This window comes from Oryctolagus cuniculus, chromosome 18 (genome assembly GCF_964237555.1).
Source record: "Oryctolagus cuniculus chromosome 18, mOryCun1.1, whole genome shotgun sequence".
Classification (NCBI taxonomy): Eukaryota; Metazoa; Chordata; class Mammalia; order Lagomorpha; family Leporidae; genus Oryctolagus; species Oryctolagus cuniculus.
In genome coordinates, this window is record NC_091449.1 from 51,780,571 (window position 1) to 51,839,589 (window position 59,019).

Consider the following 59,019-nt stretch of genomic DNA (forward strand, 5'->3'; position numbering starts at 1 on the left):
CCTAATGGTCTTATAAGAATAGAGACCAGAGGGTACCTGCATACACTGAGGACTCCTTCCCTCACCACGTGACACCTCTCTGGCCTCTGGATGCTGCCAGAAAGAGGGCCATTGCCAGACACAGCTCCAGAACCAGAAACCAAAATAAACCTCTTTTCTTTCAGATTTATCCAATCTGTAGTATGGGATTATTGGCAACAGAAAACAGATTAAGACACATAGTGTGGGCACTCCATATGCATTTGTTTGATGAGTTTGTTTGTCATCTGTTATTGCAAAATTAGTTACCCAAAGCTCAGCAGCTTAAACCCCAAACATTTCTTCCCTCATGTGGTTTCTGAGGACCACGAATCTGGAGGCGGCTTCGGTAGGTGGTTCAGGCTCAGGGTCCCCCACCAGGCTGCAGCTGCTGCTTGCCCTGTGACCATCTCAAGGCCTCAAGGCTCTGCGAGGATGCGGATCCACTCCAAGTTCACTCACAGGGCTGTGGGCACACCTGGCTTCCTTGCTGGCTGTGGGCTGGAAGCTGAGTCCCCAGCCACGTGCTTCTCTCCACAGGGCTGGCTCATGCCATGGCAGCTGACTTTCCCCTAAAGTGATGAGAGAGAGAGAGAGAGAGAGAGAGAGAGAGAGAGAGAGAGAGAGAGAAACCTGGAAGTCACAACCTTCTCATTCCCTAATCACAACAACGTGATAGCTATGCGTGGTAGACAGAATAACGCTCTCCCCACGAGATGTCAGTGTCCCAAACCCCAGAACCCATGCGTAGGTTACCTTACATGGCCAAAGAGATTTGCTGGTGTGAGTAAGGATCTTGAGACAGGGAAGGGTGTCCTAGGTCACACACATGGAACCAGAGTGACCGCAAGGATCCTCAGAAGGAAGAGCAGGAGAGCTGGAGCGTCAGTGATGAGAAGGATGCTGTGGTGGTGGGGATGGAGGGTGGAGTGATGCCCGCTGAGGAGGGAGGAAGGGGCCACACACTGAGGATCGCGGCAGCCTCTACAAACTGGAAAGAAAAGGAAACAGATTCTTCTCTGAAGCTTTCAGAAAGAACTCAGCCCTGCTGACGCCTTGATCTTAAGGTCCATTTAGATTTCTGACCCTTGGAACTACAGAATAGGAAGTGTGTGTTATTTTAAAGCACTAAGTTGGTGGTAATTTGTTTTAGCAGCAATAGAAAATGAATACACCATCACTTCTTTTATTTTATTTTTATTTTTTATTTATTTTTTTTTTATTTTTTGACAGGCAGAGTGGACAGTGAGAGAGAGAGAGACAGAGAGAAAGGTCTTCCTTTGCCGTTGGTTCACCCTCCAATGGCCGGCGCGCTGCGGCCGGCGCACCGCGCTGATCCGATGGCAGGAGCCAGGAGCCAGGTGCTTTTCCTGGTCTCCCATGGGGTGCAGGGCCCAAGCACCTGGGCCATCCTCCACTGCACTCCCTGGCCACAGCAGAGAGCTGGCCTGGAAGAGGGGCAACCGGGACAGAATCCGGCGCCCCAACCGGGACTAGAACCCGCTGTGCTGGCGCCGCAAGGCGGAGGATTAGCCTAGTGAGCCGCGGCGCCGGCCATCACTTCTTTTTTGTTTTTTAAAGACTAATTTTTATTTATTTGAAAGACAGAGTTACAGAGAGAGGTCTTCCATCTGCTGGTTCACTCCTCAAATGGCTGCAATGGCTGGAGCTGCGCCGACCCGAAGCCAGGAGCCAGGAGCCAGGAGCTTCTTCTGGGTCTCCCACGTGGGTGCAGGGGCCCAAGGACTTGGGCCATCTTTTACTGCTTTCCCAGGCCATAGTAGAGAGCTGGATTGGAAGAGGAGCAGCCGGGACTATAACCAGTGCCCATATGGGATGCCGGTGCTTCAGGCCAGGGCTTTAACCCTTTGCGCCACAGCACCGGCCTCACACCATCACTTCTGTTACATTGTGTTAGTCAGAGGTGAGTCAGGAGCATTTGGTGCCGAGGTAAGTCACTGCTTGGGATACCCACCTCCCATTCAGAGTGCCTGTGATTAAATCCTGGCTCCACTCTCCATTCTAGGTTCCTTCTAATTCACACCCTGACAGGTAGCAGGTATACTCTGCTAGAATACTTGGGTCCCTGCCACCCACATGAAAGACAAGATTGAGTGGCTCCTGGCCCATCCCTGGCTATCTCTTCACCTTTTATTATATATTTTTAAAGATTTATGTCTTTATTTTGAAATAATTACAGAGAGAGAGAGGGAGACACAGAGAGAGATCTTCCATCCGTTGGTTCACTCCCCAGACGGCCACATGGCCAGCGCTTGGCCAGGCTGAAGCCAGTTACCAGAAGCTTCTTCCGGGTCTTCCATGTAGGTGACAGAGGCCCAGGTCCTAGAGCCATCATCTGCTGCTTTCCCAGGTGCACTAGCAGGGAGCCAGCTCAGAGGTGGAGTAGCTGATACATGAACTGGTGCCTGTATGGATGCTGGCATCACTGGCAGTAGGTTTACCTGCTACACCACAATGCCAGCACCTCCTTCTTTTAAATAAATAAATCAGTCTGAGATAACCTGTGAAAATACAATAGAATATTAGAAAAGAAAAGACATGAGTCATGAGGTCTAGCTGCATTCACAGGGTGTAAATAGCAAGACATAAAACTATTAGGGGCCGTTGTAAAACCTATTTGTCACATGGAATGAATGATTATTAACCCTACTTTACAAGTAGGTAAACTGAGTCTCGGAGGAGTGAAATAACTCGCCTGAAGTCATATAGCTAACAATGATGGAGTCGGTTCTAACTGAGGTGGAATACAATCCATGCTCCTTGAAAATAGCCATGAGGACCTGCCTGATCTGGGCCCTGCCTTCCTCCCAAATCTTAAACACCCCAAGGTTATTACACCTCAGAGCCTCTGCGCCTGCTGTTTCCTCTCTAAAACTGCAGTTCACCTGGCTGACTCCTTGACAACCTTCAGTTCTGTTTCAAATGCAAGTCTTCCATGACCACTGCTCATAGCATCATAATTTATATTGGTTCACTCCATTTTCGTTTATCCCATTTCTCACTTGTTTACTATCAAATGTCTGCTCCAACTTCTGCCACCCTTATGAGAATGGAAGATTTGCCTGCTTTATTCACTGCTTTTGCCCCAGAACTGGCACACAGTTGGTACTCATTTGCCAAATGAATGAATGAATGGTCAGGGAGGTAAAACAGTTTGAAACATCTGTTCAAGTCATTTCTCTGACCATCTTGAAATAACAGGTCTTACCTGACAGCGCTTATGGGGATTAAAGGACATACACAAAAGAAGTGACAAGACCAGAAGTCATAGGAAGTATTTTTAAAGAAATGAGGGTTTTGATTCTGCCATCACCACCAAATAGGACCCGGGGGCATTCACAGGGCTCTGAGAGCCCTTTGTCTCTGCCAAGGGAGAAACACTGGCGGGAGGGGTGGGCCATCCACCAGCACAGCTCTGTGGGTAATAACTGAGCGTTTTCTTCCTGGGCTGGTTCTTCTGGTCCCCTTGCCTCACCCATGGGCAAAACCCATCTTTATGTAGCCAGGCACTGCAGCTCTCTGAAGACCCTCGCAGACCAACCGTGAGTTTAATGAGGATATGTCATTTAGGGAGGGTTCTACTTAATGAGGGAAGCTGAGTTCCTACTTGGACAAGGAACCTCTTTTTTTTTTTTTCAATCTCTTTCTCTCTCTCTCTCTCGGTGGTGGTGGGGACAGAGACTTGGTTATAAAGGACTGAATTAGTCATCTCTGTTCACAGCTCACCCTTATAACTGGTTTAAGTTATAAGGCTTCTCTCTTGTTTCATTAATTCACTCATTTATTTATTTATATTTTCCTGATCCCTCCCTTTCATTTCTGTCTTCCCCCACTGTTTTAAGATTTATTTTATTATTTATATGAAAGTCAGAGTTACACAGAGAGAGAAGGAGAGGCAGAGAGAGAGGTCTTTCATCCGCTGGTTCACTCCCCAATTGGCCACAATGGCTGGAGCTGTACCGATACAAAACCAGGAGCCAGGAGCTTCTTCCGGGTCTCCTATGTGGGTGCAGAGGCCCAAGGACTTGGGCCATCTTTTGCTGCTTTCCCAGGCCATAGCAGAGAGCTGGATCAGAAGTGGAGCAGCCGGGACTTGAACCAGCGCCCACATGGGATGCTGGCGCTGCAGGCGGCAACCCCCCCACCCCGCTTCATTAACATCTTTGGTTTGTATATAGCTTTGTCAAGTATGTCATGTTTCATGTGAACGTGATTGTAATTTTCAATAGGTGTCTTTCCAGAGATCAGAGTCTATTTCTTAGTGAGATAGTCAGCCCCCAAGGTGGGCCCCAGTGGATCACCTGGTATTCACATCTTTGGGTATTCCCCTCTCTTATGGACTGGATGTTTGGGTTCCTGCAAAATCCGTGTACTGAGGTCCTAACCCCTATTACGATAGTGTTTGGAGGTAGGGCCTTTTGGAGGTAATTAGGTTACAAAAGGTCATGAGGCTAGAGCCCTCATGATGGGGTTAGTGCCCTTTTTTTTTTTTTTTTAAGATTTATTTATTTATTTGAAAGGCAGAGTTACAGAGAGAGGGAGAGACAGAGATCTTCTAACCACTGGTTCAGTCCCTAAATGACCACAAAAGTCAGGGCTGGACCAGGCTGAAGTCAGAAGTCAGGATAGGTGGGATCTGCTACTTTCCCAGGCACATTAGCAGGAAGCTGGATCAGAAGCAGAGCAACTAGGACTTGAATCAGCCCTCTGATACAAGATGCCAGTGTCACAAACCAAGGCTTAATCCACTGCACTACAGTGCTGACCCCTAAGCCATTAAGTTTTGAGATCATGTTACGAGCAATGGATGACCAAGACAATTATGTTTTTTATTCAGCTACATGATTTGTAGATCTAAATTTCTTTTTTTTTCTTTTTTCTTTTTTCTTTCTTTTTTTTTTTTTTTGGACAGGCTGAATGGACAGTGAGAGAGAGAGAGAGAAAGGTCTTCCTTTGCTGTTGGTTCACCCTCCAGTGGCCGCCGTGGCCAGCGCGCTGCGGCCGGCACAACACGCTGATCCGATGGCAGGAGCCAGGTGCTTCTCCTGGTCTCCCATGGGGTGCAGGGCCCAAGGACCTGGGCCATCCTCCGCTGCACTTCCTGGCCACAGCAGAGAGCTGGCCTGGAAGAGGGGCAACCGGGACAGAATCCGGCGCCCCGACCGGGACTAGAACCCGGTGTGCCGGCGCCGCTAGGCGGAGGATTAGCCTAGTGAGCCGCGGCGCTGGCCTGTAGATCTAAATTTCTATATGTTTTTCAAGTTCAAGAATCAGCAATATTAGCCGCGGCGGCCATTGCAGGGTGAACCAATGGCAAAGGAAGACCTTTCTCTCTGTCTCTCTCTCTCACTGTCCACTCTGCCTGTCCAAAAAAAAAAAAAAAAAAAAAGAATCAGCAATATTTCACCGTAAAGATCTGGTGAATACTTGTAGGTCATACGGTCTCTGTGGTAATACTCAGTTCTACTCTTGTAGCCAAAGCAGCCATAGGCAATATGAGGGGTCCTCAAAATGTTCATGGAAAATGCATATTATGAAAAGCTATGTGTGGATTTCAAAAAACTTTTTGCACCAAAATAAACATATTTTAATTCTATTCTCCCATGAACTTTTTAAAGTACCCTCATACATACATGAATGAATGGTACTATGTTCTAATAAAATTTTGTGGACACTGAAATTTGAATATCATATAATTTTCCTGTGTCACAAACATTCTTTAGATTTTTCCCCAACCATTTAAAATTGTAAAATCATTCTTAGATTGTGAGCTGCAGTTGTACAAAAATAGGCAATGGATCAAATTTGGCCCACAGACCTTAGTTAGTTGACCTCTGGTGTGGTTCATTGTTTTGAATAGCTGCATAATTATTCAGTCCTGTGCTTTCATCATATTTTACTTGTCTGTTCTCCCAGCGAAGGACATTCAGTTTATCTCCTACTCTAGGCTACCACAAACAACAGCTAAAGTGAGCATTCTTGCTGTGTGGGAAGGTTCCTGGGATATTTTCCAGGAATGGAAATTGCTGGGCTCATGCTCTTGGCCGTGCTCACCAGTGCGTCGTGAGAGCTCCCATTCCCCGACTCCCTACCACCAACACTTGGTGTCATCCAGCTTCTCAGGTTTTGCCAATCTGCAGATTGAATTCTCCTCTTGGTTTTGATTTGAATTTCTTTGGAACCTAATGAGTTCAAGCATTTTCTAGACACTAATATACACCTTTAAATTGTCTGTTGGTTGGGCTGATGCTGTGGTGCAGTGGGTTAAAGTTCTGGCCTGAAGCACTGGCATTCCATATGGGTGCTGGTTCTAGTCCCAGCTGCTCCTCTTCTGATCCAGCTCTCTGCTATGGCTTGGGAAGCAGTAGAAGATGGCCCAAGTCCTTGGGTTCCTAATGTGGGGAGCAACTGGGAGCAACTCGGACTAGACTAAGTTACTGGAATTAAGACTTATTCTATGCATCTGCTTTCCCACAATATGGCGCTGAGAAGGGAGTAACAGCTTCTACACAGCTGCCTCCAGTTCAACCAATAAACTGTAGGACCTGCTCCTGATTGGAGGAGAGCAGCGTACTCGGCGTGTGGGTAGCAGAGTTGGGATTGGTGGAAGAGGACTATAAAGGAGGAGAGAGACAACATGCACCGGGAACATCTAGAAGGAACACCTGTGTAGCCCCGGAGAGAGCCGGCCGGCGGTGTGCCGCTCCCCCGCGGAAGTGGGGAAAGTGGCTAGGGGGAACCGCCCTTCCACAGAGGTGGAAGGGACGGTAGCCAACCCGGGAAGAACCAGCAGCAAACCCGGGGAGGGCCGAGCAGACAAAAGAACAGCGCAGGGTCCTGTGTCGTTCCTCTGCGAAGAGGGGGAGCGACATAATGGTGCCGTGACTCGGATATGAAGCCTAGGCAGGGTTTAGTGTCGTTCCTCCATGAAGAGGGGGAGCGACACCTAAACCTACAGGGGAGACCCAGAAGAAGTTCCTGGCTCCTGGCTTCGGATTGGCACAGTTCCAGCTGTTGCAGCCATCTGGGGAGTGAACCAGCGGATGGAAGACCTCTCTCTCTCTCTCTCTCTCTCTCTACCTCTGCAATTCTGTCTTTCAAATAAACAAAATAAATCTTAAAAAAAATTGTTGGTGTTCTTCACCCATTCTTTTTTTTTTTTTTTAAGATTTATTTATTTATTTGAAAGTCAGAGTTACACAGAGAGAGGAGAGGCAGAGGGAGAGAGAGAGGTCTTCCATCCGAAGGTTCACTCCCCAGTTGGCCACAACAGCCAGAGCTGCGCTGATCTGAAGCCAGGACCCAGGAGCTTCTTCCGGATCTCTAACATGGGTGCAGGGGCTCAAGGACTTGGGCCATCTTCTATTGCTTTCCCAGGCCATAGCAGAGAACTGGATCAGAAGAGGAGCAGCCAGGACTAGAACCGGCGCCCATATGGGATGCCAGCGCTTTAGGCCAGGGCGTTAACCTGCTGCACCACAGCCCCAGCCCCTCACCCATTCTTCTAATGAATGTTTATGACTTTCTTACTGGGACGTCCCCCCTTTAGGCCCCAGTTCCTCCATATGTCCCACCACTGACCTCTCCTGGGATGCCATCCCAGTTTCTGTATCAGTAAAGTTTTAATTCCTTTTTTACTTATTTTTACTTTTTTCATTTTATGTCAAAGGCAGAGAGACAGAGACAGATTCAGAGAGATCTTCCATCTGCTGGTTCACTACCCAAATGCTTCCAATAGCCAGAGCTGGGCCATGCTGAAGTCAGGAGCCCAGAACTCCATCTGGGTTGCCCAAGTGGGTGGCAGGGATCCAAGTACTCAAGCCATCACCTTGATGTCCTCAGAGGGTGTACATTAGCTGGAGTGGAGCTGGGACTTGAACCCAGGCATTCTGAAATGAGCTACAAGCATCACAAGCTGCATCTCTCTCTCTCTCTCTCTTTTTTTTTAAAGATTTATTTATTTGAAAGGCAGTTACAGAGAGGCAGAGGCAGAGGCAGAGACAGAGGCAGAGAGAGAGAGGTCTTCCATCCACTGGTTTACTCACCAGATGGCTGCAATGGCTGGAGCTGTGCCAATCTGAAGCCCGGAGCCAGGAGCTTCTTCCAGGTCTCCCATGTGGGTTCAGGGGCCCAAGCACTTGGGCCATCTTCTAGTGCCAAGCTGCATCTTAACTGCTGAGCCAAACACCCATCCCTAAAGCTATGTTTTAAATAATGATAATAGTCCAGATTTGTCCTGGGGTTGGGTTTCTGTAGGTGTTATCTCATATTTAAAGTTCTGGTTTTAGTTGGTGATTTTATCAGAAGCTTCAGAGTTTGGGCAGGTTAAGCACCTGCCCAGGGCCACCCACAGAGATCATAGAATTGAAGCACAAGAAGATGCCAAAGCTGAGTCCCAGGAAGAAGAGCGTGGAGTGAAAATGAGAACAAGAAGACAGCACTTCTGGGTCAGGTTGAAAAAGCTGTTCCTAAATGATTGGGCCAGGTATTGGGAGGGCAGTGCCATATCTTTCTAGCCAGAGGAAGCAGAGCTTGTCCTAAACTTTTGTCAAGGGAAAGTTGACAACATCCTTAAACAGCTGCATGCTCTTGGCTCTACAGATTCCCTAGGGATTTGTCCTGGAGTGGTAATGTGTCAGAGACAAGGTGAAAAGTACTTCTTGGGCACAGGGTTGGGGATCATACCTAAAGATCATACTTCAGGAAATGTGATACCATATATGCCACCTTAAGAAACAGGTTCTGGGGGAGGGCATTTGGTTCATGGTTAAGATGCCTGCGTCCCACATCAGAGTGCCTGGGTTCAAGTCCCAGCTCTGGCTTCTGACTCCAGATGTCTACCAAGGCAGACCATGGGAGGCAACAGTGATGGCCCAAGTGATTGTGTCCCTGCCATCGATGTGGGAGACCTGGATTGAGTGTCTGACTCCCAGCTTTGGCCACGACTATTGCGGGCAATGGTGAGTGAATCAGCCAAGTGGGAGTTCTCTGCCTAACAAATAATTACATTAATTTTTTTAAATAAGGAAATTGTATAGAACAAAAATTTATTTTTTAAAAAATTCTTTTAAAAATGCATTTACTTATATTGTGTTTATTTGAAAGGTAGAGAGATGGACAGAGATCTCCCATGCACTGGTTCACTCCCCAAATACCTGCAACAACCAGTGCTGGGCCAGACCTAAGCCAGTAGACACGAACTCAATCTGGATCTTACGTGAATGGCAGGGACCCAAGTGCTTGAGCCACCTGCTGCCTTCTAGGGTGCGCATTAGTAGGAAACTAGATCTGAGAGTAGAGCTGAACTCAGACACTCCAATATAGGATGTCCCACGCAGCACTGGAACTGCTACACCGCACACCCACCCCAGAAAGATATTTGTAATTCTCTGAAGATGGAGGAGAGGGGCCAGAATTGTGGTGCAGCAGAGCTGCTTGTGAAGCTGGCAGCCCATATGGGTGCCAGTTTGAGTCCCGGCTGCTCCACTTCCAATCCAGCTCCCTGCTGGTGGCCTGGGAAAGCAGTGGAAGATGGCCCAAGTGTTGGTCCCCTTCCACCCACGTGGGAGACCTGGATGAAGCTCCTGGCTCCTGGCTTCAGCCTGGCCTTGCTATGGCCATTGCAGCCATTTGAGGAGTGAATCAACAGATGGAAGATCTCTCTCTCTCTCTGCCTCTCTCTCTGTAATTCTGACTCTACAATAAATAAGTAAATCTTGAGAAAAAAAAGATGGGAGAGAGATCCATGTTATGAAATAGTAGACATGGAACAATCTCATTTTTGTAAAGAAGAAGTAAATATTCAGTAATATATTGAGTGCTCACTGTGGGCCATGAACTGTTTCTAGTGCTTTATGGCATTTAACTCTCATGAGGAGGTATTGTCATTCCCATTTTACATGTAAAGAAACTGAGGTCAGAGGGATGAAATGAGCCATCCAAAGTAAATAAAGGGATCAAAATTTGAACACAGACCACTGGCTCTAGAACTCACTCTCTTAACCACCACTCCAGAATATCCCCCATGGCTACCTGTATTTACCCTGAGGAATGAGACTAAGGGTGATCCTTATTTCTTTATATTACCTGGTATTTCTACAGTTCACTTATTTGTTATCTTTAAATGTTTATTTATTTGAAATGCAGAGAGACAGAGGTATCTTCTACCCACTGATTGATTTCCCAAATCCCCACATCAGTCAGGGCAGGGCCAACCAAAGCTAGGAGCCTAGGGCTCCATCTGGGTCTCCCCTATGGGTGGCAGGGGCTCAAATACTTGAGCCATCACCTGCTGTCTCCCAGAGTGTATATATATGTGAGCAGGAAGCTGGATCAGAAGCAGAGCCAAGACTTGAACTCAGGTATTCTAATGTGAGATGTGGGTGTCTTCCATGCCATAATATCCACCCTTCACTTATTTTTTATTTTTTTATTTGATATTTTTAAAGATTTATTTTATTTATTTGAAAGAGTTATACAGAGAGAGAAGGAGAGGCAGAAAGAGAGAGAGAGAGAGGTCTTCCATCCACTCCCAATTGGCTGCAACAGCTGGAGCTTCAGCGATCCAAAGCCAGGAGCCAGGAGCTTCTTCCAGGTCTCCCATGTGGCTTTGGGGCCCAAGGACTCAATCCATCTTCCACTGCTTTCTCAGGCCATAGCAGAGAGCTGGATAGGAAGTGGAGCAGCCAGGACTCGATCCGGCGCCCATTTGGGATGCCTGCTCTATATGCAGCTGCCTAATCCGCTACGCCACAGCGCCAGCCCCCGGCTGTTCCATTTCTGATCCAGCTCTCTGCAATGGCCTGAGAAAGCAGTGAAAGATGGCCCAAGTCCTTGGGCCCCTGCTCCAACGTGGGAGACCCGGAAGAAGCTCCTTGCTCCTGGCTTCAGATCAGTGCAGCTCCTGCTGTTGAGGCCATCTGGGGAGTGAACCAGCAGATGAAAGACCTCTCTCTCTGCCTCTGCCTCTGCCTCTCTGTAACTCTGACTTTCAAGTAAACAACTAAAATCTTTAAAAATAAATAAAATATGCAGTTCAGCAGGTCTTAGTGTATTCACAGAGTTGTGTGACCATCACCACAGTCAACACTAGAACACCTTCATTGTCCCGCAAAGAAACCCTAAACTCTACAGCTATCAATCCCCAGTCTCTTCAGCCCTCAGCCCGAGGCATCTACTTGTCAACTTTCTATTTCTATAATCGTATAATATACATGAGATCATACAATCTGCCATCTTTTGAGTGGCTTCTTTTTTGTAGTATGTGTTCAAATGTTCATCCACTTTGTAGCATATATAAACATTTTGTTCTTTTTACAGTTGAATAATCTTCCATTGTTTGGATGTTTACATCTTGTTTATCCACTCATCAGTTGATGGACATCTGTGATTTGCTTCTACTTTTTGGCTGTTATGAATAGTAGTGCTGAGAATGTTCACGTGTGAATTTTTGTGCAGATGTGTACTTTCATTTCTTTTGGTTATATAATTAGGAGTGGATTTGCTGGGTCAAGTAGTAATTATATTTAACATTTTAAGGCAACACCTGGTTTTATACATTCCATGAGCTCAAAGTGGTTTTTACATTTTTAAATGCTTGGGGAAAAGAATCAAAAGAAGAGTAACATTGAGCAGCATGTGATAATTATATAGAATTCAAGTTTCAGGGTACACAGTTTCACTGGACAGCTGCATTCATTCTTCTTTTTAAAAATATCTATTTATGGGCTGGCGCTGTGGCGTAGCAGGTAAAGGCTACCGCTTGCAGTGCCAGCATCCCATATGGGCGCCCATTCGAGTTCCGGCTGCTCCTCTCTGATCCAGCTCTCTGCTGTGGCCTAGGAAAGCAGTAGAAGATGGCCCAAGTGCTTGGGCCCCTGCACCCACATGGGAGACCTGAAAGAAGCTCCTGGGTCCTGGTTTTGGATCAGCACAGCTCTAGTAGTTCACTCTAGGGAGTGAATCAGCGGATGGAAGACCTCTCTCTCCCTCTGCTTCCTTAACTCTTTCAAATAAATAAATAAATAAATATCTATTTAGTTATTTTCATCTACTTTAAAGGCAGAGCAATTGAGAGAAAGAGAGAAAAATCTTCCATCACTGACTCACTTCCCAAATGGCCGAAACAGCTGGTGCTGGGGCAGGCTGAAGCCAGGAGCCAGGAACTCCATCCAGATCTCTTACATGAGTTGTAGGGACCCAAGCACTTGAGCCATCATCTGCTGCCTCCCAGGGTATACACTAGCAGGAAGCTGGGTTAGAAGCAGAGGTGGGACTTGATCCCAGGCACTGTGATATGGGATGTGGGTATTCCAAGTGACCACTTAACCCACTATGCCACATGGCCCACCCCTATTTCTTTTTTTTTTTTTCAAAGATTTATTTATTTATAAGGCAGAGTTAGGGAGAGACAGAGATGGGGGTGGGGGGGAGAGATCTTCCATCCACTGGTTCACTCCCAGATGGTTGCAATGGCTGGAGCTGGGCCAGTCCAAAGCCAGGAGCTTCATCCAGGTTTCTTAAGTGGGTGCAAGTGCCTATGCACTTAGACCATCAGCTGCTTTCCCAGGTGCATTAGCAGGGAGCTAGATTGGAAGTGGAGCAGCCAGGACTCCAGCTGGCAACCATATGGGATGCTGGAGTTTCAGGCGGCTAAACCTGCTACTCCACAGTACTGCCCTCCCCAGTCCTTTTTATTTTGTTGGCTGCTTTTGCACTACAGTGGCAGATTTGAATAATTATGACTGAGACCATACTGCCTCAAAGTCTAAAGTATTTGCTATCTGGAGTTTTGTAGAAAAGATTTACTGACACGTGAATATATGTGTTGGGGTCATAATTTTTAAAAGATTTTATGTATTTATTTGAGAGGTAGAGTTACAGATAGAGAGAGAGAAAGATATGTAGAGAGAGGTCTTCCGTCCTCTGGTTCCCTCTCCAAATGGCTGCAATGGCCAGAGATGAGCTGATCTGAAACCAGGAGCCAGGAGCTTCTTCTGGATCTCCCATGCGGGTGCAGGTCCCAAACACTTGAGCCATCCTCTACTGCTTTCCCGGGCCATAGCAGAGAGCTGGATCGGAAGAGAAGCAGCCGAGACTAGAGCCGGCGCCCATATGGGATATCAGTGCTGCACCACCGTGCTGGCCCCAGTGTCATAATTTTGAATTTTTGCTTGTTAGCTCGTAGTGGTAGTTTGGGCACGCACTGCCTCCGGCTTGGATGGTTATAAGACTCTGGTCACGGGCCTTTGTCTACCAGGTCATCGCCTGCTAGCACAAGGCAATGAGGAGTGGTCCCGTTTTCTGGACTGAGAGTCTGGACTTCTGAGGCTCTGCAACAGGGAGGGAAGTAAAGGCTTATCTTTCCTCTACCCCTGGGCAGCTTCCTCCCCGCCGTTAAGAAGACCCAGCTGTTAATAATTCATGACTGGCATCTTGTCAGAGCACTTTGATCATCATTAATTAGTCAGAGCCTAGTGGCTGTCGCCCAAAAGGAAAAAAAAAACCCGAAGTGGCTTTAATGTCTCTGCCCCTAAAACTGGAGGCTTCCATCTGCTCACCAAAATTTTGGCCTGCAGATTCTTCCTCTCTGCCCAAAGGGCTAGAACCGAAAGCTTTGGCCCCAAAGTTATGCTTCCTGAAGGAAGAAGCCAGTCTCCATGTTTGCAACCCCAGCCTGACAGGTCATCGTCCTCATCTGCAAGGTCCAAGCAGGGATGCCTGTCTCGGGGGTGGTTGTGAGGGCTCTGGTCTGGTCATGAGTTTATAATGTGTTCTGAAAGGAAGCCTCGTGTGCTGCTTGTGGGGATCTAACATGGTGCAGCCACCTTGGAAAGCAGCCTGGTAGTTCCCCAGGTAGATCAGTGTAGAGTTTCCATATGATCCAGCAATCCCACTCGCAGGTCTTCCTCGACATATACCCCAGAGGAATAAGAAGCTGTGTCCAAACACTTGTCCGCAAGTGTTCATAGCAGTATTACTCCTAACCAGCAAAAAGTAGAAACAACCCACATGTCCATCAGCTGATGAATACACACATACAATATGGATGTCTATACAAAGGAATATTACTGGGCCTTCAAAAGTGATGCAGTACTGACATGAGCTACAAAAAGACCTAGAAAACATTACTAAGTAAAAGAAGCCAGACACAAAAAACCACATGATATGAGTCTGTTGATATGAAATGTCCAGAACAGACAAATCCATGGAGATGGAAAATAGATTAGTGCTCAGGCCAGAGGGAATGGAGAGTGACTGTAAATGGGCACAGGGTTTCTTTCTGGGGTGATGGGAATGTTCTAAAATTGGTTGTGGTGATGGTTACACAGCTCTGTGAGAATATTAAAAATCACTGATTTAGGGGCTGGCATTGTTGTGTAGCAGGTTAAGTCGCCACTGGAGACCCCAGCATTCCATAGGGGCTCCGGTTTGTGTCCAGGCTGCTCCACTTCCAGTCCAGCTCCCTGCTAATGTGTCTGGGGAAGCAGAGGAAAATGGCCCAAGCAGTTGGGTCCCTGCACCCACATGAAAGGCTCAGATGCAGCTCCTAGCTCCTGGCTTTGGCCTGGCCCAGCCTTGGCCATTGCAGCCATTTGGGGAGTAAACCAGCAGATGGAAGATCTCTTTCTCTCTGTCTCTCCCTCCCTCTCTCTCTCTCTCTCTCTCTCTAACTCTGCCTTTCAAATAAATAAATCATAAAAATAAAAACAAACATTGGCCGGTGCTGCGGCTCAATAGGCTAATCCTCCGCCTGTGGCGCCGGCACACCGGGTTCTAGTCCCGGTCGGGGCGCCGGATTCTGTCCTGGTTGCCCCTCTTCCAGGCCAGCTCTCTGCTGTGGCCAGGGAGTGCAGTGGAGGATGGCCCAAGTGCTTGGGCCCTGCACCCCATGGAGACCAGGAGAAGCACCTGGCTCCTGCCTTCAGATCAGCGTGGTACTCCAGCCACAGCGCGCCGGCCGCGGCGGCCATTGGAGGGTGAACCAACAACAAAGGAAGACCTTTCTCTCTGTCTCTCTCTCTCTCACTGCCCACTCTGCCTGTCAAAAGAAAAAAAAAACACACAAACATTAATTTGCATGCTAAAATGAATAATTTTATGTATGTAAATTATATCTCAATAAGGCTGTTGTGGAGGAAGGCATTTGGCACAGTGGTTAAGAGGTTGCTTGGGATGTCAGGGAGCCTGGGTTTGGCTGGCTGCACTCCCAGTTGCAGCTTCCTGCTGATGCATACCCAGAAGAAGCAGTTAAAGCTCAGATATTTGGATCCCTGCAACCTATGTGAGGGCCCTGAACTGAACTCCAAGCTCGTGCCTTCCACCTGACCCAGCCCTGGCTTCTGGGAGGTGAACCAGTAGCTAAGAACTCGCTCTCTTGCTCTCTCTCCCTCCCTCCCTTGTCTCTGTACTTGTCAAAAGAAATAAAAATTACAAGACCTTAGAAAATTTTTAATAATCAGTTTATTTATTTATTTGAAGGGCAGAGTTATAGAGAGGCAGAGGCAGAGAGAGACTCCTTCCATCTACTTGTTCACTCCCCCAAATGGCCACAACGGCCAGAGCGGAGCCAATCTGAAGCCAAGAGCTAGGAGCTTCTTCCAGGTCTCCCAAGTGGGTGTAGGGGCCCGAGGACTTGGGCCATCTTTCTTTCTTTCTTTCTTTCTTTCTTTCTTTCTTTCTTTCTTTCTTTCTTTCTTTCTTTCTTTCTTTCTTTCTTTTTTTTTTTATTTTATTTTTGACAGGCAGAGTGGACAGTGAGAGAGAGAGAAAGGTCTTCCTTTTTGCCGTTGGTTCACCCTCCAATGGCCGCCGCGGCCTGCGCGCTGCGGCTGGCGCACCGCACTGATCTGATGGCAGGAGCCAGGTGCTTCTCCTGGTCTCCCATGGGGTGCAGGGCCCAAGTACTTGGGCCACGCTCCACTGCACTCCCTGGCCACAGCAGAGAGCTGGCCTGGAAGGGGGGCAAACCGGGACAGAATCCGGTGCCCCGACCGGGACTAGAACCCAGTGTGCCAGCGCCGCAAGGCGGAGGATTAGCCTAGTGAGCCATGGCGCCGGCCAACTTGGGCCATCTTTCATTGCTTTCCCAGCCCTAGCAGAGAGCTGGATTGGAAGTGGAGCAGCCGGGACTCGAACTGGCACCCATATGGGATGCCAGCACTGCAGGCGGCGGCTTTACCTGCTAAACCATAGCCCGGTCCCCAATAAGCAGTTTCTTAAAAGTGCTCTGGAAAAAAAATAATAAAAGTGTTCTGAAAACTGTAAAGTGATGAGCACAGTGATATTCATATGCCTAATGTATGACCATATTCATAATGGATGGAGCTGAGTATTCTAACGAGTTAGTTGAGGATAGTTACTAAGACTTTTGAAATCAGAGACAACCGGCTCTCTTGCTATATGTGACCTTGGACTAGCCATTTAACTCTCTGAGCCTCAGGTTGATCATAATCCCTGTCTATTAAGGATTGTTGTGACAATTAAATGAAACTTATATTCATGCTGAGCCTGGTACTTGACACATGGCAGGTAGGTGCTTAGTAAATGGTGATGAGTATTTCCACATGGGGTTACATGGTCCCTCGCAGTCACCCCAGGGCTGTTCTACCTTCTACAGAATCTCATTTCCCAAGCCTGCCTGATCATAAAAATCACCTGAAACATTTGCCAAAATACAGATTCCAGGGCCCCACTTCATGCCAACTGATCAGAATCTATATTTTTAAAAACTCTCCGGTGAGTCCTATAATCAGGCACTTTTGGGAAACAGGGCTATCCAACCTGTAGTTATTTTGCTTTGCTTTGCTTTGCTTCCCCAGAAACCCTTAAGCTTTCATTGCTGTTTCATGCTGATTTGCCACCCTCTGCCAAAGAGCCCCCTACTTAAGAGCTCATACCCTTAACTTCAATAATAACACACAGCACTTGACAGTTTATAATTTCTTCTTACTTCAACTTAGGTCAAGGAGGGAGAACATTAATAATGACAGCAGTAGTGAACCTACATGAGCTGGCCCTCTACAGGGGTTTCCCAGGCCTCAGGGAGGTTAAATCACTTACCCAAGGCTTTCAGAAAAGTAACTGGCAGAGTCAGAATGAAACTCAGTTTAGTGTGACCTTCAAAGCCAGCCTACTTCATTTACAATTGATATATTAACTATTCAGCGTGCATGTCTTATCTCAGTCCTCCCTAGTAAGAAATAGGGGCTCAGAGACATCAAGGGACATTTCAACGATTACACGGCAGCTCCTAGACAAAGCCAAAGCTGGGACCTACGTTTTTTGTCTCTCCAGTCTGGGGCCTTCTCACTTCATCCCACACAAGTCCTACTCAGTGGCTTTATCAATAAATACCATTTCTTTTTAAAGATTTATTTATTTATTTGAGAGGTAGATTTACAGACAGAGAGGGAGGGACAGAGAGAGAGAGAGAGGTCTTCCATCTGCTGGTTCACTCCCCAGATAGCCACAATGGTCAGAGCTGAGCTGATCCGAAGCCAGGAGACAGGAGCTTCTTCTGGGTCTCCCACACAGGGCAGAGGCCCAAGCACTTGGGCCATCTTCCACTGGTTTTGCAGGCCACAGCAGAGAGCTGGATCAGAAGTGGAGCATCAGGGACTTGAACTGGTGCCCATATGGGATTCTGGGGCCACAGATGAAGGCTTAGCTCACTATACCACAGCGCCGGCCCCAACAAATACCATTTTTTTTTTTAAAAAAGCATTGATTGTTTTTTGGATCAATTTAATACATTGTTTTTACTTCTAGAAAAATTTTTCAATGACAGATAATAGTTGTTAGCATTTATTGAGCATTTTCTTTGTGTCAAGTATTGTTTTAAGTGCTCTATTTGTATTGATCTGGACCCTTGCAATAACAGATCACATGGATCCTATTAACATCAACATCATCATTGCCATTTCACAGGGGAGAAACTGAGGCACTGAGCCATTCAGTAACTTGCCTGAGGTCATGCTTTTAGTAAGTGTTGGGTCCAGGATGCAGATGCAGGCAGTGTAGCTTTGAGGCCTATGCTTTGACCATGTTGAAGTGTTGCCTGCCTCTTTGGAGTCTGACCGATGCAGTGCGCTTTACAGTATGCAAAACAGAATGTAAGTTCCATGCCCAACAGCAGGGCACTGGCCTGATGAATTACGCTTTACATTTTGGACAAGCTACTGAGGCCATTAAATATGATGCTAGCAAAGAGTTTTCAGTGACACACAAAAGTGTCCATTACATTTTAAGTGAAAAGCCCAGGTTCAAAAACAATATTCCTCACTATACAAATCCCATTTATATAAAGCACAAATTAGCCAAAACTAATATCTGTTTTAAAAACCAAGTGGCAGGGGCTGGCGCTGAGGCACAGCAGGTTAACACCCTGGCCTGAAGCGCTAGCATCCCATATGGGCACTGGTTTGAAACCCGGCTGCTCCACTTTCGATCCAGCTCTCTGCTGTGGCCTGGGAAAGCAGTGGAAGATGGCCCAAGTCCTTGGGCCCCTGCACCTGCGTGGGAGACCTGGAAGAAGCTCCTGGCTCTGGCTCCTGGCTCCTGGCTTCAGATCGGTGCAGCTCTGGCAGTTGCAGTCAATTAGGGAGTGAAACAACGGATGGAAGACCTCTCTCTCTCTCTCTCTCTCTCTCTCTCTGCCTCTCCTCTCTGTGTAACTCTTTCAAATAAATAAATAATAAATCTTTAAAAAAATAAGTGGTAGGGCTTGCACTGTGGCATAGTGGGTAAAGCCACTGCCTGCAGTGCTGGCATCCTACATGGGCCCCAGTTTGAGACCTGGCTGCTCCACTTCCAATGCAGCTCTCTGTTATGGCCTGGGAAAGTAGTAGAAGATGGTCCAAATCCTTGGGCCCCTGTACCCGCATGGGAAGACCCGAAGGAAGCTCCTAGCTTCTGTCTTTGGATCGGCGCAGCTCCAGCCATTGTGTCTAATTGGGGAGTGAAACAGCAGATGGAAGATCTCTCTCTCTCTCTCTGCCTCTCCTTTTCTTTCTGTGCAACTCTGCCTTCAAATAAATAAGTAAATCTTAAGAAGAAAAAAAAAAAAAAAAAACAACACCAAATGGCTTGGGGGCGGGGTAGACTTGAGACAGGCAGAAGACACAAGGAGGCTTCTAGGGGTGAACCAACTTCTGTCTCTTACTCGGGGTGTTCATAATTCAGTGTCACTTAGGAACTTGTCACTTTTTCTGTCTGTTGTATATATCAATGAAAAGGCTTAAAAGCATTAGTACTTGGAGCTGGCATCCTTTATGTACACGGGTTTGAGTCTCTACTTCTGATTCAGTTCCCTGCTAATGTGCCTGGGAAAGCAGTGGAAGATGACCCAAATCCTTGGGCCCCTGCAGCCACCTGAGAGACCCAGATGTAGCTCTTAGCTCCTGACTTCGTCCTGGCCCAGCCTCAGCCATTGCAGCCATTTGGGAAGTGAACCAGCAGATGGAATCTCTCTCTCTCTCTCTCTCTCTCTCTCTCTCTCTTCTCCCTCCCTCCCTCCCTATATCTCTCTTTCTCTCTATAACTGCCTTTCAAATAAATGAATACATCTTTTTTTAAAAAAAGTACTTTATGATCCTCATTTAAAAAATATGTATGTATATGTATACATTACATAGAACAAAGAGTGGAGGGGTGGGCATTGTGGTGCAGCACTTTAAGCCTGGTTGGGGCATACATATTCCCTATCTGAGTACCTGGGAGCAAGTCTTACCTCTGCTTTCGATCCAGGTCCCTGCTAACGTGTCTAGGAGGCAACAGATCATGGCCCAAGTGTTTGGCCTCTGCTACCTATGTGGGAAACCAGAATGGAGTTTTTGGCTCCTGGCTTTGGCTTGGCCCAGCCCCAGCAATTGTGGATGTTTAAGGAGTGAACCAGTAGATTCAGTCAACCAGTAGATTCTCATTCTCTCTCTCTCTCTCTCTCTCTCTCGCTGTCTCTCTTTCTACCTCTCTGTCACTCTGCCTTTTTAAATAAATCTTAAAAAAAGAAAAGAATGGAAAAAATCTAAATTGAGGAATATTTTACAAAATAAGTGGCCTTGAGCCAGCATTGTGGCATAGTAGGTTAAGCTGCCGCCTGCAATGCCAGCAATATGGCCATCAATTCAAGTCCCGGCTGCTCCACTTCCAGTCTAGCTCCCTGCTGATGCACCTAGGAAGGCAGAAGTGCTTGGGCCCCGGCACCCAGCTGGGAGACCTGAAAGAAGCTCTGGGCTTCAGCATGGTCCAGCCCTGGATATTGTGGCCATTAGAGGAGTGGCCCAGCAGATGGAAGATCTCTCTAACTCTCCCTTTCTCTCTATAACTATACCTTTCAAATAAATAAAATTTAATAAAAATAAGTGACCTATTTCATAAAAAATGTTTAAAGGTCAAGAATGACAAGGAAAGTGAGTAATGATTTCAGTTTGAAGAAGGCTAAAGAGATATGATAACAAATTCAAAGCAGGATGCAGAATTAGATCCTTGACTGGGAAAAATATATAACACAGCTAACTGATTAATTTAAATAAGGACCATAGATGAGATAATACTATTGCAATGTTAAGCATCCCGAGTTTGCTAATTGAATTGTGGTTGTATATGGAAATGTCTTTGTTCTTAGGAAATGCACACTAGAGTATTTGGGAATTAAGGGGCATAATGTCTCCCATATAATCTCAGATAGTTCAGAAAAATGCATGTAAATACACACACATATGAAATATATAAAGAGAAAAATTATAAAGCAGGTGGTGAACAACTGGTTCCTATGAGTAAAGGGTTTCTGGAAATTTCTTTTTTTTTATCTTTTAAAGATTTATTTTATTTATTTTGAAGGCTGAGTTACAGAGGGAGGGAGAAAGCCTTCCATTTGCTGGTTCACTCCGCAAATGGCTGCAAATGCTGGAGCTGGGCCAGGCCTAAACCAGGAGCCTAAAACTCCATTTGTGTCTCCCATATGGATAGATCATCTTCTGATGCTTTACCAGGCACATTAACAGAGAGCTGGATGGGAAGTGGAGCAGCTGGGACTCGAACCAGCACCCATATGGGTGCAGCTTAACCTACTGTGCCACAATGCCAACCCCTCTGGGAATTTCTTGTATGATTCCTGTAATTTCTCTTTGTTTATATCAAAATCACAAATGATCAAAAAAGGGGAGAAAAACACACAAACTTTCACTCTTTTAGGACTAATACTAAAGACTACAGTTGGAGAAAGACAAATACTAATTTTCCAAATAGCCTTTTAAAAAGTTAAAAAAAAATGATGGTACACTTTACCGAAAGAAAAAATATGGGGCCAAATATGCCAGGTGCCAGGTGATGCTGTGACCCATGAGGGGCATACAAGGCCTCTGACACCAGGTCGCCTGGGTTTGAAGCCAGACCCTGCTATTTACCAGATGTGACCCTCTGGACAAGTTATGTTCTCAGTGCCTCTGTCTCGCCTCTCGTGTGAAACGGGAATAGCATGGAGTGTTCACAGAAGGCCCTAGTGCAAAACGTTAGTGCCAGTGTTGGCAGACTGAGGCTTGTAAATACCAGCCATTATCATATCTGGTGGGTGGGATTGTGGGTTACACAGTCTATGTATTTTTCAAATTCCATAAAGTGAATACACAGTACTGTTGTAATCAGACTACAAAGCATCAAATAAAGATGTCATTAAGATACTTTTAGAGGATGAGGGGAAACTCCTTTCCAGCGGCTCAGCTTTTCCCTCTGGGGCCTCCTCAAGTCCTCCCTCTTCTCACCGGCTCCCACTCCCCCCACCTCCTCCAGCCCCCTCCCCTCAGCCCACCAGACTGCATTCCTGACTTCTTTTCCCAAAGAACTGTAATTAAGCTCTTACTCTGTAATTGCCATTTCATGGTTCCTGGCTGAAATCATGCTCCGGCCTGGCCTGTTTTCCTTCTCAGTCTTGGGAAGCAGAGACAGATTCGGCGGAGCCCGCATGCGCCCTGGGATGGAAATGTGATGCCGTCTCTGTTGAATGTTTGCCTGTCTTCCAGGCGGGGCTGTGTGTGCTCAGCCTCTTCTGCACATTACCTGTTGGATCCTCGCAACAGCCCTGTGGGGAAACTGAAGCCCAGGGGGAGAGAGCAGCTCACCCAAAGGCCTCACAGGCAGTTGCTGGAGCTGGGATTTGAATCCTGCTTGATCTGGCCTCAAAGCTGGAAGATGGCACTCCTGTTTCCTCAGCTGACAAGGGTATTCTGAACTCCCCAAACCCAGGCACCCCCGCTCTAGTGGTAGTGTGACAGCAAAACTAGCCACCCTCACCCCTCCCTGTGTCCTCACTCTTTAGTTGGCAGCTCTTCCTGTCTCAGAGACGGAATCTATTGCCCTAGCCGCTGGCCTCACTGGGCTGGCTTCACTATGGCCAACACAATACAGCAGAAGTGGTGGTATACCTGCTAGGCGCTGAGAAGCCTTGCACACTTCTGCTCTGGCTTTTTTTTTTTTTTTTTTTTTTTTTTTTTTTTTTTTTGACAGGCAGAGTGGAGAGAGAGAGAGAGAGAGAGAGAAAGGTCTTCTTTTATTGTTGGTTCAACCTCCAATGGCTGCTGCAGCTGGCGCACTGCGCTGATCCGATGGCAGGAGCCAGGTGCTTCTTCTCCTGGTCTCCCATGGGGTGCACTCCCATGGGGTGCAGGGCCCAAGCACTTGGGCCATCCTCCACTGCACTCCCTGGCCACAGCAGAGAGCTGGCCTGGAAGAGGGGCAACCAGGACAGAATCCGGCGCCCCGACCAGGACTAGAACCCGGTGTGCTGGCGCCACAAGGCGGAGGATTAGCCTATTGAGCCACGGCGCCGGCCCTCTGCTCTGTCTCTTGATACTGGCTCCCTGTGAGCCCAGGCTGGACTGCAGGAGCATCAAGGTCCAATAACCCCTTTTGCCCCAGCTAAAACCCAGCCAGTTTGAGGCTATCCCAGACCCACCAGCAACCACTAACCTCCACCTGATTGTGAGCCCAGCTAATGTTAACCAGGTCTGCTTAGATCAGCAAGACCTCCCAGCTGACCCATAGCAGTTGTTTTAAGCCACTGGGTTTCGAGAGTGATTTATTAAATGATGATGCTTCAAAAAATTCATGGGAAAATGGAATTGAAAGTTTATTGGGGCAGGTGTTGTGGTGGAGCAGGTTAAGCCAAAGCTTAGGACCCCATTTCTCATAGATGCCCTGCTAATGCACCTGGGAGCAGACGATCGCTCAATTGCTTGGCCCCCTGCCACCCACATGCGAGACTCGGGTGGAGTTCTTGGCTCCTGGCTTCAGCTTGGCCCAGCCTCAGCTATTGTAGGCATCTGGGGAGTGGACCAGCAGACAGAAGATATCCGCCCCCCCATAACTCTGCCTTTCAGATAAAGAAATAAATCTTTAAAACCTAAGGGGATGGATGTTTGGTGCAGTGGTTAAGGTGCCATTTTGAATGCCCAAATCGGAGTGCCTAGGTTCCAGTCCTGGCTCCACTTCTGATTCTAGTTTCCTGCTGGTGCACACCTTCGAGGCAGCAGATGATTCCTCACGTAGTCGAGTCCCCACCACCCACATAGAGCCCTGGATGGAGTTCTAGGCTCCTGGCTTCAGCCTAGCCCAGCCCCAGCTATTGTGGGCATTTAGGGAGTGAACCAGCAGATAGATGATCTCACTCTGTCTATGTATCTCTGTTTAAATATAAATTAATAAATAAAACAAAATTCATTTGTCTGCACACGGTTCTGTAGGTTGCTCATTTGGTCCGGACTCAGCTGGCATGACTCATTTCTGCCCCCGGTCATGGTAGCTGGGGTTATTCATATGTCTGGAGCCTCATCTGGGCTGTCCCCTTCCTGGTCTCTCATTATCCAGCAGGCTTAGCTTATTCACATGTGGCTGCAGGATTCTTTAGCAGGGAGAGAAACAAGCCTCTTCGAACGTGTTTGACTATGGCTTCATTGGCCCAAACAGTCACATGGCCAACCTCAGAGTCAGAGGTGGAGAAGTAGATTCTGCCTCTTGATTGAATATCTGAAAGACAGAGTGACAGAGCGAGGGGTCCTCCACCTGCTGGTTCACTCCCCAAACAGCTGCAAAGGAGGAAGCTGGATCACAAACTGAACAGCCAGAACTCAAACTGGCACTGATATTGGATGCCAGCATTGGCTCCTGAATCCTAATTCTTTTTTTTTTTTTTTCCCACAGGCAGAGTGGACAGAGAGAGAGAGAGAGAGAGACAGACAGACAGAGAGTTTCTAGGGAAATGACTTTGTGTGTGTGCATGTGATTGTTTTTAAGAACATGTATGGGCATTTGGGCTGGCGGCTCAGATGCTCACGTCCCCCATTGGAGTACCTGGTGTGATACCTGACTCTGGCTCCTGACTCCAGCTTCCTGCTAACAGAGACTCTGGAAGGCAGAAGGTGCTGGCTTAAGTGCTTGGGTCCCTGCCAGTTACATGAGAGACCTGAATGGAGTTCTCTGCTTCCAGCTTTGGCCTGGCCCAGCTCCAGCCATGCAGGCATATGGAAAATGAACACGTGGATGAGAGGTCCTTCTTTCTATTTTCTGTCTCTTTGATGCTCAAATAAATTAATAATTTAGGCCGGCGCCGCGGCTCACTAGGCTAATCCTCCGCCTTGCGGCGCCGGCACACCAGGTTCTAGTCCCGGTCGGGGCGCCGGATTCTGTCCCAGTTGCCCCTCTTCCAGGCCAGCTCTCTGCTGTGGCCAGGGAGTGCAGTGGAGGATGGCCCAAGTGCTTGGGCCCTGCACCCCATGGGAGACCAGGAGAAGCACCTGGCTCCTGCCTTTGGATCAGTGTGGTGCGCCGGCCGCAGCACGCCGGTGGCGGCGGCCATTGGAGGGTGAACCAACGGCAAAGGAAGACCTTTCTCTCTGTCTCTCTCTCTCACTGTCCACTCTGCCTGTCAAAAAAAAATTAATTAATTAATTAATTAATAATTTAAAAATAGTAAGTAAATAGCACCCCTTTAAAATATGTTATCTTTAATTCTCACAAAACCCCAGGGAGATGTATTATAGTGTTACCTCCACTTTACAGGGAAACTGAGGCTCAGAGAGAGTTTGGATCACTTGCTGAAGGCCACACAGCCAGTCCTCTCAGCACAGCAGCATGCCTTACTCAGAGGCACTGTGAGGGACTCTGAGAGGGCTTCGTGATGAACTGCATAGGGCAGGGGAGGAGAAGGGATCAAAAATGACGAGGGCACTTTGAGTCTAAGTAATAGGCAAGTGAGGAGGGAGTGATGGGTTCCTAAGGGAATTCTTCAGCCAAAAGGAATGAATGAATATCTGGTGATGGAATTGGTGCCTCACATTGCGTCTGCAAGGAAATCCCTAAGTGCACTCTTCACTGGCTGGCCCTGCTTCTGAACACCTGAACACTGCTAGCAACTGGGCAATTTCAAAGGAAAAAACAATTCAGTCCCATCCTTCCTGGCAAGTGGTGTGTTCCTGAATGCTTGGGACTTTCTGCGTCAGCAGCTTGTACCTTCTGGGGCTCTGACTATGCAGCCTGATTGATTGACCAGGCTTAAAAGGCTTGTTCTTGAATCTGAGATCTCAGGCTTCCAGACCCTTCAGGTCATCAACAAAGACCAAAAGGCCTGGCATGAATGCAAGGTTATTATTCGCCCAAGAAGACATTATAAACCACAAGAACGCAAGCCCAGCAGGCAGGGACGGCTGCCCAGCTCCCTGGATGCACTGTACTCTCATTCCCCCCACCCAGCATAATTCATAATTAAATCTGTTGCAGGCAGGAGGCGAACTAGAATTCCATATACCCTGGCAATGGGGAAGCAGTTTGAATGCAAAGTTCTAGTGCTGCAGAACTTGAAACACTTGTGGCATTTCAAGTTGAGGCTTCCCCTTCCCACCTCACTGGGACAATCTCCTAAGAGGGGATGACTCAGCAGAAAACAATTGTCGGGTCACCAGGTAAGGGCTAGGTTTTGGAAGCTATACCACGAACGATGCCATATGCTCAGACCCCACGCGTGTTTCCAGTTAAATATAGCTTTCTTTAAAAATGAGCCTGAGCAGCCACCATTTGTGAAGCTGGCATCCCATCTCAGAGTACCAGTTAGAATCCCTGCTGCTCTACTTCTGATCCAGGTCCCTGCTAATGCACCTGAGAAGAAAGCAGAAGATGGCCCAAGTAGTTGGGTCCCTGCCACCCATGCAGGAGGCCCAAATAGAGTTCCAGGCTCCTGGCCTCAGACCAGGCTAGGCTGTTGTGAACATTTGGGGATTGAACCAGAGGATGGAAAATCTTTCTCTCACTCTCACTCTCGTTCTTGTTCTCTCTCTGTCTCTCCCTCTTTGTCACTTCAACTTTCAAAAAATAAATCTTTTTTTAAAAAAAGGGCAGTTTTTGGGCAAAGGACATACTGAATTCATATGAGGCATTTATCCATATTATAGGGTCACATTGCTGCACAACTCCTAGGGCAGGTCTCACACTGTATCCTAGTCACAGAGGTGTATATTTTAACAGCCTCTAAGACATGATGCTCCACCTCTCATAATAACAGAAGTGTCAGTTAAACGAATAAGGTACTATTTTTCACATATTGGATTGGCAAAGCTCAGATTTGCTGAGACCCTCTGTTGGTAGGAATGTGGTTTGGTACCACCTATATGGAGGGTGTAGTGAGTGCTGAGAACCTGTCTGGCTCATTCCACCCTCTTCTAGTGGGAGATATTGGAACGCTAACCCTTTGCTTACCGGACTCCCATGCAGCTATGTTCCAGATGAAAGTTAGATCCTACCAGTTAGATGAATTAGTGAGAGTTGTGGACAGTAAAAGAAAAACAGAGGCCATTTTCCTTGTTCTTTTGACTATTTCTATTGTTAAGTAGGTTGTAGAGACTTGAGATTTTTCCATAGCATATTCAGAGTCCATTCTCTGATTTTATGGGTGGCAAGAGGTAGATGTGTCAGCATAGTGACTTTAAAAAAAAAAAAAAGGATAATTTTGTTTGAGAGGGCAGAGTTAGAGAGGGAGGGAGGGAAAGAGCCACAGGGGCAGCAGTTGGGGCTGCGGCTGCGGCTGCGGCTGGGCCAAACCAAAGCCAGGAGATTCTTCTGGGTCTCCCATGTGGGTGGCAGGGGCCCAAATACTTGAGCCATTCTCTGCTGCTTCCCCAGGTACATTATCAGATTTTTTTTTTTTTTTGACAGGCAGAGTGGACAGTGAGAGAGAGAGAGACAGAGAGAAAGGTCTTCCTCTGCTGTTGGTTCACCCTCCAATGGCTGCCGCGGCCGGCGCACTGCGCTGATCCGAAGGCAGGAGCCAGGTGCTTCTCCTGGTCTCCCATGGGGTGCAGGGCCCAAGCACTTGGGCCATCCTCCACTGCACTCCTGGGCCACAGCAGAGAGCTGGCCTGGAAGAGGGGCAACCGGGACAGAATCCGGCGCCCCAACCAGGACTAGAACCTGGTGTGCCGGCGCCGCAAGGCGGAGGATTAGCCTAGTGAGCTGTGGCGCCGGCCCATTATCAGATCTGAAGTGGGTCAGGACTTGAACTGCCATCCATATGGGATACCAGTACACAGGCAGCAGCTTAACCTACTGTGCCACAATACTGGCCCAATGTGACTTTTTTTTAAGTGTCTATTCATTTGAGAAAGACTGTGAGATGAGTAGAGGGAAGGGGGCTCCCATCCACTGATTCACTTCCCCAACTCCTGCAATGGCCAGAGGGGTTGAATCTAGGAGATGGAAACTCAATCCATGTCTCCCACATCGATGGTGGAAACCCAACTACTTGAGCTACCACTTAATCCCTCTTGGGGTCTTTTTAAAAAAGATTTATTTATTTATTTGAGTGGTAGAATTACAGAGAAAGAGAAGGCGAGACAGAGAGAAATGTCTTCCATCTGCTGGTTCACTCTGCAAATGGCCGCAGCAGCTGGAGCGGGGCCAATCTGAAGCCAGGAGCCTGGGAGCCTCTTCCCAGTGTCCTACGCAGATGCAGGGGCCCAAGCACTTGGGCTGTCTTCCACTGCTTGGCCAGGCCATAGCAGTGAGCTGGATCAGAAGAGGAGCAGCCCAGGGGCTGGCGCTGTGGCGCAGTGGGTTAAAGTACTGGCCTGAAGTGCCAACATCCCATATGGGTGCCGGTTCTAGTCCCAGCTGCTCCTCTTCCAATCCACCTCTCTGCTATGGCCTGGGAAAGCAGTAGAAGATGGCCCAAGTCCTTGGGCCCCTAAATCCACGTGGGAGACCCGGAAGAAGCTCCTGGCTCCTAGCTTCAGATCGGCATAGCTCTAACCATTGCAGCCAATTGGGGAGTGAACCAGCGGATGGGAGACCTCTTTCTCTCTCTCTCTCTACCTCTCTCTGTAACTCTGTCTTTCAAATAAATAAATAAATAAATCTTAAAAAAGAAGAGGAGGAGGAGGAACAGCCGGGACATGAACTGGTGCCCATATGGGATGCCAGCACCACAGGAAGAGGCTCAGCCTATTACGCCACAGCGCTGGCCCCTAAATAAGTCATTTTTAAAAATGAGAAATCTATGCCAGCACAGTGGCATAGTGGGTGAAGCCACCGCTTGCAGTGCTGGCATCCCATATGGGTGTTGGTTTGAGTCCTGGCTGCTCCTCTTCCTATCCAGCTCTCTGCTATGGCCTGGGGAAGCAGTTAGAAGATGGCCCAAGTCCTTGGGCCCCTGCACCTGCATGGGAGACCTGGAAGAAGCTCCTGGCTCCTGGCTTCAGATTGGTGCAGCTCCAAAAGTTGCGGCCAATTGAAGAGTGAACCAGCAGATGGAAGACCTCTGTCTCTCTCTTTCTCTGCCTTTGCCTCTCTGTAACTCTGTAACTCTCCTTTCAGATAAATAAAATAAATCTTTTTTTTAAGATTCGAAGCCAGGAGCCAGGAGCTTCTTCCAGGTCTCCCACATGGGTGCAGGGGCCTCCTCCACTGCTTTCCCAGACCATAGCAAAGAGCTGGATTGGGAGAGGAACAGCCGGGACTAGAACCGGCGCCCATATGGGATGCCAGCACTTCAGGCCAGGGCTTTAACCCACTGCACCACAGTGCTGGCTCCTAAAATAAATCTTAGAGAGAGCGCGAGATCTTGCTACATGCTCATAGAGGACAATCTCTAAGATATATTACCTGAAAAAAAAAAAAAGTAAGGTATAGAAAAAGTAGAAAGACTGTATAAAATACTTCTTTGTATATAAAATATCTCTGGAAAGACACAGAAGGAACTGGTGACACTGATTGCTTCAGAAGAAGGGAATGGAAAGACTTAGGGACCAAGGAGACTTACCATGAACCTGTTTGAAATTTTAAAAAATTGTTTATTTGAAATGCAGAAAGAGAAAGAGACAAAGAGAGAGTTCCTGTCTGCTGATTCGTTCTCCAGATTCCTGCTACAGCCAGAGTTGGGCCAGGCCAAAGCCGGAAGCCTGCAACTCCATCTGAGTCTCCCCTGTGGATGGCAGGAACCCAATACTTTAGTCATTATCTGTTGCCTTCCATGGTGTGTACCAGCAGAAAGCTAGAATCAGGAGCTTAGCTAAGCCTGAACCCAGGCACTCTGATATTGGATACAAATATCCCAAGCAGCATCTCACATGCCTTACCAAATGCTTGCCTCTAAACTTTTTTTTTTTAAGATTATTTATTTATTTGGAGAGGTGGAGTTACAGACACTGAGAGGGACAGAGAAAAAAGCATATCCATCCGCTGGTTCACTCCCCAAATGGCTGAAACAGCCAGAGCTGTGCCAATCTGAAGCCAGGAGCCAGGAGCTTCTTCTAGGTCTCCCACGTGGGTACAGAGATCCAAGCGCTTGGACCATCTTCTGCTGCTTTTCCAGGCCATAGCAGAGAGCTGGACTGGAAATGGAGCAGTGTGGACTAGAACCGGCACCCATATGGGATACTGACTCTGCAGGCGGAGGATTAACCTACTGTGCCACAGCGCCAGCCCCGCCCCTGAACTTTTACCGCTAGTATATATAATTTGAAAATCATAATACTATCTGTATATAAAATAATATAACATTATCCTCATTTCCTTCTCTCTCTTTTTGTCTCTCTATGAGAATCAGCTAAGGGGCGTCAGCAAGGCTGTGGGTTCAAGCTGATCATTTGTGACAAAAGTTCTATCTCCTGATTCTTCTGCGAAATGATTGCAAATGTCCCAGCAAAAGCACGGGTGTATGGGCCAGGCTGTCTCAGGCCAAAAGGCAGAATCCTGTCTGTCCAGATGACCCTGAACAAGCCTGAGGGTTTCTCACGGTGTAGACGAGGAGGTGCTGAAGAACCAGAGACTACTCCCCAAGCTGCCATGGCCGGCAGGTTGCATGGAGAGCTGAACTCAACTCGGCACCACTGGGGTCACCAAGTGCAGTGCCCTGCCTTCTTGTTTCGCTATTGTCTTTGCTTCCTGGGGGATCCCAAGAGGTTGCTCTTTGTCTCTCCAGCCGGGCGGTCGCAACCCACTGCTGCAGCTGCCACATTGCGCTGCATGACCCTGCCTCCTTGGCCATGGCTGACTGGATCAAGAATGGACAACAGACCCAGGGGACAGACTCTTAAGCTCCGGTGAGGCAATAGGGCTCTTTGGAAAATATAGACAGAAATGAAGTCAGATGAGAACTGGAAGGCATGGTTGGATCACGCTGGGGCTGTGGAGGTCATGTCAGGTCGGGTGAGGGAGAAAAGTGGCTGTGAGAGACAGGAAGGGAAGGGATGGTAAGGGTCAGAAATGGAAAAGCCTGGAGCCCAGCGAGCATGACCTTGGTTCTTGACTTTCTGTCTCCAGTTCCTTGGAGCCATCACAGTCATTTCCCCATCATTGGATGCCCCGAGTGAATCCGTCTTCACGTGACCTGGCTTTGACTCTCCTGTCTCCGCACTCGGCTGCCTTTCCCTCCGGTGCTGCCACCTGCAGAGCCTGAGTCACAAGGGTTCCCTGATGACACTGTCTTCTGGCACACTGTCCTCTCCGGCTCTAAGAGTCATAATTTCTAGTCATTTTAATATCAACAAAGAGGATGGCCCTTGAAAACATAAAACATAATGCTAAATGAAAGAAGCCAGTCAAGGCACTTCGTAATATATGATCCCATTAACATGAGATGTCCACAATAAGCAAATCCATAGGCAGAATGTAGAAAAGGAGCTGAGAGGATGGCTAGATTAGGACTGATGGAAAGTTGAGGGGGTGGAGGGCCGGGTTCTTTCTGGGGCAATGAAAATGCTTCAAAACTGATTGTGGAAATATGTGTACAACTCTGAAAATACGAAAAGCCCCTGGATTTCACACATTCAATGAACAGATCAGCTGCTGTTAAAAAATATATAGAAAAAATCTTTTTGGAGGCATGTATTGTGCACCGCCTCCATGTGGGACAAAAGCATCCCATATCAGAGTCCCTGGTTCCAGTTCTGGCTACTCCATATTTACATCCCAGCTCTCTGCTAGTGCAACTGGGATGCAGTTGGTTCCTGCCACCCACGTGGGAGACCTAGATTAAGTTCCTGGCTCCTACCTTCACCATGCCCCTACTGTTGCAGGCATTTGGAGAGTGAACTGGCAGATAGAAGAAATCTGTGTGTGTGTGTGTGTGTGTATGTGTGTGTGTCTCTCCCTTTCTCTCTTTCAAATAAATAATAAACCTTTAAAAAAAGACCCACCTCTCTTTGTTCCTTTGTCTTTTCTCTCCAATGAACTTCTACCTTATCTTTACTTCACCTTAGCCACCCATTCTAACAGCCACTTGACCTTATCATTCCAATAATTTCAGCCCCATAATCCTGATTTCAAGCATCTCAAAGTCACTTCATTACCTCCAGGTCTGTCTTCTAGTGTCCATCTCCAGCCATTCTTTGACCCCTTTGGGACCTGAAATCCATTGATCCTATCGCCTTTTTATTGTCTCTTACATGTACCATTTCCTCCCTTCCTTTTGTGTTGCTTAAATTCCATGGTCCATCATTGTAGTTCTCCTTTACATACATCCTCCATTTCTTTGTCCCTTTGCCATCCTCATCTAGAAAAACCATTATTAAATCCAGCTCTTTGACTCTGCGCTTGAGCCTGTGAAGCTAGGGAAACTCGCTTCACATTGACTGGTTTTAGATGCCTGACTAGTGACTTCAGACAGACCTTCCAGGTTGCTTGGCAATCTTACTACCTTTATTAGACCATTTATTCTCCCACTCTCCTAGGCAATTATTTCACATCCTCTCACATCTCTTCTGATAGATGACCTATCTTCCTGTGTGCCCACTCTTGGCTGATGATTTCATCAGAAGAAATTTCCACTACTCCCACACGCGCATGCAAACCTCCTTGCATCTGAGCCCCTGTGCCCTCATTTCCTTCCTGCACCAACGTCTCTGTCTCTGATCCTTTTCAAAAAATTTTATTTGAGGGTCCAGCACCATGGCTCACTTGGTTAATCGTCCACCTGTGGTGCTGGCATCCCATGTGGATGCCGGATTCTGTCCTGGTTGCCCCTCTTCCAGGCCAGCTCTCTGCTGTGGCCCGGGAGGGCAGTGGAGGATGGCCCAAGTGCTTGGGCCCCTGCACCCGCATGGGAGACTGGGAGGAGGCTCCTGGCTCCTGGCTTCGGATCGGTGCAGCACCAGCCGTAGTGGCCATTGGGGGAGTGAATCAACAGAAGGAAGACCTCTCTTTCTCTCTCTCTCTCTCTGTCTGTCTCTCTCATTGTCTATAACTCTACCTGTCAAATCAATCAATCAATCAATCAATAAAAATTTACTTGAAAGGCAGTGAGACAGAGACAGACAAAAATCTTCCATCCACTGGTTCACTCCCCAAATGCCTGCAACAGCTAGGGCTGGGTCGATCTGAAGCCATAAACCAGGAAATAAATCTGGGCCTCCTATGTGGGTGGAAGGAACCCAAGTACATGACCCATCACCTGCTACCTCCAACCCTCTGTGCTGCTTCTGAAAGACCAACCCCTTATGTAGTATTAGACACCGGCCGCTCTTTTCTACTCTGCTCATTGCTTCAATACTTCCTTCCTTTCTCCTGTTCATCAGTCTCCCCCACCTCCATTCCATTTTTCCTGTCAACTTTCAGTTATCTTATAAATTATCAATGTTGAAAAGCCAAAAACTTACATTAGGGATGCATAGAGAGATATATATGTCATAAAGCAAGTATAGTAAAAAGTGCTTGCAGAGAGGCTGGTGCTGTGGCCTAGTGGGTAAAGCCACCACCTGTGATGCCAGCATCCAATATGGGTGCTGGTTCAAGTCCTGGCTGCTCCACTTCTGATCCAGCTCCCTGGGAAACTGCTTGGGTCCCTGTACCCATGTGGGAGACCTGGAAGAAGCTCCTGGCTCCTAGCTTTGGTCTGGCCTAGCCCTAGCCATTGCAGCCATTTGGGGAGTGAACCAGCAGATAGAAGATCTCTCTCTCTCTCTCTCTCTCTAACCCTTTCAAATAAATTTTTAAAATCTTTTAAAAAAAAAGTGGTTGCAGAACCCCAGTGGTGAGCCTACATATTATATTCCTTCAGCTTTGGTATATTTGGAAACTTCCATAATAAAACCTTGGGGGGTAAAGTTTCTATCTTGACCTCATATCTCCTTCTTGCTGTTGCCTCATCCCTCTCTTTCCCAGAAAAACTCTTGAAGAGTGTGTGGAGGATGGCCCAAGTGCTTGGGCCCTGCACCCACATGGGAGACCAGGAGGAAGCACCTGGCTCCTGGCTTCAGATCGGCGCAGTGCACCGGCTGTGGCGGCCATTTGGGGAGTGAATGAATGAATGAATGAATAGAAATGCCAGCTTCCTGTATCAGAGAAGTCTCAGCTTCCTAATAGATATGCCTGTGAAGGCAGCAGATGATGGCCCAAGTGCTTGGGCCCTGCACCCGCATGGGGGACCAGGAGGAAGCACCCAGCTCCTGGCTTCAGATCAGTGCAGCGCTGGGCGTGGCGGCCATTTGGGGAGTGAATTAATGGAAGGAAGACCTTTCTCTCTGTCTTTTTCTCTCTCTGTTTATAACTCTACCTGTCAAAAAAAAAAAAAAAAAAAGAAAGAACTGCATGCCCCCAATGACCCAAGGACCTCCCTCTAAATCACCTTAGATACCAGAATTGGATTGGATTTCCACCCTCTTCCAATGGTGCCACCATGGGGACAAAGCCTTCAGGACATAAGCTCTTAAAAAATTATATACTGTGCTCGCTTCGGCAGCACATATACTAAAATTGGAACGATACAGAGAAGATTAGCATGGCCCCTGCTCAAGGATGACACGCAAATTCGTGAAGCGTTCCATATTTTTCTTACTTAATGTATACTAAGCTGATCTTCTGTATATTAAGATAATCGAAAATGAATCTTGATGTGAATGGAAGGGGAGAGGGAGTGGGAAAGGGGAGGGTTGTGGGTGGGAGGGACGGTATGGGGGGGAAGCCATTGTAATCCATAAATCGTACTTTGGAAATTTATATTCATTAAATAAAAGTTAAAAAAATATATATATATATACTAACCACAGCAACTCAAAGTTGAAACACAGCAGGGGGGCCGGCACTGGGGCACAGCGGGTTAATGCCCTGGCCTGAAGCGCCAGTATCCCATATGGGCACCAGTTTGAGACCTGGCTACTCCACTTCCAATCCAGCTCTCTGCTATGGCCTGGCAAAGCAGTTGAAGATGGCTCAAGTCTTTGGGCTCCTGCACTCACATGGGAGACTTGGAAGAAGCTCCTGGCTCCTGGCTTCGGACATTGTGGCCAATTGGGGAGTAAATCATCGGATGGAAGACCTCTCTCTCTCTCTCTCTCTCTTTTCTCTCTCTCTCTCTCTCTCTCTGTGTAACTCTTTCAAATAAATAAGTAAATCTTAAAAAAAAAAAAAAAAGAAACACATCAGGGCACAGTCTTTAAGTAATTTCATTATCCACTCTACCACTCTCCCTTGGTTATCTCATACAGTTACATGGATTTATTTTAGAATTATTGCCATTTAAATTATTCCCATTTAAATCTCTAGCTTAGACCTCTTTCCTCTATTCCAGACTCACACAGTCAACACTTCATATCTATGAGTTCTGTATCTGTAGATTCAACCAACCTTGAATCGAATATATTCCGGAAAAAAAAAATGCACCTGTAATAAACACATACAGGCTGGCGCCATGGCTCACTAGGCTAATCTTCCGCCTTGCGGCGCCGGCACACCAGGTTCTAGTCCTGGTCGGGCGCCGGATTCTGTCCCGGTTGCCCCTCTTCCAGGCCAGCTCTCTGCTGTGGCCAGGGAGTGCAGTGGAGGATGGCCCAAGTCCTTGGGTCCTGCACCCCCATGGGAGACCAGGATAAGTATCTGGCTCCTGCCATTGGATCAGCGCGGTGCAGGCAGAGTGGACAGTGAGAGAGAGAGAGAGAGAGAGAGAGAGAGAGAGAGAAAGGTCTTCCTTTGCCGTTGGTTCACCCTCCAATGGCCGCCGCGGCTGGCACACCGCACTGATCCGAAGCCAGGAGCCAGGTGCTTCTCCTGGTCTCCCATGGGGTGCAGGACCCAAGGACTTGGGCCATCCTCCACTGCACTCCCGGGCCACAGCAGAGAGCTGGACTGGAAGACGGGCAACCGGGACAGAATCCTGCGCCCCGACCAGGACTAGAACCTGGTGTGCTGGCGCCGCAGGTGGAGGATTAGCCTAGTGAGCCGCTGCGCCGGCCCAGCAACTATGTTTTGAGGTGAGTTATTCTGCAGCAAGGTGAGTTATTCTGCAGCAATAGATTAACTGAAACACTGACCTTCTGTACAACCTATTCCTCCCATAAATCTGTCTCTGAGAATGTCAGCTCCATTCTTCCAATCACTCAGGCCGAGAAACTGAAGTCTCCCTTGACCCCTTCCGTTTCTCACATTCATATTTAATCCTTCAGCAAATAATCTATCATTACCTTCAAAATCTATCCAGGGGCTGGCATTTAGTGCAGTGAGTGCATTCCTTGGAACCCCACGTCCCATGTCACAGTAATGTGGTCCAAATTCTGGCTCTGCTTTCAATTCCAGCTTCCTACTAATGTGCACCCTGGGAGGCAGCTGATGATGGCCCAAACACTTAGGTCCCTGCCACCCATGTAGGAAACCTGAATTGAGTTCCAGACTCCTAGATTCAGCCTGACCCAGCTCCAGCTGTTGTGGGCATTTGAGGAGTGAATCAGTATATAGATTCTCTCTCTCTCTCTCTCTCTCTTAAATATATTAAAACTTAATGTATGTATTATATATGTGTGTACATACACATCTTCAGATGTCTATACCTACTACCTGCATTGCTACCACCCTGGTCCAAGCTGCCATCATCTCTTACATGAATTTTTGCCACAGCCTCTTCCCCAGGATCTCTGCTTCCATCTTTGCTCCCCTCCCCTGCATTCTTCAACTAGCAGGCAGAGTGATTCCTTTCAAGTTTAAGTGAAATCGCATCGCTTCTCTACTCAGCACACTCCAGGGACTTCACACTTTATGCCAAGTAAAAGTTCAAGTCCTTACAATGGCCTATAAGACCCTGCATGATTTATCTCTCTTGACCCCACACACTCTCTTTCTCTGCCTTTAAATTAAATACCTTAAAATAAAAACAAATCTCTGTCCTTGAGCTGACATGACAGAGGTGGTAGGAGAAGGAACAAAAAAATCTAATAAAGAGTGAATTACATGGTACTTGCGCAGGTGAGAGGTGTTAAGGTAGAAAATTAAGTCTGGGAAGAGAATTGGAAAGTAGGGCAGCTTTCATGTGGATCAGGAAGGCATCCTTGGGCCTCAAAGGGAAGCTGTTGTGGGTGCCAAGACACGAAGGAGGATGAGGCAGGGAGCCCTGTGGCTCTCCAGGGCAGGAGTGTGGCAGGCAGAGCGGGTAGCAAAGGCAAAGACCCTGCAACAGGCTCTGTTGGGGCAAGCTTACAAGACAGCCCAGAGACCAGAGTGCTGGAAAGGAGTGAGATGGAAGCAGGAGATGGAATCTGAGCAGTAAGAGGAGTCAGGTCTCAGTGGACTCTGTGACAGCTACAAGGACTTTGGTTTTCACACTGAGGAGGGGAGCCGTTGGAGGGTTTGGAGCAGAGCAGAGACCTGATCTGGCTGCTGTGGGGAGAAAGGCAGAAGTAGGGAGACCAGCAGGGAGACCACTGTCCTTATCCAGGGGAAGAAAGATGGAGGCTTGGACCAGGATGAAATGTGGCCGGATCCTGGCTATAGCTTGAAGATAAAAGCTGGATTTGATAGACTGGGGCACGAGAGAAAAAGGAGGGGAGTAGGGATCACCGTCACCTTGAGAGCATGGCTTAAGCAACTAGACCAAGTTGTCATTGCTGGGATGGGAAGACCAGCAGGAACAGGGGGAAGGCTAACTCTGGAATCACTGGGATGAGCTACAAGGGCAAGAGGAGGATCCACCTTGGGAATTGGGCCTCAGGCCTGCTAGGGTCCACTCAGTCCTGGATGCAGTAAATATACCATGAATGCACAGTGAATGATTCTTGCCTCTTGAGTATTTTCATCTATAGAAGGCTACACTGGACATGGCCAAAGATTAGAATAAGTAACACTCCTATACTGTATAAACAACAAACCATGAGAATTGGAAACAGAATCCACACAGAAACTTGTACATGAATATTCATGGCAGCACTATTCACTGTAGTCAAAAAAGCAGAAGCAACCCTAATGGCCATCAATTGATAAACAATGTGATATATCCATATAATGAAATGTTAGGGGCTGACACTGTGGCACAGAAGGTTAAAGCCCCAACCTGCAGCATCAGCATCCCATTTGGGTGGGTGGTTCAAGTCCCGGCTGCTCCACTTTCAATCCAGCTCCCTGCTGATGTGCCTGGGAAAGCAGAGGGGGATGTTCCAAGTCTTGGGCCCTTGCACCCACATGGGAGACCTGGAAGAAGCTCCTGGCTCCTATCTCCTGGCTTTGGATCAGCCCAGCTCCTGCCGTAGTGCCCATTTGGGGAGTGATCCAGCAAATGGAAGACCTCTCTCTCTCTCGCTATGTCTCTACCTCTCACTGTAACTCTGTCTTCCAAATAAATAAAATCAATCTTTTAAAAAAAAAAAAGAAATATTATTGGGCATTAAAAAGAAAGGGGGCCAGACTTGTAGCACAGAAGGTTAAGTGACTACTTATGATGCCAGCATCCTATGTGAGTGCCAGTTCAAGTCCCAGCTGCCCTGCTTCTGATCCAGATTATTGCTAAGGCACCTGAGGAGGTAGAAAAAGATGACCCAAGTGCTTGGGCCTCTGCCATCCACTTGGGAGATGTTGATGGAGTTCTGGGCTTCTTCAGCTTTGCCAACCCCAGCCATTGAGGCCATTTGAAGAGTGAACTAATGGATGGAAGATCTCTGTCTCTCTGTCTCCCTCTCTGTCACTTGGCCTTTTGAATAAATAAAAATAAATATTAAAAAAAAAAAACAAGGAAGCTAGCACTTTGGCACATCAGGTTAAGCCAGGGCCTGCAGCGCCAGCATCCCATATGGGCGCCAGTTTGAGTCCCGGTTGCTCCACTCCCAGTCCAGCTCCTTGCTAATGGCCTGGGAAAATTAGTGGAAGATGGCCCAAGTCCTTGCATCCACATGGGAGACCTGGAAGAAGCTCCTGACTCTTGGCTTCAGCCTCGCTCAGTTCCAGCCATGCAGCCATTAGCAGGTGGAAGATCTCTCTCTCCTCTCCAACTCTGCCTTTCAAATACATAAATAAATCTTTAAAAAAAATAATGAAGAATTGATGCATGCTGCATCATCAGTGAACTTTGAAAACATTCAGGATGAAAGGAGCCAGATAGAAAATATTTTTGTGTGATTCCACTTATATAAAATGTCTAGAATGGACACATCTGTAGTGGCAAGAAGCGGGTCAATGGTTGATCAGTGTTACAGATTTGGGGAAGAACATGAGGGGGGACTATGGGTACAGGACATACTTTGGGGTGATGAAAATGTTCTAAAGTGGATTGTGGTGATGATTGTACAAGTCTGGGAATATACTAAAGCCATTGAATTCACTTAAATTGGGGAATCCTGTGACAGATGAATTACATCTCAAATAAAGTCGTTATTTTTTTTAAAAAGCTTGAAAATAAAAAGCACACACCACAGTTTCCCTGAGGGAATGATTGCTGCTGACAACTCATGTGAGCTTGTGTCATGGCCAACACCCGGACTGAAGGAGCGTAAATGACTGCAGCCAATCCTGCTCCACGGCGCTCAGTCACGCGCTGGTCACAGGGAGCTGCCAGGACTTAATCCTGGTCATGGGACTTCACAGGCCGATCCATAAATGGCATACTTGGGCTGACAAAGTCAGTTACCCAGAGCACAGGCTCTGTGCTGAGCAAACCTGACTTTGAACCTTGGTTCAATCTGAAGGCCTTTGGCAAGTTTGCTGCTCTCAGTCTCAGTTTCTTCTGTGTAGAGTAGAGATAATACCTTGCCCGGGGAGTGATTAGGGGGTTAAATGCAGTATTATTTGTAGAACAGTTAGCCCCATGCCTAGAACTGGAGAAAGGAGCAGTAAATCGTAGCTCACAATCACTGATAATAAGGCATAAAGCAGGGCCAGTACTGTGGCATAGCTGGTAAAGCCGCCGCCTGCAAAGCTGGCATCCTCTTTAGGCTCTGGTTCGTATCCTGGCTGCTGCACTTCTCATCCAGCTCCCTGGGAAAAGCAGCAGAAGATGGGCCAAGTTTTTGGGTCCCTGCCACTCACATGGGAGACCCAGAGGAAGCTCCTGGCTCCTAATTTCTGCCTGGCCTAGCCCTGACTGTGGCAGCCCAGGCTGTTGCAGCTATCTGAGGAATGAACCAGTGCATGTATGAGCTCTTTCTCTCTGTTTCTCACTATCTCTGTTACTCTGCCTTTAACCAGCCCCAATAAGTAAATCCTAAAAAAAAAAAAAAAAAAAAAAAAAAAACAAAACAAAGCCATAAAGCACTGAACACAGGAACACAGCCTCTGACACATTAGGAAGCACTCAAACCATGAAATAATAATATTCTACTTTTCATAAGGAAAAAAGTCCATGAGACAGAATAAATTTCCAGACCAGGGCAGAGAATTTGAATTCTGTCACTGAAAAATTGAAGTGGATGACTTTGGAAGATGGCAACTTTGGAAGATGGCGACTTTGCCCCACAACCTGGCTTCTGCCTGGTCCTTCTGAGGCAAATACCCACTCTTGGCCTCTCCCACCACATCACTAATGAGCAAATCCAAGCATCTGGAGTTTTCTAGAACTTTCCAACTAAAAAACTAAAGTTTTGACATGTAGCCAGTACAGGAAACGACATTGTTCCTCTGAGACATGAACTGAGATGTGGAGCTAAAAGAGGAACTCAGAGTAATTGCAGTTGGTGATCCCAGTGATGCGAAGGCACCGCAGCAGCAGCACATCTGTGTGTGTGATGCACCGTAGTACCTGATTAAGGAGGAAACGTGACCATCTCAATACCTGAATGAAGAAACAGTAGCCGGGGTTGGCTCTGGGGCTCAGCATAATAAGCTGCTGTCTGCAGAGCCAGTGTCCCATATGGTTCAAGTCCCAGCTGCTCCACTTCCTATCTAGCTCCCTGCTGATGCACCTGGGAAAGCAGAGGAAGATGGCCCAAGTACATGGGCCCCTGTACCCACGTGGGAAAACTGTAAGAAGCTCCTGGCTCCTGGCTTTGGGCAGGCCCAGTCCTGGCTGCTCTGGCCATTTGGGGAGTGAACCAGAGGATGGAAGATCTCTCTCTCTCTCTTTCTCTCTCTGCCTCTGCGTCTCTGTAACTCTGCCTTTCCAATAAATAAATAGTCTTAAAGATTTCTTTATTTGAGAGGCAGAAACAGAGAAAGGAGAAAAATATTGATAATATATATTTATATTTCAAACAAATAAAAAATATTTATTTGAAAGAGTTACAGAGGAGGGAGAGACAGAACACAAGAGATCTTCCATCACTGGTTCACTCCACAAATGGCATGAAGCTCCTGGCTCCTGGCTTCGGCCTGGCCGAGCCCTGGCCATTGTGGGCATCTGGGGAATGAACCAGCAGTTACAAGATCTCGTTCTGTCTCTCTCTTTCTCTGTATGTAACTCTGCCTTTCAAATAAATGTTGAAAGAAAGAAAGAAAGAAAGAAAGAAAGAAAGAAAGAAAGAAAGAAAGAAAGAAAGAGAAAGAAAGAAAGAAAGGCAAGCAAGCATCTAGGGTACATACATCCCGTATTAGAACACCTGAGTTTAATATCCACCTTTGGCTCCTGACTCCAGCTTCCTGCTAATGCAGACTTTGGGAGGCAGTGGTAAATGGCTTCAGTAATCAGGTTCCTGCCACCCATGTGGGAGACCTGTATTGAGTTCCCAGTCTGGCCATCACAGGCATTTGAGGAGTGAACCAGCAAATGGGAGCACTTTTTCTGTCTCTCAAATAAATAAATAAAAGGGGGGAAAAAGGATCAAAGACCTAAATGTAAGAACTAAAACTATAAAATTCTTAGAAGAGGGGACCAGTGCTGTGGCACAGTGACTTAAAGCCCTGGCCTGCAGTACCAGCATCCCATATGGGCCCTGGTTCAAGTTGTGGCTGCTCCACTTCTGATCCAGCTCTTGCTAATGTGCCTGGGAAAGCAGTGGAAGACGGCCCAAGTCCTTGGGCCCCTGCACTTACGTGGGAGACCTGGGTGAATCTCCTGGCTCCTGGGTTTGGATCGGCTTAATTCTGGTCATTCTGGCCGTTGCAGCCGTTTGGGGAGTGAACCAGTAAATAGAAGACCCCCCTCTGTCTCTGTCTCTGTCTCTGTCTCTACCTCTCTCTGTAACTCTTTCAAATAAATAAAATAAATCTTAAAAAAAAAAACTCTTAGAAGAAATATAGGTATAAATCTTCAAGACCTTGGATTTAGTAAAAATTTCTTAGATATGACACCCCAAGTATGAACAACCAAAAAAAAGTGAATTGTACTTCATTAAAATAAAAAACTTTTAAGAAAACTGATACATAAATATTTTACATATTTACAGGGTACATGTAATGTTCTGATACATGTATATACTGTGTATTATTCAAATCAGGGTAAACATTTATCTCCTTAAACATCTTTTCTCTAAGGTAAAAGTATTCTAAACCCTTTTCTTACAGCTTCTTAAAAATATACAGTACCTTATCACTATAGTCAACCTACTGAATAATATGTATTTCTTCTATGTAACCGTAACTTAGTACTGGTTAATCCACCTTTTCCCATTCCTCTCTTGGCCCTGGTCTCCCCAGCCTCTGGTAACCGAGATGTTGTTCTTTTCTTCCCACTTCCCCTCCCAGACTCCTGTTTTAGTCTAATTACGTGGTCCGGGATCCTTCCTTTTTTGCAGCTAGGGGAGCTGACCTCAGGGGCAGCCCTCACACCTGTCTGTCGGCAGGTGGGCCAGTAGGTGTGCACGCTGTGCACGTAGCACCTGGCCCTGAGTCATCCAGGCGCTGGGGGTCCACCCAGGCCTGCAGGTGGCTGTGTTCCTGCCCAGGCCTCAGATCTCAGGCTTTGATCCTCAGCATACTTGAAGAACATCAACTCATTAGTTTCACCCATGTGACTCAAAGGGGCTTCCCCATCCTGTAATGCAGGGGGATCGACAGCTGAGGTTAACTGAAGGTGTTAGGGAAGGAGGCAGCCACAGAGGCACTTGCCAGGGGCAATTTCCTTCTGTAGCAGGTGTGGAATGGAGGACTTTATCAGGCGCTTTAAATTTTTAAAGACTTTTGCTGGTGATGTTTTGTCCTGTTGTCTCTGTTCTATCAAGGAGGACAGATGAACTGGCTTTAGTGTACTTAACTATTGTGTACAAAGGTGTGAAAGCCAGGGCTGCCTTAAGGACCTACAGAAAAAAGAAAAAAAAAAAAAAACAGGTTGGTGAGGGGCAGGGGAAACCGGAGCCAGCAGCGCTGTTAGCACTGCGAGTAGAGTTATTGCCTTGTTTTTCTGTTTGAGAGCTTGTCTCTTCTCAGCCAGGCATCCAAAGGGAGACCCCCAGGTGGTTCTTTCTGGTTTTGATGGATAAGTTCTAGATCCAACTGAGGTGGGAAAAAAAAATAGAGCTCAGATAAGATTGAATTTTAGGGGGCCGGCACTGTGTCGCAGTGGGTTAATGCCCTGGCCTGAGGTGCCGACATCCCATATGGGCGCTGGTTCGAGACCCAGCTGCTCTACTTCCTGTACAGCTCTCTGCTATGGCCTGGGAAAGCAGCAGAGGATGGCCCAAGTTCTGGGACCCCTGTACCCGTGTGGGAAACCCAGAAGAAGCTCCTGCCTCCTGGATTCAGATCAGCCCAGCTCCGGCCATTGCGGCCAATTGGGAAGTGAACCAGCGGGTGGAAGACCTCTTTTTTTCTCTATCTCTGCCTCTCCTTCTCTTTGTGTAACTCTGACTGTCAAATAAATAAACCTTTAAAAAAAATTGATTTTAGTACTTTTTTTTCCCCAGATTTATTTACTTATTTGAAAGAGTTAGAGAGAGGGAGCAAGACAGAGAAAGAGATCTTCTATCTGCTGGTTCACTCCCAAAATGACCGCAACAACCAGGGCTGAGCCAGGCCTAAGCCAGGAGCTTTGTCCGGTCTCCCACGTGGGTGCAGGGGCCCAAACACTCGGGCTGTCCTGCGCTGCTGTTCTCAAGCCATTAGCAGGGAGCTGGATCAGAAGTAGAGCAGCCAAAACAGGAACCAGCGCCCATTTGGAATGCCGTTGTTGCAGGCACCTGCTTTATCCACTACACCACAACACAGGCCCAAGACTGATTTTTTGACTCAGAAACAACACAGCTTTTTGCAGAAAACTAATAGAAAATAAATATACAGATATGCCAAAAGAAGAAAGAAAAAACAAAATTACTTATAATTTTGCCACTTAAAAATGTAAGTTTTTTTGGTGCCAGTGTTGTGCTGTAGCTGGTTAAGCTGCCACATTCGATGCTGGCATCCCATACAGGAGAACCCATTTGAGATCCCACTGCTCCATTTCCAATCCAGCTCCCTGCTAATGTGTCTGGAAAAGCAGCAGAAGATGTCCCAAGTACTTGGGTCCCTGTCACCCATGTGGGAAACCTGGATGAAGGTCAAGGCTCCTAGATTCTACTTGACCCAGCTCTGGCCATTGTGGCCATTCAGGAAGTGAACCAGTAGATAGGAGATCTCTCTGTGTCTCTGTCTCTGTCTGTGTCTCTGTAACTCTTTCAAAATAAATAATTTTTTTTTTAAAGAGTCTAACATATTGAGTTCTGACCCAGTTAGAGAAGTCAGGAAAGACTTCCCTGAGGAAGTGTGAATTGAGCTTAGATTGAAGGATAAATGGAAATTAAATGAAAGAGAAAAAAGATGCTTCAGGAAGAGGAAACGTGCAAAAGCCCTGTGGCATAAAAGGCAATGCCACGTTCACAGGTAAGTGGAGGACCTATGTGGCTGAAGAAGGGACAGACGCAGACGAGACACGAGGCAGAGGCTGGGCCAGGCAGTCCTGGAAGCCTACATTACAGTTTGTATTTTGGGTAAAGGGCTGTGGGGTTTTGTTTTTTGTTTGTTTGTTTTTTGCAAGGAAAATATCCTATGTGAGTGCCGGTTCATGTCCTGGCTGCTCCTCTTCCAATCCAGCTCTCTGCTGATGGCCTAGGAAAGCAGTGGAGGATGGCCCAAGTGCTTGGGCCCTGCACCCAGGTGGGAGACCCAGAAGAGGCTCCAGGTTCCTGGCTTCGAATTGGCCTAGCTCCAGCCATTGTGGCAATTTTGAGAGTGAACCAGCAGATGGAAGGCCTTTCTCTCTGTTTCTCCCTCTCTCTGTCGATAACTCTACCTCTCAAATAAATTAATAAAATCTTAAAAAATTTATACTAATAAGTTACAGAGACAGAGAGATCTTCCAATTGCTGTTCCCAAATGGCTTCAGCTGCGGCCATTTGGGGAGCGAACCAGTGGATGGAAGACTTTCTCTCTCTCTCTCTCTCTGCCTCTGCCTCTCTGTAACTCTGCCTTTCAAATAAATAAATAAATCTTTAAAAAAAGACTGCCTAGGTAATAAAAAAAATCATTTAAAAAGAAATAGAACAGGCCGGCGCCACGGCTCAATAGGCTAATCCTCTACCTAGCAGCGCCGGCACACCGGGTTCTAGTCCCGGTCGGGGCGCCGGATTCTGTCCCGGTTGCCCCTCTTCCAGGCCAGCTCTCTGCTGTGGCCAGGAAGGCAGTGGAGGATGGCCCAAGTGCTTGGGCCCTGCACCCCATGGGAGACCAGGAGAAGCACCTGGCTCCTGCCTTTGGATCAGCGCGGTGCGCTGGCCGCGGCGGCCATTGGAGGGTGAACCAACAGCAAAGGAAGACCTTTCTCTCTGTCTCTCTCTCTCACTGTCCACTCTGCCTGTCAAAAAAAAAAAAAAAAAAAAAAAAAAAAAAAAAACAGCCAGAACTCGAACTAGTGCTACAATGTGGGATGCTGGTGTAGCAAGCAGCTGTTTAACCTGCTGCACCTTGACACCAGCCTCAACAAGTATTTATTAATACATATTTGCTTTGTCATATACCTGTCCAGCTAGTAATCATTTTGGCTAGCCATTGATACACTTTTCTTTGCATAAAACAACACACTGGGGGCCTGCGCTATGGTGTAGTGGGTTAAGCTGCAGCATGAAATGCTAGCATCCCAAACAGGCACCAGTTTGAGTCCCAGCTGCTCTACTTCCTTTTTTTAAAAAAAAAGACTTATTTTATTTAATTTATTTGAAAGAGTTACAGAGAGAGGTAGAGACAGAGAGAGGTTTTCTATCCACTGGTTCACTCCCCAGATGGCTGCAATGGTCGGAGCTGCGCCGATCCGAAGCCAGGAGCCAGGAGCTTCTTCTGGGTCTCCCACGTGGGTACAGGGGCCCAAGGACTTGGGCCATCCTCCACTGCTTTCCCAGGCCATAGCAGAGAGGTGGATTGGAAGAGGAGTAGCCGGGACACGAACTGGCGCCCATATGGGATGCTGGTGCTTCAGGCCAGGGCTTTAATCCGCTGCACCATAGCACCAGCCCCCCAGCTGCTCTACTTCCAACCTGGCTCCCTGCTAATGTGCCTGGGAAAGCATGAAAGATGGCCCAAGTGATTGGGCCACTGCACCCATGTGGGAGACCCAGAAGAAGCTCCTGGCTCCTGGCTCCTGGCTTCGGATCAGCCCAACTCCACCCATTGCAGCCATTTGGAGAGTGAACCAGTGGATAGAAGATCTTTCTCTTTGTGTGTGTGTGTCTCTGCCTTTCAAATAAATAAGTAAAATTTTTTATAAAAAAGATTTATTAATTTACTTCATATATATATATATATATATATATGGAGAGAGAAATAGAGAGAGAGAGAGATCTTCCATTTCTTCCATTGCTGGTTCACTCCCCAAATGGCCCCAGCATCTGGAGCTGGGCCTATCTGAAGGCAGGAGCCAGGAGCTTCCTCCAGGTCTCTCACATGGTGCAGAGCCTCAAGCACTTAGGAAATTCTCTGTTGCTTTCCCAGGTCACTAGCAGGGAGCTGAATCGGAAGTGGAGCAGCCGAGCCAGCGCCCATATGGGATGTCAGTGCCACAGGCAGAGACTTAACCTACTATACCACAGCACAGGCCCCTATATACATCTTTTCATAAAATTCTTCTACCATAGCATTTTACATGGCTGTTTCCTACTCCATCATTAAATGCTGTATTTTTTTTTTAAAGATTGATTGATTGATTTGAAAGGCAGATCTACAGAGGCAGAGAGAGAGAGAGAGGTTCCATGTGCTGCTTCACTCCCCAAATGGCTGCAACAGCTGGAACTGGGCTGATCCGAAGCCAGGAGCCAGGAGCTTCTTTCAGGTCTCCCATGTGGGTGCAGGGGCCCAAGGACTGGAACTTCTTCCACTGATTTCCCAGGCCATAGCAGAGAGCTAGATCAGAAGTGGAGCAGACAGGATTCGAACTGGTACCCATTTGGGATGCTGACACTGTGGGCAGAGGCTTTACCTGCTATGCCACAGCACTGGCCCCTAAATGCAGTCTTGACATAACACTTGAGTTCTTAAAGAAGAAATTTGGTTGAGGTGTTGAAGGAGGCCCACTACATATCAACCAGTTTTGAAAGCTAAATTCAAAACCAGTGAGAAGACAAAGGGGTCAGCAGATGGAAACCATCTGTGCCTTACCTTCCAGTGTAGCCCTAACGGGACACCTTTCCCACGGAGGGAAGCATCAAGAGGAGGAAAGGTGATGGCCTTTGAGCTCGTGCCCACTCCAGGCCTAAGAAAAAGGTCAGTTTTCTGCCCCTGAAAAGTAGCAATCTATTGTTGAATTAAAATTTTATGATAATGGGATGGCGCCGCGGCTCACTAGGCTAATCCTCCGCCTTGCGGTGCCGGCACACCGGGTCCTAGTCCCGGTCGGGGTGCCGGATTCTGTCCCGGTTGCCCCTCTTCCAGGCCAGCTCTCTGCTGTGGCCAGGGAGTGCAGTGGAGGATGGCCCAAGTGCTTGGGCCCTGCACCCCATGGGAGACCAGGATAAGTACCTGCCTCCTGCCATCGGATCAGCGCGGTGTGCTGGCCACAGCGCGCTGGCCGCGGCGGCCATTGGAGGGTGAACCAACGGCAAAGGAAGACCTTTCTCTCTGTCTCTCTCTCTCTCACTGTCCACTCTGCCTGTCAAAAAAATAAAAAAAAAATTTATGATAATGGGTGGCCAACCCAGAGAGGTCAAGAAATTCCACCAGAAGCAAGTGCCAGTCTTTCACAGCACTCCAAACAAGACGCTTACAACACTTCCCTAAGTTGCTTTTTAATCCTCTCCATCCAAAGGAATTCTTGAAAACCTCTCTATCCATGGCTGTCAGGGGAAACGGCATGGTCTGGCTTCTGAGGCATGGTTAAAGGGATGGGCTTTGAAACCAAACAGTCCTAAATTCAAATCTTACCTTTTGTCTGTGAGCTTGGTGAAGTCACTCAACCACTCTATGCCCCCAGTGGAAATAGCAGCAATGACTCACTTCATGGGGCTGATGATTCAATGATTACTTATTGAGCACTTACTATATACCAGCAATATGCTAGGCACTAAGTGCAACCTAAAGAGCCAACTGTGCGTTCTATCCAGGCACAGGCTTGTTATATTTAAAGCCCGGAGCTGGCCTCCTTGCTGTCCCTTAGCTGAGATGGTAGTCACACTGGTGTATTCCTACATAAAAAGTCATCAGGCTCTACATTTAAGATTTATGCACTTAACTCAGAGCTAGTTATATCACCATTGAAAAAAGAAAACATTCGAAGAAGCATTTCTGAGTGTAGGCCTGGTATTAGGTGGTTTTAAGTCACATAGAGAAAGTTATTTCCAATTCTCTTTCAGTCCTTCAAGGAGAAAGTCTCACTTTGATATTAATGAACCTTTCATATCTAACACTTGATGACTTCCTTTTTTATATATAAGGAGTTGGTCCCACGCTCAGCTCCTGCCTTTGGCAACACCTAGTTAGGATTTAATGACAGTATTTCCTTTGCATTGTACTAAGTTTTAAATCAATTACTTTCTTTTTTTTTCTTTTTTTTTTTTCTTTTTTTTTTTTTTTTGACAGGCAGAGTGGACAGTGAGAGAGAGAGACAGAGAGAAAGGTCTTCCTTTGCCGTTGGTTCACCCTCCAATGGCCGCCGCGGCCGGCGCGCTGCGGCCGGCGCACCACGCTGATCCGATGGCAGGAGCCAGGAGCCAGGTGCTTTTCCTGGTCTTCCATGGGGTGCAGGGCCCAAGGACTTGGGCCATCCTCCACTGCACTCCCTGGCCACAGCAGAGAGCTGGCCTGGAAGAGGGGCAACCGGGACAGAATCCGGCGCCCCGACCGGGACTAGAACCCGGTGTGCCGGCGCCGCTAGGTGGAGGATTAGCCTAGTGAGCCGCGGCGCCGGCCAAATCAATTACTTTCTATTTACAGCAAGTGGTCTTGCTTTCCCATTAGTATAGTAATATTATTTAAGTAAGTTAATAGAAGTTAACCTGTTTACATCAAAGGTGAGTTGATTTTTTAAAAAATTAAGCATGGAGTATAAGGATGAGGCAAAAATCAAGATGGTTTTCAGTGACAGAAATTTGGAGAACATGAGTGTGGGGAGCAACTCGGACTAGACTAAGTTACTGAAGTTAAGACTTATTCTATGCATCTGCTCTCCCACAATATGGCACTGAGAAGGGAGTAAATAACTTCTACGCAGCTGCCTCTCGCCAACTTGAGTGATGAGCTGCAGGAGCTGATCCTGCTCCTGATTGGAGGAGAGCAGCGTACTCGGCGTGTGGGTAGCAGAGTTGGGATTGGTGGAAGAGGACTATAAAGGAGGAGAGAGACAACATGCACAAGGAACACCTGAGGAACACCTGAGCAGCCCCCGAGAGAGCCGGCCGGCGGTGTGCCGCTCCCCCGCAGAAGTGGGGAAAGTGGCGGGGGGCCCGCCCCTCTACGGAGGTGGAGGGACGGCAGCCAACCCGGGAAGAACCAGCAGCAAACCCGGGAAGGGCCAAGCAGACAAAAGAACAGCGCAGGGTCCTGTGTCGTTCCTCCGCGAAGAGGGGGAGCGACAATGAGTCTAGTAAGCACCATTTAAACAAGCAAGACTTCACTTGACCCCACACACCCCTGCAGCCATACCCCGTTGTGGACATAAATTGGACAGAGTTGTCCATACATTTACTCTTCTGTCTAATCCAGCCTGGTTGATTCTGCAGTGAAGCTACTCTCCCAGTGACCGTGAGGAGCCAGATTCAGTGGACATTCCTCTGGGCATATCTTTTGTGGCCTCCCAGCGGCACTGGCTCCACTGACCACTTCCTTTTTTCTGAAACCCTATCCTGTGTTGACTTCAATCATCCACTCTTCCTTTTATCTCTCTAGTTCCTCCTCCAGCCAGTCTTAAATGCCTGAGAGCCTCAAGGCTAATCCAGTAGCTTTAAGTATCGATATATTGTGATACCTGCATTCGTATCTCCCATCCTGCCTAATCTCTTAGCACCAGAACCAAACACCCCAAGTCAGTTTACTCTGCACCTAGCTAGCTTATAGCACCTCCACCTTTGCAGTCCACTTGGAACTCCTGATTCTACCTGGATCTGACTCTGCCTCCATAAGTGGACCATCAGCTGTCGAAGCCCTGATAGGAAACAGCCTCAACTCCTTGTTTCCTCGCCTCCAGAGCCAATCTGTGTACCCAAAGTCTGACCACCTCACCGCATTGCTTTTGCCACTAGCATGGTCCAAACGAAGTCCATTGTTCCCTTGCCTGGACTCTGTTCCAGCCACCTGTCTTGTCCTTTACTTCCATCCCTCCCGCTCCCAATCAATTTTTTGCAGCAGCCGGAGGGGTTGTTATAGAATATAAATCAGGTCATATTATTCTTCCACTTAATATTCTTTGCTAGTTTCCTTTGCCAATGGAATGCAAGTTAGATCACTTGGTATAGCTAGAGTCTCATATGATATGGCTCTCTCTCTCTCTCTCTCTCTCTCTCTCTCTCTCTCTCTCTCCCCTTCAGCCGCACCTTTTGGTTTCTGGGTTCTAGAAGTTGTCTGTCTCAGGACCTTTACACCTGCTATCCACTCTGCCTGAAATACTCTTTCTCTCAGCTTTTTCAGTGGCTCCTTCTCAACCTTCAGGTCTTAGCTTCAGTGTCACCTTCTCAGAGCGCCTGCCTTCACCACTCCATCAGCAATGGGCTTCCCCAGTGACTGCTCATTATTTCATTTCCTTCTTACAACTTAAGACAGTCCATAGCTATCTTCTGTGTTTACCTCTCTACTCGCTTGTTATCATAAACCCAATGAAAGCAACGACCTTATCCATACGGCTCACCATGATATTCCCAGGGCCCCAAATAGCATCAGACACATAGAAGGCCCTCAGTAAATATGTGTTCGATGTGAAGAACAGAGAGGTGGGTGGGGACCAGCCCAGGCAGGACCTTACAAGCCCTGGATAGAGACAGAGGGGAAGCATTTAGGGATTTTAATCAGAGACAGACAGTGATCAAGAGGCTGACCTTTGGCACAGCAGTTAAGACACTGCTTGGAACACCCACATCCCACATCAGGCTGCCTGGTTTGAGTCCAGCTCTACTTGTGATCCAGCTTCCTGCTAATATGGACCCTGGGAAGGCTCAAGTACTTGAGTCCCTGCCACTCATATGAAAGATTTATATGGAGTTCCTGGTTCCTGTCTTCAGCTTGGCCTAGCCCTAGCTGTTGTGGGTATTTGGAGACTGAACCAGCAGGTGGAAAATCTCTCTATGTCTGTATCTGTCTCTGCCTTTCAAATAAATAAATAAATACTTTTTTTAAGAAGTGATCAGGGGGCCTGTGTTGTGTAGCAGGTTAAGCTGCCACCTGCAGTACCAGCATTCCATATGGACACTGGTTCTAGTCCCCTGGGTGTTCCACTTCTGATCCTGCTCCCTGCTGATGCACCTGGGAAAGCAGAAGAAGATGGCCCAGGTTCTTGGGCCCCTGCACTGACAGGGGAGACTTGGAGGAAGATCCTGGCTCCTGGCTTTGGCCTGGCCCAGCCCTGGCTGTGGCGGCCATCTGGCCATCTGGGGAGTGAACTAGTGATTGAAAATATCTCTCTCTCTCTCTTTCTCTCTCTCTTTCTCTTTCTCTTTCTCTCTTCCTCCCTCCCTCCCTCCTTCCTTCCCTCCTTCTCTCCCTCTCTTTCTGTGACTCTGCCTTTCAAATAAATAAATAAATCTTTTCTAAAAAAAGTGATCGGATTTGGTAGTTTTAAAAAAATCAGTCTTCCAGTAGTGGGGAGAACAGATTGGAGGGCTCTAGGAAAGCTATTCTGGTGGTCTTTGAGGAAGATGGTCAGAGTAAGTGAAATAACATGCGTAATGCCCTTAGCACTTAATGATATGGAATGAAAGGAAGCGATTATTAGCAACATAGCAGGCAAGCAAAGACTGCTTGAATTAATAGCTGAAGTTAGGAGTTCAACAGACAGAGAGATCTGTGTATTCCTTGGAGTCTTGGAGCCTCCAGAATTCCTTATCCTTATCAAGTTGCTTTGTTTATCCTGGTAGTTTATTTTGCATTAACATCTGCATTCTTTTGCCTGTGTTTTTCTCATCACTTCCGTCCTATCCGCTAGGAGAGAATTTCATGGAGAGGGCTTGTAACTTCTCCTTAGCGGTGGGGCCTGGTGAGTCACCTACTCTCTCTCTGAACGCAGTTTTATCTTCTATAAAATGAGGACCCTGATATCTGTGCTGTCCCTTAAAAGGGTCAGTGAATAGCTGTACAGAAAATATTTTCAAAATGCAGGAAAAAGTCATTATTTCATTCAATAAATACTTTATTAAACACCTATTGTATGCCAGGTACTGTAGCTGATGCTGGAAATATAGCCAGGGCAGGGGCCAGACAAAATTCCAATCTTTGTAGCATTGGTATTATTACCAAAGTCATTCAGATCCTGGGCTTTTTGAATTTTGATTGTATTTCCTCAAATTGTCAGATTACCTTGGGCCCCTGTTTAAAAACTATAGGGTCTTGGCCCAACTACAGCCTTATTGAGTCAATAAGGGGAAGGGAGAGTGGAGGAAGGAGTAACAAGGCCTTTAAAGTTACTCAGAAATTTTGGAAAATAAGAGATTAAGTAGCTTAAGCTTCCTCCCTTTTCCTTTTTTTTTTTTTTTTTTGACAGGCAGAGTAGACAGTGAGAGAGAGAGACAGAGAGAAAGGTCTTCCTTTGCAGTTGGTTCACCCGCCAATGGCCGCCACAGCCGGCGCACCTTGCTGATCCAAAGCCAGGAGCCAGGTGCTTCTCCTGGTCTCCCATGCGGGTGCAGGGCCCAAGGACCTGGGCCATCCTCCACTGCCCTCCCGGGCCACAGCAGAGAGCTGGCCTGGAAGAGGAGCAACCAGTACAGAATCCAGCACCCCAGCTGGGACTAGAACCTGGGGTGCCGGCGCCGCAGGCAGAGGATTAGCCTAGTGAGCCACAGCGCCGGCCCCTCCCTTTTCCTTTTGCAAAGCACTGTGATCCTGAGTCCACAACTGTTCATGTACTGAACTCTCTAAACATTTCCAATAAAGAAGGGCTTCAGTTAGCTCCCAGGGAAAGCAGCTCCAAGCATCAGAACCAGCCATGTGACCTTGAACGAGAAAGTAGAGGTGCGCAGAGCAGAAAGTGCTGTCCTTGGCCTTGTTTGTGTCTGCCACCAAGCCTGCTGTGCCACCAGGGGCATGTCATACTCCTGATCTGAATCTCGGTGGCCTCATCACCAAGACGTATCATCTCACGGAAGGGTGCTGAGCTGGCTGCATCAGAATCACCCAGGAAGCTTCAATCTCCAGATTCCTGGGTCTGATGCAATAGGACCAGGGCAGCATTCACTACCACCTCCAGTTGTTTTTTTTTTTTTTTTTAAGATTTATTCATTTATTCAAAAGGCAGAGTTACAGAGAGAGAGAGAGAGAGAGAGAGAGAGAGGGAGATCGTCCATCTACAGGTTCACTCCCCAGATGGCCACAACAACCAGAACTAGGCCAGGCCAAAGCCAGGAGCCTGGAACTCCATCTGCGTCTCCCATGTGGGTGGCGGGAGCCCAAGCACTTGGGCCATCTTCTGCTGCTTTCCCAGGTGCATTAGAGGGAGTTGGATTGGAAGCAGAACCCATATGGGATGCCAGTGTTGCAGGCTGTGCCACAATACTAGCGTCCCACCCCCCGGTTTTAATTAGCTTCCTGGGCAATCTTTTATATGCATCAGATTTAGAATCTCACTGTGCTTCAGGTTTCTCATCTGTGAAATGTAATCTTTCCTCTGATGGTAGAATCAAAACCATGAGCTAATTTACATAATGCACTTAGAGGAGTGTCTAGCATATATATACTAAGTACTGTGTACATTTTCACTGTTCTGTCAGGGTCCAATCAGGGAGTCAAAAACCACCACAAGTATTTAAACGCCAAGTCACAGAGAAGCTGAGAAGCTCAATGGGACAGTGATGCAACTACAGATTAGACAGCAGGAAGTCAGCAACCCCACAGCAAGAGGAAGAGAGGGCAAGGAGCCCAGAGCCTGGGTTCACCTGGCAGACCCACAGCAGGAGCTGCAGGTGCAGACATGACACAGCCACGGCCCGACACTGGTGAGGAGGGGAAGGCTCTGACTTTTCCTCTCTCCCACCCTCCCGCCTCCCAGCAGTGCCTCCCATTGGCTGAGCTCCGCAGGAAGTCATCTCTCAAGGGTGCCTGGGAAACAGTCTGCAGGGATCAGACATGGTCATCTTCATGGGTAGGATGACGAATGACCCAGGGGCAGATTCATGTGATTTTGTTATTATTTTTAAGGCCCGTTTTAGTCCTCAAGTTCTCAGTTTCCAGTCCTTAGCTGAGATTATGGCTGAGATTCAGGGCTTCGTAAGTGCTCATTGATTAATCAATTCCTTGCCCTCCACATGCACAGATACATAAATGCTTGGCCTCTGATTTCTGGAAACTGACAGCTCAGCTCTTGGCAGAAACTCACCAGTGCCCAAGGCAGCCCTGCCCTGCCCAAGATTCAGGGAAAGGAAAGGTGTGCGGCTGAGGTCCCTTGGTGGGGCTAGGCGCCCTCAGCACCCCGGATGATTCAGAAGTGATAAATGGGAAGGGCTGACTAGTACCATCACTGGGCCAAAAGGGTCCCAGCAGGTTCAGGAACAGACACAGAGACGTGACATTGTGGCATCATTCGGGCAGAGCACTGGGCGGTGGGGCCAGAAAATGGGGCCTCACCTGGTTTTAAAGCTACTTCCTGGAAGACCAGAAAATGCTTACTTCTCTTTGGGACACATCTCTGTAAGTGCACTCTGTGAGAGTGAAGCGCTGGGAATTTTACTACCAAAAATGGGCAGGAAAGCTCTTTCTAAATGTTTCTTGAAGGACCCAGAATTTAACCTTGGACCAAAGGCAAATATGTTTATTTTGAAAGGTTCTTAAGAGAAAGGATCAGATCTTGTGGAATTCTTTCACAGATATGCCAAAGATCTGTTCCCCAAATTCATTCTCCCAGCAAATATTTATGGATAGCAGGTTGGCAAGGTAAGTCAGGCAATGAGTTTCGGAGCGATGAGTAACAGAGCTACTTAGACTGTGGCTTTGCTTTGGCCCTGGCTGTGCGGCCTTGGACAGAGACTTAACCTCAGTTTCCTCATTCTTGAAACAGGCATAATATGAACTACCCAGTAGAGTCTGAAGAATATAATGAGCCATGCATGGTGCTGGCTTTGTGGTGCAGCAGGATAAGCCAGTGCCGGCTCCCCATATGAGTGCCAGTTAGAGTCCCTGCTGCTCCACTTCTTTTTTAAGATTTTTATTTGTTTGAAAGAGTTACAGAGAGAGAGAGAGAGAGAGAGAGAGAGAGAGAGAGAGAAATCTTCCATCTACTAGTTCACTCCCAAAATGGCCACAACAGCCAGGGCTGGGCCGGACTGAAGCCAGTAGCTGGGAGCTTCTTCTGGGTCTCCCATGTAGGTGACAGGGGCCCAGACACTTTCCCAGGCACATCAGCAGGTAGCTGGATTAAAAGCAGAGTAGCCGAGACTTGAACAGGTACCCACATGGGGTGCTGGTGCTGCAGGTAGCAGTTTTATCCACTACAACACAACACCAGCCCCTTGTTGCACTTCTGCTCCACCTCCCGGCTAATGCCCCTGGGAAAAGAGCAGATGATCCAAGCACCTGGGCCCCTGCCACCCATGTGGGAGACCCTGAGGGAGTTCTTGGCCCCTAGTTTTGGCCCAGCCCAGCTGGGCCATTGTGGCCATTTGGGTAGTGAACAAGCAGGTGGAAGATCCCTCTTTTTATCTGTAACTCTGCCTTTCAAATAAATTAATTAATTAAAAAATTTGCACCATGCATGAAAATACTCAGCACAGAGTATTCAGTTAGTATCCAGAAATGGAAGTATTTCATTTTATTATGATTTGTACAACACTTCATAAAACATTTGCCCTTCTAGGAGCTCACATCAGCTCTGCTCTGTGAGGTGAACAGGGAACCAACATTGATTTTGCTTCTGCCAGGCATGTGGCAAAGTGCCAGATGCTTAAAAGTTATTATCTTGTTGGTTTCATTCATTCCATAAATACTTGAGTATCTATTTTATGCCAGGCTCCTCTTTGCACAGAGCAGACAGCCGTGAACCAAAGAGACAAACATCCCCACCTCTCAAGAGGAGGCACTCAAAGGGGAGAGACAGTATGGTCTAACGATCTCTTAGGTTTACTGTGTCCTCATGTGCTTCACAAATATTAACTCATAACCTATGGGAAAGATATTATTATACTGATCCTTTTTACAGATGAAAACACTGAGGTATAAGGGGGCTGAAAATCACTTCTCAAGGTCTGACAGCTAAGAAGAGCTGGATAGGATTCAGAGCCAGGCATTGTGACTCCAGGGCCCTTGCTTTTTAGTTATTACTCTACATTGCCTCGCAAAAACAGTTATATATGCCCCAGCGAATCAAAATGCAATCCATCGTCTGAAAAAACGCAAAGCAGGGGAAAGGGGGAAAGAGGGTGAGGAAGGGTATTGTCCACTCCTGGCAGTCGGGAGGGCTTCTCTGAGGAGCCACCTCTGAGCCGAGACCAGAGGAGGTGGGGAGAGGGGCAGGTGGGCGTCTGGGGGAAGGGTGATCCAGGGAGGAGCAAGTGCAAAGTCCGAGGCAGGCCCTTCCTGGAGGCCACAGGGAGGCCAGCATGGGCACGCAAGTGAGTCGGGAGCAAGTGGCGGAGATCAGTCAGAGGGTAAAAGGTGGCTGTGTGGTGCCCCGAGCCGGGAAGGCTGTGGGAGGAGCTGGTTCGTGGGGAAGGTCAGGACTTCCTTTTGGAGTAAGCTCATCATCACCCATCGAATAGGAATCGCTAGCTCCTGAGTTTTAAAGGGTGCTAGCAACTCACCGCAGGTCACCGTGCAGTCATTTTCAGAGGCACAACTCAGACTCAGGTCTGTGGATTGCATATGGTTTCGTGCAGAGGCCTTTGTCTTTACATCAAAGTTGGGATTTTCATGATCTGTCTATAGATGAAAAATAATTCAAGACTGCTTAAGAGTAACTAAGGTTGAAATTCAGGAGCAGTATGCTAGAACTGGAAGCACAACCAGGATTCAAACGCAGGCACTGCAATATGGGATGTGGTCCTGACCACTGTGCCAAATGACCATCCTCACCCAATTTTAATCCCTGCACTGACACCAGGCGAGTTCCCTCCTCCCACCTCTCCCTTGTCTTTGCTTGCAGACACACGCGAGGTGAAGGAAGGGGGACCCCAGACTGCGGGGCTGGCGGGAGGGAACACTCCTGCGCTGCTTCCCCCCACGCTGACCTCTCACTCTTGAGTGAGCGAGTCAAGCCCCACAGTTAGGACCCTGGAGACCCTCTCCAGGCTAGTTCTTTACAGGAATGTTTCTGGAAAACCCTAGGACAAAAAGGGAGAAGTAATTAGGTGGTCTTGGGGCTGGGCTGTTGTTGGTGACTAGGATCCCACTTCTTCCTTCCACCCACCTCCTGCTCCCTGGTAGTAGAATAACGCCAGGGGCGCTGTGACACAGCAGGGTGAGCTGCTGTCAATGCTGGCATCCCACATAGGCGCCAGTTGAGTCCCAGCTGCTGCACTTGCAATCCAGCTCCCTGCTAATGCACTGGGAAAGCAGTGGAAGATGGCCCTAGTGCTTGGGCCCCTGCACCCTCATGGAAGAACCTGAGTTCCAGGCTTCTGGCTTTGGCCTGTCCCAGCCCCAACCATTGTGGCCATTTGGGGAGTGAACCATCAGATGGAAGATCTCTTTCTCTCTGTAACTCTGCCTTTCAAATAAAAATAAATAAATCTTAAAAAAAAAAGTCAATTCCATACCATGTTTATCATTTGGGAGTTCTATGAATACAACTGGAAGTCCCAAGGTCAGAGACTGAGTTGAGTCAAGAAAGTCCCTTTAACATTTTGGAGGTAATTTTACTTAATTTACACTCAGTACACTCTTTCCTAGAGGAAACAGAACAGGGTAAGGAGAAACATTGGGAAGAACTGGACTCCACTCCCTTGTAAGCCCCAGTGTGAATATAGATTGTTTGCTCAGCTCTCAGCTTTTTGAACTGCCTACCTGGCCTCCCAGCTGTTTGTTTTATTTACCAATTTTCTGTCTTACATCAGAACCCTTTTTTGCACGGAGACCAGAACCTGTTTCACCATCTCCACTAACAATACCACATCACCAAGGCTCTCTGGGCACGGGCTTCTAGCTCTGCAAGGCCAACCTGACCCCATGCAGGAGGCCATGACAATCAATGAAGATAGCGTCTGAAAACTCAGCACCAAGACAGGCGGGCACCCAGAAGAAGCCCCAAGCAGGGAAGACTCCGCCTCCCCCAGCTTCCTGCACCTGCTGCTGCACACCACGCCAGTGATGTCAGGGCGCTCACTGGAAGCGGCGGGTGGGATTTTTCTTTACAGATCCCATGAATGTGCAGAGTCTGCTCTGCTCATGCCCTGCCCCTCACAGGGCCCTGGCCCCAGTGTGGCCCTCAGGCCATCCACAATCTGCCTGGCTGCTTGCCAAGCTCTGTTCTGCTGGTCAGAGTTGGGAGCCTGGGGGAAGTCACCAGCCCACTGCCCAGTACCTGAAACCTGAAAGCTGTGGTTTCCTTCCGGCGCTCCACTCCAGCATCTTACAAAATTACCAGGCAACTCTGGAGTGGCTCAGGATCCCGTTCTGCCATTCGTGGCAGTCCTTCAAACCAGCGGAACCTGGGTTCTTACCTATAACGATGGGCGGTGCTCCTGAGACTGGTTCCTGTGCCCACCGGGTTCCATTGTGCTCCCAAGGTTGGAGTCCCTGCATGCTGAGGGAGACCCACCCTCCGGGGAGCAAGGGGTCTAACGGCGGTAAGGGGGTTCGCTCTAC

General features: G+C 47.7%; 1 long non-coding RNA gene and 1 other non-coding gene across 3 annotated transcripts; one reads left to right on the forward strand and one right to left on the reverse strand.

Moving 5' to 3' along the window:
* Window positions 1-222: 222 nt before the first annotated feature.
* Window positions 223-22,032, reverse strand: LOC103348505 (uncharacterized). 2 transcript variants are annotated; one of them, XR_011384066.1, is made up of 4 exons: window positions 21,896-22,032; window positions 2,315-2,540; window positions 775-983; window positions 223-590 (listed from the first exon to the last, which is right to left on the reverse strand). It is a non-coding gene; the product is annotated as an uncharacterized lncRNA (long non-coding RNA). The 2 variants fall into 2 exon arrangements; XR_007920032.2 differs by having other exon boundaries at window positions 775-1,009; window positions 21,896-22,030.
* A 12,204-nt stretch (window positions 22,033-34,236) lies between these two features.
* LOC138846831 (U6 spliceosomal RNA) lies at window positions 34,237-34,343 on the forward strand. The gene has a single exon (XR_011384348.1). It is a non-coding gene; the product is annotated as a U6 spliceosomal RNA (small nuclear RNA).
* The last annotated feature ends 24,676 nt before the right edge of the window (window positions 34,344-59,019 follow it).